This window comes from Rutilus rutilus, assembly GCF_951802725.1.
Source record: "Rutilus rutilus genome assembly, chromosome: 13".
Lineage (NCBI taxonomy): Eukaryota > Metazoa > Chordata > Actinopteri > Cypriniformes > Leuciscidae > Rutilus > Rutilus rutilus.
In genome coordinates, this window is record NC_140218.1 from 40,475,123 (window position 1) to 40,547,211 (window position 72,089).

General features: G+C 39.2%; 5 protein-coding genes and 2 long non-coding RNA genes across 8 annotated transcripts; 4 read left to right on the top strand and 3 right to left on the bottom strand.

Moving 5' to 3' along the window:
- The first annotated feature begins 6,791 nt into the window (after positions 1-6,791).
- LOC311302427 lies at positions 6,792-11,318 on the top strand. The gene is made up of 5 exons (XR_014629568.1): positions 6,792-7,785; positions 7,883-8,237; positions 8,826-8,893; positions 9,034-9,077; positions 10,148-11,318. It is a non-coding gene; the product is annotated as an uncharacterized lncRNA (long non-coding RNA).
- Positions 11,319-14,025: 2,707 nt separating this feature from the next.
- On the bottom strand, positions 14,026-16,560 carry LOC311301881. Of its 2 annotated transcripts, none has more exons than XR_014629521.1 (8): positions 16,209-16,560; positions 15,797-16,011; positions 15,377-15,428; positions 15,032-15,231; positions 14,765-14,882; positions 14,587-14,678; positions 14,368-14,474; positions 14,026-14,159 (listed from the first exon to the last, which is right to left on the bottom strand). It is a non-coding gene; the product is annotated as an uncharacterized lncRNA (long non-coding RNA). The 2 variants fall into 2 exon arrangements; XR_014629522.1 differs by having other exon boundaries at positions 15,335-15,428.
- A 3,770-nt stretch (positions 16,561-20,330) lies between these two features.
- LOC311303054 (sperm axonemal maintenance protein CFAP97D1) lies at positions 20,331-41,063 on the top strand. The gene is made up of 5 exons (XM_084429328.1): positions 20,331-20,603; positions 21,081-21,161; positions 21,433-21,551; positions 36,248-36,431; positions 40,848-41,063. The coding sequence occupies exons 1-5, from the start codon at positions 20,511-20,513 to the stop codon at positions 40,944-40,946; spliced, it is 576 nt and encodes a 191-aa protein (XP_084285454.1). The 5' UTR covers positions 20,331-20,510; the 3' UTR covers positions 40,947-41,063.
- LOC311302365 (uncharacterized protein) lies at positions 22,524-25,613 on the top strand (the record flags this gene model as incomplete). Its single annotated transcript, XM_084428181.1, has 2 exons — positions 22,524-23,847; positions 25,536-25,613. Exons 1-2 carry the CDS (start codon positions 22,552-22,554, stop codon positions 25,611-25,613), a joined length of 1,374 nt encoding a protein of 457 aa, XP_084284307.1. The 5' UTR covers positions 22,524-22,551.
- A 7,418-nt stretch (positions 41,064-48,481) lies between the features above and the next one.
- On the top strand, positions 48,482-50,043 carry LOC311303008 (uncharacterized protein). Its single transcript, XM_084429210.1, has 3 exons — positions 48,482-48,676; positions 48,924-49,163; positions 49,507-50,043. The coding sequence occupies exons 1-3, from the start codon at positions 48,662-48,664 to the stop codon at positions 50,017-50,019; spliced, it is 768 nt and encodes a 255-aa protein (XP_084285336.1). The 5' UTR covers positions 48,482-48,661; the 3' UTR covers positions 50,020-50,043.
- Positions 50,044-50,353: 310 nt separating this feature from the next.
- LOC311303082 (uncharacterized protein) lies at positions 50,354-54,074 on the bottom strand. The gene is made up of 9 exons (XM_084429356.1): positions 53,257-54,074; positions 52,763-53,048; positions 52,182-52,415; positions 51,935-52,023; positions 51,716-51,820; positions 51,400-51,593; positions 51,096-51,260; positions 50,758-51,002; positions 50,354-50,499 (listed from the first exon to the last, which is right to left on the bottom strand). Exons 1-9 carry the CDS (start codon positions 53,536-53,538, stop codon positions 50,477-50,479), a joined length of 1,623 nt encoding a protein of 540 aa, XP_084285482.1. The 5' UTR covers positions 53,539-54,074; the 3' UTR covers positions 50,354-50,476.
- Positions 54,075-59,266: 5,192 nt separating this feature from the next.
- Positions 59,267-61,392, bottom strand: LOC311302213 (uncharacterized protein). Its single transcript, XM_084427906.1, has 5 exons — positions 60,917-61,392; positions 60,511-60,612; positions 59,959-60,042; positions 59,758-59,823; positions 59,267-59,641 (listed from the first exon to the last, which is right to left on the bottom strand). Exons 1-5 carry the CDS (start codon positions 61,153-61,155, stop codon positions 59,428-59,430), a joined length of 705 nt encoding a protein of 234 aa, XP_084284032.1. The 5' UTR covers positions 61,156-61,392; the 3' UTR covers positions 59,267-59,427.
- Positions 61,393-72,089: the final 10,697 nt, after the last annotated feature.

Genomic DNA, 72,089 nt, shown 5'->3' on the forward strand with positions numbered 1-72,089 from the left:
GACGGGTGCGGAAACTGCTGCTGCCAGACGGTTCCTCATGAAATCACCGCACACAACTTCTCTGTTGGTGTCAGCGTTGTCCTCGTTGTTGACATCATCATCATCATCAACAACAACAACAACAACAACAACAACAACAACAACAACAACAACAACAACAACATCATCATCGCCCACATCTGCTTCCATGATGTCACCGGTGGCAAAGCACATGTTGTGTAAAATGACACAGCATGTAACAATGATGGGGGTGAAGTCTGGGCTCACCTCAAGGGCTTTAAAGAAGATGGCCCTCCAGCGGGTCTTCAGCATGCCAAAGGCCCTCTCGATCACGCACCTGGCCCTGGAATGATGCCTGTTGTAGTGGGCCTCAAATGGAGAGGCAACAGGCTCACGGTAGGGGGTCATGATGGTGATGGGTGATGTCAGGCAGGGGTACCCTCCATCTCCCAGGATGCTCCGGCCTTCAGGTGGGTATAACTGCCTGCTGTAAATGGCACTGTTCTTTAGGGTCCTTGCATCATGGACAGATCCAGGAAAGCCGACACAGATGTCTAGGAACTTTCCTCTGTGGTCACATACAGCCTGGAGCTGGACTGAATGGAATAATTTCCTGTTAAAATAACAGGCTGCATTGCCCGCTGGGGGCTTTATACGGACGTGGCAACCGTCAATAGCTCCAACTGCCATCCGAAAAGCAGGAGAGCCTGCAAGCCTGGCAAACCCTGCACCAGCCTCCTCCAACTCTTCACCCTGAGGGAGACGCACCATCATTTTTAGTAGGCCAAGGATAGCCCTGCTGACCTTGTGCACAGTCGATTTAGGGATGTCGAATGCTGAGGACACAACCTTATAGGACGTAGCATGGGCCAGCCAGTACAAGAACATCACCACCTCTATGTCTTTTGACCATCCATGATCAACCTGATAAGGCAGTGCCTCTATGTGGCTGATTATGGATTGTCTGGTCAGGCGCAGATAGGGGCGGAGGTCAGGGGCAGATAGGGGCGGAGGTCAGGGGCAGATAGGGGAGGAGGTCTGGGGCAGATAGGGGCGGAGGTCAGGCGCAGATAGGGGCGGAGGTCAGGCGCAGATAGGGGCGGAGGTCAGGGGCAGATAGGGGCGGAGGTCAGGCGCAGATAGGGGCGGAGGTCAGGGGCAGATAGGGGCGGAGGTCAGGCGCAGATAGGGGCGGAGGTCAGGCGCAGATAGGGGCGGAGGTCAGGCGCAGATAGGGGCGGAGGTCAGGGGCAGATAGGGGCGGAGGTCAGGCGCAGATAGGGGCGGAGGTCAGGGGCAGATAGAGGCGGAGGTCAGGCGCAGATAGGGGCCGAGGTCAGGCGCAGATAGGGGCGGAGGTCAGGCGGAGATAGGGGCGGAGGTCAGGGGCAGATAGAGGCGGAGGTCAGGCGCAGATAGGGGCGGAGGTCAGGCGCAGATAGGGGCGGAGGTCAGGGGCAGATAGGTCAGGGGCAGATAGGGGCAGAGGTCAGGCGCAGATAGGGGCGGAGGTCAGGGGCAGATAGGGGCGGAGGTCAGGCGCAGATAGGGGCGGAGGTCAGGCGCAGATAGGGGCGGAGGTCAGGCGCAGATAGGGGCGGAGGTCAGGGGCAGATAGGGGCGGAGGTCAGGGGCAGATAGGGGCGGAGGTCAGGCGCAGATAGGGGCGGAGGTCAGGGGCAGATAGGGGCGGAGGTCAGGCGCAGATAGGGGCGGAGGTCAGGGGCAGATAGGGGCGGAGGTCAGGCGCAGATAGGGGCGGAGGTCAGGGGCAGATAGAGGCGGAGGTCAGGCGCAGATAGGGGCCGAGGTCAGGCGCAGATAGGGGCGGAGGTCAGGCGGAGATAGGGGCGGAGGTCAGGGGCAGATAGAGGCGGAGGTCAGGCGCAGATAGGGGCGGAGGTCAGGCGCAGATAGGGGCGGAGGTCAGGGGCAGATAGGGGCGGAGGTCAGGCGCAGATAGGGGCGGAGGTCAGGCGCAGATAGGGGCGGAGGTCAGGGGCAGATAGGGGCGGAGGTCAGGCGCAGATAGGGGCGGAGGTCAGGGGCAGATAGGGGCGGAGGTCAGGCGCAGATAGGGGCGGAGGTCAGGGGCAGATAGGGGCGGAGGTCAGGCGCAGATAGGGGCGGAGGTCAGGGGCAGATAGGGGCGGAGGTCAGGGGCAGATAGGGGCGGAGGTCAGGGGCAGATAGGGGCGGAGGTCAGACTCCCTGTCCAGAAACATCCTCAGGATGGGGGCCGTTGCATTCAGCTGACAGTATGGTGTGGGGTTATCAGGATACAAAACAATAAATAAAAAGGCTCTAGTACAGTGTCATGCAAGTGTCTTTTTTTTATGTATTTCTTTTGATGTTTCTGTCTTAGATTTATACCTTACTATAAACTCTTATGAAAATAAACACCTTTTACTACACTAACCATATGTGGCGATATTATAATCAAGAAGTTTAGGATCACACTTAAATTCATACCAGACTACGCCACCCTGGTGGAGGGCCAGGGAAATACTCCAAAACAAGGACACAGGTAAGTAGTACCCACTGAGGGCAAAGATATAACTCAGTGAGACAGGGGTCACAATACAAAATATACTTTATTTTAATAAAACACCACAATCATCCTTAAAACTCACACCACAGCAATATACTTCTCCAGGGCCAGGCTTCACAGGAACAAGGCACACGTAAGAGGTCGTCCAACCCTACTTAAATTCACCCCAAAATCAGACTGCAAAGCACTGCAAGACAATTGTGTCAATACACATCATACACTGTGAAGTACACGCCTCTAGGTCAAGGCAACCGGCCTCCCCGTTCCACATTGAATCCCACTGGCTCCTGGAGACACACAGAAGACTGTTAGTTAGTTACGGATTAAATGAGACAATTATACTACAAACACTCAAAACATACAAAGACAAAAATAGCACATCAAGGACGCTCCTGCCTCCTGACCGGACAGGGTTACACAGAGAGTAGTGCCTGATTGGTCACCTACACAATCCAGCTCAAAACGATCACAATATATTACACAAAGAAAACAAAAATGAATCAAAATAATAAACCCAATAAGCAAAATAACAGCAGCATCTCTTTATAACGTCCTCCCACTAGATAGGGTTCCAGATGGGGAAGTTCCCGTTCCTATTAGCAATAAAAACACTAAACGTTAAACTAGATCTATAAGATCCAAAATGAAAAAGGAATGAGATAATTACAATTTTAGATGAACACCACCCAAGCGCCCAGTGTATGATTACTCACAATGCGCCGCAGCCAGCACTTACACACCCGCAATTTTGACTGTTAGCACGAGCAGTACATCTCTTTTCCTTTTAACAGAACATTAAACTAAATCTAAAATCCCCAGTGAAAAAGGGAACGAGATACTTAAGATTTTTAGATGAACAGACGAACACCGCCCAAACGCCCGGTGTATAGTTATTCAATACGCCGCAGCTCGATCCGCCAGCCAGCCAGCACTCACACACCCACTATGTTAACCCTTTAGGCGCCAAGGTTTTTTTGAAAAAATGCTGGATTTTGACATCAAAATTTTAAAAACTTGTGGCTTGAAAGGGCTTAAAGATAGAGATCTACTGTAAATTAGAAAAATGTTGGGGATGACTGAAAGTTTATGTGGGGTGTAAATATACTCATCTAATTTGCATATTATGGCGTCATCAGGGGGCGGCCCTCTTGAATTTCATAATATTCAGGAAAAAGTAGATATTGAACTGATGTTTGAACTTATTTGCATGTTTTATTTTTATTATCCTCATTCCAAATGATGAGAAAAGAGGAAACCAACAATAACTAAATTATAGTACTAAATTAGTACTAAATTATTACTATACTATATAGTAGTAAAACGCATATGAACAGTAGCCTACTTTTTTATCAGTTCATCAGTAATATTCAGGAAATAGTAGATATTGAATTGATGTTGGAATTTGCTGCCTTTACCTCTAGCAACAGCTCTCCTATGTACACTAAGACCACATCCACCCCTGCCACCCCCGTCCCCGTTGGGCACATGGTCAAAATGATCTGTTTGTGCTTCGTGAACACTCGTGCCTTGCACGGCGGCACAGATGTACCGGGAGAAGCGCGGGCGACACCATTGCGCGGCACAGATGTACCGGGAGAAGCGCGATCATTAGACGGCGATCGTCATTTCCAAAAGGCAAATATTCCCCTTCAGAGTCAGAATCGGCGAATAACATTTGCAACACATCCTCACGGTACAAGTTTTTATTAGCCATTTGATGATTTTCTCTCACATATCTCACAATTTACTCAGACGCTCTGAACTGAACTGCTTCCGCATCAATGACACGATCGCTCACTTGCTCTGCTGTGTGTTTATGATGTCATTTTGGTCTTGAATCGAAGTATTACATGTCTGCTATCTAGTGGTAGGGAATACAAATGAGATATTACACCATATTAGGATCTACAGCCTGTTTTTTTAAGTATGACGTCTTGTCGCAATTTTGCGACTTTGGCGCTTAGAGGGTTAACCGAGATTGCATACAGCCACCAGTAATGCTATAAATCAAAACTATAAATAGTACAGATTAAAAGAGAGCAGTCCACCTCATTACAAAATACTGCTAGCCTTAAAATACCTGAGGATAACAGGAACGGGAAAGAAAATGCCAGGGGGGGCAGAAGCCCAGAATCAGCAAGCCACGTAAACAGATGCCAAAATAAAGGTCTTTAAATACTACAGGTGCTCCCACCTCATTGGTGTCCTACCCACCCTCTAATAAACCAATAAACGAGCTCCTTTACCCTGCCACACATAGTTTAACCACACTGACTTATTTGTAGTAATACTGTGGCTGTACAAATGTTAACTTTATCAGTCCAACCAAAGAAACATGGTTACTACACTTTTACTATAGTAAAAGCATGGTTCATTTTCATCTGGGTATTTTTGAGTATTACACATAAGTATAAAATTAAGTATAAAATACGTTAAACAATAGTTAAACTTTAACTTTATAAACTTTAAATATTTTAACTTTAAAATAAGTAGCTTTCGTTACACACATTGCCAACCCGTTCTCATCTCAGGGCGTCAAATAAGGCCGTTTTGTCACGTCCTTCGGCGTTTTCTGCCCACGCATATAGCACCCTTTTGCGTATAGATGACACGCACATGGCTTTCAACCAACTTCAATGTAAAACCATCCGCGATGTAATTACACGCTCAGGGCTTCACCAGTCGTCAATTCACCTCAACATTGATCGACTGCACAGACTAAAGACGTTTTCAGCAACGACTTATGTTTGCTCTATGATTAGGATTGCCTACACCTAATATAGGAGGTCATTGTTTTCCATTATTTATCTTTCGAGAGGAGATATTCGCCATTTTCAACACCCTTATCGTCTGTGAGAGACGCTCGCGGCTTAACCACCTCCAATGCAACCCACCCGCGTTTTACAGGACGCAGTTGGACTTTGCTAGCCAATCCAAGTGCGTGATATCAGACGCTTTCAGCAACAGTAGCATGCGTAGGCTACAATTTCGTTTAGTTTTAAATAAGCCTGTGGTAGCCTACTCAATTTTTAAACGTGAATGTGTGCTAGGTATCCTAACTAAAACACGACAATATAGGTTCCATCATCCCTTAATTGCCCGCAGGAGTATATTGGCCGAATTCAACACACCCTTTATCGTGTGTGAGAGACGCTCATGGCTTTCAACCATCAATGCAACCCACGGGCGTTTTACAGGACGCAGTTGGACTCGTTAAATATGGACGCTTGGCCAGGACCCCTTGGCGTCACTTTTTAACGCACTGGGTATACCTTTGGCGTCATTTTTCAACGTGCAGGGTAGTCTGTTTGACTTCTATAGAACTCTGAACCGGAGCCTGCGGCGTTGAAATTTGACGTCTTGGTAACACCGTCCGCAACCCGTCTGCTGTGTATGGGTTGAGGCTACAATAAAAAAAAAAAAAAAAAGGAATAGACTACAATAAATGATCTATGCCAGGGCTAGTAAAATGGCGGCCCCCAGATGATATTTATCTGGCCCTCCAACTGGTTTTTGATGTTTAAAAACCCTCGCAATCTGATATCTAAGTGCCCTCTCTGCGCAAAGGTTTAGCGCGTTCGGCAACCGCATTCAGCGGTGAGTTTAACAACGCACATGGTGTGCAACCGCATTCAGCGGTGAGTTTAACAACGCTCAACTGCAGGTAAAACGGCATTCAGAGGTTAGTTTAACCAAAACAACGCTCAACTGCAGGTAAAACTGCATTCAAAGGTGAGTTTAACAACACTCCACGGCGTGCAAGTAATTAGTTTAACCGTTTTCTTGTCATAGGTACTGGTACATAGGTACATTGCTTTAACTAGAGCATGCTGGGTAACGTATTTTTATCGGAGGTTTGTTGATGTTAATAAATATATATAATATGCTACGATTGTGTTCAATTAATATTACATTTTTTATTTTATTTTTTATTGATTAAATCCTCTAAATTAATAACGCTGACGTCACTGTATGGGGCGATCCCAAGGTCCATTGCGATTTCCCACTTGGTAAGTAGAAGAGTTAATTAATTGAGATGGGTACTATTCTTAAATTTACACATCTAAAAACTGTTGAATCAGGACAAAAAGTTGTGTTTAGAACCTTTAGATGTGTAAGGTGGCAATTTCGTATGACGGTAAATAATAGAAGGCATTATAAAAATATAGCTTGCTGCACCAAATGTGCAGGCTAGCAAAGTTAGCTAATTGAATTCAAGTTCATTTTTTGTCGCATATAATCATGTATCATAGGGGAATGTAATATTTTCAGTATTACATTAGCCCACAACTATTATCCAATATTAGAAATGTTCAGATGAAGAACAGTTGCCAGATTGGTTTGTTTTACAGCCTAATTGTTTAAAATCCATGCAAAATTATATAATTAACACCCAAATAAATCTATAATTAACAATACAAATTAATTCATAACTACAACATTATTGTGGCTCATCACAATATGAAATGATAAATAATTTGTGTGTTCTTTCAGAGGCTATTTAAGGCTACTACAGTGAACAGTGCAACTGTAAAATTATTTTCCATTTCTGTCCTTTGCCTTAAAATAAAAAAATTCCACTTGCCCAAGCCTTTTTTTATCACACATAGAACAACCCAAAACCAACCAAATGGCTGGGAAACTATCCAATCTGGCAACATGAAGAATACTGGTGTAAAATATAAGGTGTTCGATTCTGAATTGCTTTTTTCTCCCTCATCAGGTCCTTCAGTTTTGCCTGCTCTTTATTCTAATCCCCCACCACACATACACACACAGAAACACACACAATAAAGGCACTTTTAAGAGCCATGTCTGTCTTGTGTTTTTCTGTCAAGTATTACTGTAAGTAAGTCATGATGGCAATGGCAGAAACTGCAGAGTACCTCTGGCCTTATCTGAAACTGGCCATTGATTGCATACAGTTCAAGAGGAATGTTTCTTGCATTGTACTCCAACTCCATTAAATGTCCTTAAAATAAAATTGATTTATATATTACTGATGTTTCTAATAATTCAGTGGATTTAACTAATGTCTGATAACTGCTTTTGTTCATTTCAGGTGAGTAAACTTGAAGCTGTAGGATACAAGCCAATTTTATTTATTGGCAAGCCAGATAAAAGGGCTTCGAATAAATGGGTTGCAGATATAATAACCCATCTGCACCCCACTCCTGTCACTAAAATTCTTTTGGAGAAGATGCGGAGGGCCTATGAATTTATCTTGACAAAATGTAAGTAATGTTTTGATTTAGAAATTATGAATGTTTAAAATGTATATTTCTTTGTTAATATGTAAAGATTTTAAATGAAAGTAAACTTGTATTATAGCAACCTCCACAGCAACCGGAGAGTCAAATGGTGCAGCAGGCGGAGAGTCAAGCGGCGGCGGAGAGTCAAACCAAGGAGTCTGAGACTGTATTTGTTCTTAACCTTGTTCCTCTGTCTTCCCCACTCTCTCCAACCTCTCTCTCTTCTACTTCTTCGTCTACTTGTACAACTATTCTTCCTTCACTTTCTTCCAAACTTCCACTGCCATGCTCTAAGTCTTTGCAACAAATGAAAAGGACAAACACCTCTGCCTCTTCACACTATTCTCCCTCTGTCTCTCTTCCATCTCCGTCTGCCTCTTACATTTACACTTCTTTGTGTCAGGAAGGGCCACGTGTGAAGAACAGAAGAAAAGGTAACCTTTTGCATGGTACATCTTACCCCACACTGGTAATAAATTTGCTCCCAGTCAGAGTTGACTTCATGTAAATTTGATTAATTTGGCTAACCGGGTCATTGGTAGCCAGTTCACAGTATTTAGTTATTTAGCTGTGGCCAATGTCCAAGGCCTGTGGTTAATGTCAATCCCTGACTTAAGGTCCTTCCACACTGAGTCTGAAATTTCCGTATGCGTTTTTCCGTATTCGTCATTCGGTGGCTCTGAATTGTCAAAACACCATTCCAAATTCTTACTACTGATCCGAAAAACGCAGAAAATCGAACCCGATCCGATTTTTTTATGACGGCAGTGTGTAAACGTGATTGACAAAACATATTTATTCGTCGTATTTCAGAGTCAGTGTGCAAGGACCATTAAGCTAAGAGGACTTTGGGAAAGCCAATCCTGTACATTTTGCTTTCAAAAACAGGGACAAATTTACTTTGACATGAATGAAAAGGACTGCATATTACCTCACATGTGAAATGATAAATTTGAACTGATTCAGCTACAAAGCATGGCATCATGGCTTAATAAACTTTCCGTGTCTTTTCATCATTTCAGGTTGCCGAAAATGTAGTAGGCAGAAGGTTTTCCTCTTTGATCGAATAACTGGGGAACGGATAAATGAGGTAAAATGTGTTCTGTTAGGCTGCTTTCTTGTCTAAATGACTGATTCTGACCTTTCAAAGATAATAAAACAATATGTTATGCCCTAATCAGTGATTGCTAAAACAGTTAAAATAATTATTATTCGTGTTTTTGTGTGTAGGGGAAAGCCGAATTGAAAGTCCACTGGTTGCCATGCACTGTGTGGTAAGTCATATTTTATTTATTATTTAATTCTCAGTACTCAGAAGCAAACAGCGATGAGGTGGAGGCATTTGGAAGAGCTAGATCCGGCAGGTAGGCCCTTGTAACCTTTAGGACATGCATTCCGATGATGAAAAATTATGGAATAGTCTTCCGAGCATTCCAAAATCAGACACACTCTCTCAGTCCAGACTAAAGACAAATATCTGGACTGTCTTTAGTCTGGACTGAGAGAGTGTGTCTGAATTTGGAATGCTCGGAAGACTATTCCATAATTTTAAAGACAAATGGGCGAATGATCTACCTCCTTGTCTTTATTTAGAATATTCTATTTGTAAGATCCTGGAATTTTGTGATTAACACAATGGATTGTAGGTAATGAGGAGCTGAACCATTCAGTACTTGCTGAGTAATTAATAGAACTCTAAAATTAGCTGACAGACAGCCAATGTATGGACAATAAAATGGTCCTGATGTGATCTGGTTTTACTGTTTCTAGTAAGTTCTCTAGTGGCTAGCTCTAGCTCTGAACTATCTTATTTATTGAGCCTGCAGCAGGACATCCACTTGGTAATGCATTACAAAAGTAGCAGTGTTTCATGCACGCATAAATGAATCTTTCAGCATCTGAAACTCTTATGTGTCATAATTTAGTTGTTTCCTGTTGTACATGTGTTGGAAATGTGATTTTCCTCATCCCACTAATGACAACTTCATCCCTCAGTTTATCAGAAACATTTTGAAATCCGTAAATTGAGATACATGGCTTTCAATGTACAGGAACTGTGTGGAACATTGTGTAACTAGAGCTGCCAGACAATTGTAGTTTAGTAAAAAGTACAATAGTTTCCTGTGAGATGCAATGTTGTATAAAAATGTGTAAAATGAAAAAACACCGTAAATTGAGTGAATGTACTCAGTTGCATTCCACCACTGGGCTTAACCAGGGTTAATGCTACTTTACCAAACATAAATACATTTCAATGAACTCTCTAAATTTAACCCAACAGTGATTTTGATTTTTTTTTTCTCTGTGTTCTAATGAATTTTTTTGCACTTATGATATTTTACAGTGGCAAAACCTGGGATGACACATGGGAGCCTGCCAGTGAATTCCTGCATGTTATGCCTAATTCCCCACATCCCAACCAGCAACCTTGTCACCTGGACTCAAGCACCCTTAATTTCTTTTCTTTTCTTTTTTTTTTTTGTGAGTTTTTTTTTCTTTTCTTTTTCTTTTTCTCTTGCTTTTGTTCATTAAAGTTTTTTGCACAATACCCAGTCTCTTTTTGTGTTTATTTTCTTAATAAAAAAAAACTTTTGCATTTTCATTAACTGCACAACAGCCAGGAAGTGTGCCATGGAGATCATAAGGGAGAACATTAGTGCTGTTTGGCATAATGGCATTCCCAAAGGCATTATTTGTACTATTTTTTTAATTTATTTTTTATATAGTTTAGGTAAGTCTACTTGAACTATTTGTGTGGTATGCCAGCCATGAATACATACCACAGAATACTCCTAAAGATATTAAAATGTTGTAATCCTACAATTTCCGATATTAATTCCTTTAACATTTATAATTATAATTGTAATTACCTATTTATATTTGCCTTTTTACAAAATAATGTAAAATTAATCATGTAAATATATATATTGTTTTTATTTTGGGGGGCAAAGTGTTCTTCAAAGGGAAGAAAATAATGTATTTTCTGGTGGCAGCCTTGCATCTCCTGGGTTTTTTTGTTTTGTTTTGTTTTTTAAGAAAAGAAAAATTAAAGTCTTTAAATAGTTTGGCATATCAATACATTTGGGGAAATTAGTACAAAGTGTGAGTGCAATCATCTTTAAATGTTACAGACGCATTTTATTTGATTAAGAGATTAACTTATATCTGTTTAAAACAAATACTGCATGCTAGAATAACTATCAAGAGTAATTTTCTTTCTGTAAGATCCCTGTTACTAAGGTTGTAAGGTTACATAGCCTATCTTCAGTCAGAACTCGGAACTTTTTATTTTTATTGCAGAACTTATACATAAATGATCATGGAAATTAAGTGTTGTTGTATATCTTTCAATGAAAAATAACAACAACAAAATAAATAAATATCCTGGATTTGCGTACATCAAAAGTCGGAAGAGCCTGTAAATACCATATATGGACAAGTGTGACGTGGTTTTGACGTTTCCATGGCGCCAGCAGGACAAGCTGTGGTTGGACTAACGTTTAGGTCAGAATAAAAAGCGCTCCATATCGCAAACTATGTTTTGCTTGCGTTATGCTGTCAGTAATACTGTCAGTTAACAATAAGGTATTGCTATATTGAAAGAAATTACACGTTTACCGAGATCCTAACCCTAACCCTATAGTGTAACTACACACTTCAATGAACTACAATTTACAGCGCCCGTCCCATGGACACAATGATAGAGGCGTATGGGTAATGTAGTTTAAAAACGTTTAGTAATGGAATTAAATAAATACAATCTTTAATGAACAAAGGAACATCTAAATATGTTCATTATTCAAACCTCTTTGACATATTTGAGTGCCAGACTGAAATTTGGTATTTTACTGTGAGCACTTTTTAAAATGCTTTTTTAACACCTTTCCATGTATGCCAGACATCTCTTTCCAACATTATGTATTAAACATAGCATAAATAATTGTCCTACCAATTTTCACTTTTATACACTTATCAGACTTTGCATTTGCAGACTTTGCAGAATGTGCATTTTTTTTGCTCTTCCAGGGGTGCTACGGGACCCCTGGGGGAGGAAGGGCAGTAAAACCTACACATAATACTCTCTTCATCATGGACAACAAACTGTATTGAGTCACATTTATATCTGAACATTCTTTTGCTTTCCCGCCTTTTCTATATTTACATCATGCTTGTGTTAGGTTTTGATTATATTGCAAGACTCTGAACTCGGAATACAAAAATACAGCAATATTTTACAAATGTTGTAAAATAGACCTTTTCTGAATTGCTAAAACACTAAACCTCCCAAATTCTCAATAGCCTAATCGAATTTGTCGAGTAAATCACTCTTTCTGTAAAACATTAAACAAGTTCAGGTAGTTAAAACACTGTTTGCAAATCTCATGCACTCTTTTGGCAAAACTCTAAACACATTCTCACTCACTAAAACACATTTCACACTGACACATTTATGTTTCAAAACACTAAACACGGGCAGGCAAAAGTTAAACAACTACAACACAGTTGTCATCGTTAACACACAACTACTCAAAATTGTTCATTTATTTCTAATGATGAGACCAAACCAACTGTACATCATACAAGTCAGTTCAGAGTGCCAAAACTGACTCAAAATGTTGCACTGAATGTTACCAACAATGGATGGAAACAATATAAGAGGGAGAGGAGGAAGAAGAGTATGTGAAATAGGTGGTGAACAAAGAGGAAGAGGAGGAGGATGAGAAAGAGCAAGGTGTGAAGAATGTTGTCAAGGCTGGATCTGCTTTAGGGATTTTCCCTTTTCCTGAGATGACATTGTTATGTGGAAGAAGTCATCAGGCCGGACCAACATGAAGACATGATGCAGAATAAAATCTCTCTCACTGACCTTGATTCCTCTAGTTGCACAACTCTTCTGAGTGACTGTAACGCTTTTCATTTAGAGGTTTTTACTGTAACCTTTTTGTCTTTTGCAGTTGGGTCACAGTATAAAAAGTGCTGAATATACAGACATTCAATACTATACAATATTCAGTACAATACTATACTTGCAGTGCATACAGTATACAATTTATTCACCTTACTACTGTAAGTTGTCATTACTATACTTTTTTTACGTAATTGCAAAATTTGTTTACTTAGTTACGATATACTTTTATTTCGGTAACTGCGTGTTTCGGATTCTGCTCTTCGTTTTTCTCTGTAGTGTCTAACGAACGATCTGTAGTGTTTATAATATTGACTGATGTGTGTATGATCTGAAAGCATTGTTTGATTTGAGCACAGATAAAATGGTTTTGAGGCAATTGTTTGATTTTGCCATAAGAGTCACATGTTCTCTGAATGTGGTTTGAAAATTTGGTTTTGTGTTTAAGGTTTTGAGAATGTGAGTTTCAAGAAATGTGTTTTAGCAATCCAGAAAACTGTAACATTATACTGTTAATCAGGTCACAGCTGATAAATCTACACAATTGATAGGTGAAATGTTCTGAGTACCACAGAATCACATCAGTTGACTATGAAACCTGTACTAGATTACACAGAAAGCACATTGAATATTATGTTGGGGAGAAAATTATTCCTCATCATTATGGTGTTCTTCCTTATAATCTGCTTCTTCCATGTCTCTTAACAGATTTCAATTGTTATACAGCACCCTACAGTTCAACTAATGAAAGTTACTGTACCACACAGTGCATGCATGCATGCACACATTTCTATGTATGTGAAAGAAGAGGTAACACTTTGGTTATATTTATGGTGATAAAAAGCAGATTTTATTACATGCTTTATATTCATAGTTAAGGTCATTGTCCAGAAGTATGAAAGGTGTTACTGTCTTGTAGATTACAGTCCATCATCAGATATTTCATAGTCACTGTTGTACTCATCAGCTGAATCACTGTACAAGAAGTTGATGTCCTCTGCTCCAGACAAAACTTGCAGGTAACAGTCTCTTGCTTGCACCTTCATTTCTCTGATTTGATGCCACTTTCTGAGGATGATGCTCTGCAGACCTTTCAAACCTTCTTCACTTAGGCCACATTGCGAATCTTAAAAGAGGAACACAAGAATTTAAGACCAGCATTAGAAACTTTATAAACAGTCATCATTGTTGTGTATATTTATTAGGGCTGCCCCCTAATAGTAATCTTTGGTCGAGGCAACCCTATGTTTATGTAATTTATTACAAATACATACTTTTCATTGTCTCACTAGAAACAAGCAGGACAGCTCTCTGAGGGTATCGGGACGAGTTGAAAGAGATTTCCAATGGTGGTCCATCTCTGCAACAAGAATCTTCTGCTCCTCCTCAAGTCTCCTTACTGACATCATGATGTCAAACGCCTTTCTCTTTGTCCTTAGATCGACAGAGTCTGGAATGCATTTATGATAAATAAATAAATAATTTGTATTAAACATCAACCTTCAAAGAATCTCTGAAATAGTATGGGGTTACAGAATGACATTTGAAGCATTGTGGGTTATGTGTCATTATGTATCAGATTTGTCAGAAGCAGTCAACAAACAGTAACAATTACAATTATTTGTGACTAAATGTATTACAAGTAATCATTTCCTCACCGTCAGCCCAATCCTTTACATCATTCTTCCAATTGGCTCGCTGTCACTGTCAATTGCGCTTTCATGGACTCTAGGTTTTGTAACTGGCTTTGCAGAGCTTTTGTGGTCTACAATAACAAACAGTGGTAAGAAACAAAAAACAAATGCTCAATGCACAGCTTCGTACACTGCTAACATGCAGTACTGAACATCTAAAATTAATTCTACTGATGTCATTACCTTTTGATATCGGCGGGTCAGTGAGATAGCCAAATTGTTGAACTTTTGCTGATTCCAGCGCATGGCCATGAGAGTCAGCATATCTGTGCATCCTGAAAAACAAAGAAAATATGATGTTACCATATTCCTCCTACGTATTATGTAAGGATGTAACCAGTGCAGTATGTGGTCATCTTACCTGCTTTTGACATATGCTTTCTGGTTACTGCAATCCTAGATAGGAAGGCATTGCACTGTTCCACCTCCTCCCCTAGTGTTAAACCAGCACCGTCCTGATATGCTCCACTCCATTTTACCTGGTTAAGATAAAATAATAATAATAATAATAATAAATAAATATATATATATATATATATATATATATATATATATATATATAAAAACAGATGTTTGCAGATGTTCAGTTTAGATAATACGATTCTATCCCATAGCAACACTTCCTTACCTCGCATTTAAAATCATGGGCTTTGGCATGAAATACCGAAAGGAATGGCTTCATGTTAAGAAGGTGCTGGAGCTCTGGAGCAGGACTCCGTGCCGACACACCACAAGCTCCAATCCCTCCTCGTCTACCTTGCTGGCAGATCTTTGGGAGGTCTCTCTGGCTGCTGACCACTCCCCTCCACAAACACTTCTTCCACTGAACTACAATATGGAAAATTGTTGATGAAAATAAGACTCTCCTAAACAAACTCTTCAGAAAGAGGTTATTATAGTGCTGAAGTCTAATTATCATCTAGAATTTTACATGTTTGGTTGTGTTGTGAATGTGGTCTACAAATCTTTTTACGTCTTCATCCTTGGCTATGAAGATGCCTTCAAAGATGGCCTGTTCCTCAGATCTAAAAAAAACAAAAAAACAACAATTGATGATTGACAACAATTTATAACTTAAAATCTGAGATTTCTTAGTTCACATTAAAGAGCAATGTTTTCTTATTAATACAAACACTGTGATACACAGTTTGGAGTAGCTAGCAGCATTCTTGAAATGGTAATGCTTGCAGTTTCCATCAACTGAAACTGCAAGCATATCTAGGGTGCATGCAGGACAGTTGAAGGGCTCTTCCTTGCATATGTTGTCCACCTCAAATCGCACAGCCTCCCACTCAAAAAAACTTTTCAGAAAACTGTCTGCTGAGATCTTGCTTATCAACCAACAACTCAAAGATATCAACAACACTGCAGGATAGATAAATTCAATACTCACACGACCAAAGCGGCTGATTCAGTATGCTTGGCAGGACAGTCCTGGTGCCGCCATCTTCATTTCTTCAAATGAAAAAAAAGACATCTGTGGCATAAAGTGTGGCAAATTGAAGGGTTGCAGGCCAGTAGTCACTTCTGTTTAGGGCATCGACTCAGCAGTCCAAGTGGATTGGCATGCCTCACAAATTAACTCAGGCATGGTTCGATCATGTCATCCTGGAAATATCAAAAACACATCCACTGTAATGTAAACCAGGGTTTGGGTTCTTTGTACTATTTATATATTACTTTGTATACTTCATATATTTTTAGTTTTATATCTATGTCAAACTTGTAGGGAGTCGCGTATGGATATATATTTATTTTAAAGATGCTTCTCAAACAGGACAAAATAAAGTTCTTCACATTCTTACCATTCATTGTGACCACAGCAACAATCTTTCCTGGACTAACCCTCAATAACTCTGGTGAACAACCACAGATTTTGTCAGGTATCTCCACAGGTACAAGCCGGACTGAAAAAGATCATACAGTACACTTGAATTATGTTAAGGGGGCTAAAAATAATTTTTGAAGCTGCCGAAGAGGGACCTAAAGAAAAATAAGAAAAAAAACAGAATTGAACATTTTACACCAGCATTCTCTTCATCTGTGTTGCCAGAATGGGCTAAATTGTATGTGATATTCCTTTTTAATAAACAAGAAGTGAATATTGTTAATTACATTTTAGATAGAAATTAGACAAAAATTGTCAATAAATGTAAGTTTAGCTCTATTTCAAAAAAAAAAATAAAAAATAAAATTCCAAACAAAGCCACAGCAGAACTTCTAATATATATATATATATTAGAAGTTCTGCTGTGGCTTTGTTTGGAATTTTTTTTTTTTTTTTTTGAAAAAAAAAAAAACGTGTGAAAATTCCTGTTTATAAATATATAAATCAGTCAATAAGTTATGACACCATTGCTTGTTACATTAATTATACACATTAATTGTTTTATTTCATATTGAAAAATTGTGATGAGCCACAATTTAGTAGTTATGAATTAATTTGTATTGTTAATTATAGATTTATTTGGGTGTTAATTATATAATTTTGCATGGATTTTAAACAATTAGGCTGTAAAACAAACCAATCTGGCAACTGTTCTTCATCTGAACATTTCTAATATTGGATAATAGTTGTGGGCTAATGTAATACTGAAAATATTACATTCCCCTATGATACATGATTATATGCGACAAAAATGAACTTGAATTCAATTAGCTAACTTTGCTAGCCTGCACATTTGGTGCAGCAAGCTATATTTTTATAATGCCTTCTATTTTTTACCGTCATACGAAATTGCCACCTTACACATCTAAAGGTTCTAAACACAACTTTTTGTCCTGATTCAACAGTTTTTAGATGTGTAAATTTAAGAATAGTACACATCTCTATTAATTAACTCTTCTACTTACCAAGTGGGAAATCGCAATGGACCTTGGGATCGCCCCATACAGTGACGTCAGCGTTATTAATTTAGAGGATTTAATCAATAAAAAATAAAATAAAAAATGTAATATTAATTGAACAAAATCGTAGCATATTATATATATTTATTAACATCAACAAACCTCCGATAAAAATACGTTACCCAGCATGCTCTAGTTAAAGCAATGTACCTATGTACCAGTACCTATGACAAGAAAACGGTTAAACTAATTACTTGCACGCCGTGGAGTGTTGTTAAACTCACCTTTGAATGCAGTTTTACCTGCAGTTGAGCGTTGTTTTGGTTAAACTAACCTCTGAATGCCGTTTTACCTGCAGTTGAGCGTTGTTAAACTCACCGCTGAATGCGGTTGCACACCATGTGTGTTGTTAAACTCACCGCTGAATGCGGTTGCCGAACGCGCTAAACCTTTGCGCAGAGAGGGCACTTAGATATCAGATTGCGAGGGTTTTTAAACATCAAAAACCAGTTGGAGGGCCAGATAAATATCATCTGGGGGCCGCCATTTTACTAGCCCTGGCATAGATCATTTATTGTAGTCTATTCCTTTTATTTTTATTTTATTGTAGCCTCAACCCATACACAGCAGACGGGTTGCGGACGGTGTTACCAAGACGTCAAATTTCAACGCCGCAGGCTCCGGTTCAGAGTTCTATAGAAGTCAAACAGACTACCCTGCACGTTGAAAAATGACGCCAAAGGTATACCCAGTGCGTTAAAAAGTGACGCCAAGGGGTCCTGGCCAAGCATCCATATTTAACGAGTCCAACTGCGTCCTGTAAAACGCCCGTGGGTTGCATTGATGGTTGAAAGCCATGAGCGTCTCTCACACACGATAAAGGGTGTGTTGAATTCGGCCAATATACTCCTGCGGGCAATTAAGGGATGATGGAACCTATATTGTCGTGTTTTTAGTTAGGATACCTAGCACACATTCACGTTTAAAAATTGAGTAGGCTACCACAGGCTTATTTAAAACTAAACGAAATTGTAGCCTACGCATGCTACTGTTGCTGAAAGCGTCTGATATCACGCACTTGGATTGGCTAGCAAAGTCCAACTGCGTCCTGTAAAACGCGGGTGGGTTGCATTGGAGGTGGTTAAGCCGCGAGCGTCTCTCACAGACGATAAGGGTGTTGAAAATGGCGAATATCTCCTCTCGAAAGATAAATAATGGAAAACAATGACCTCCTATATTAGGTGTAGGCAATCCTAATCATAGAGCAAACATAAGTCGTTCCTGAAAACGTCTTTAGTCTGTGCAGTCGGTCAATGTTGAGGTGAATTGACGACTGGTGAAGCCCTGAGCGTGTAATTACATCGCGGATGGTTTTACATTGAAGTTGGTTGAAAGCCATGTGCGTGTCATCTATACGCAAAAGGGTGCTATATGCGTGGGCAGAAAACGCCGAAGGACGTGACAAAACGGCCTTATTTGACGCCCTGAGATGAGAACGGGTTGACATTGCACATGAACGTCAGAACCAGCCGCCTCACAAACGACCTGCTCTACGACGTCGCCCTGCTTCACTCCTCAGTTTGGTAGAACACATTGTAAAATGTATTGTGGAAAAAACGATGAGAAAAAAAGATGGGAATAGTAAATAAAATTATATTGGACATATAAGAATGAATGAAATGTAAAATGTTTTGTTAACAGTCGTGGTGTGCGTAACTAGGCAACCACATTCTCGTTCACGTTGCATGACGTCATTGAAGTATGTCCCAGAACGTGCATACTCTTTTGCTACACACTCAAAAGTATGTACTTTTTCCTCACAAAAAAAGTACATACTTTTAGGTCGTAGTATAAGTAGGCGAATTGGGACTCAGCCAATGTTTATTTAGTACACCACCACCAATACCACACTACAAAAAGAATCATGTAAAAGTAAACCAGTAAACCCTGAGATTATTACTCGTGACATTAGAACAAAATATATGGATATGAGAACATGTACAATATAACTAAATTAACGATCTCTTAAAATATTTTCTAATTTCCTAATTTATAAACTGGGTGCCGGTGTGATGAGAAGTTCGAGCTCGGCCAGATTCGGCTCGAAGTCGTTCATCTTCGGATGCGGAGCCGCGCGCGCTGTTACAAAGAAAGCCGAGCACACCGGCAAGCGAAATGGGGTCTTGCGCACCCAACACACACGACCGCCCACACCGCTATAACGTTAATTTTGCCGCGCACACCTTCACGCTAGTGCGGACGCGTCGAGTATAAACCTAGCTTAACGCTCCAGTGGGCGGGGCCAGAGATGCGGTGATGTAGACGTAGGCGTTGATATTAGGCTTGTATGAGATGAACCGATCACCGGTGATCAGCGCGAGATGCATGCCGGTTAGAAATGTGTCCGAGTGCGGTCCGCCATGCTGACGTATATCTAAAAACTCTTGCGAGCGCAAGGCGGACGTGTCGGATTCGAGCGCAGTTGCTCTCCACCGACTGCGCTGAGCAAAAGCATGATGGGAAACGACTTGCTGACGACACAGCTTAATGCTCATTGGTTTAAACAACCGTGATGTACTGTTCTCTTTTAAACTGTTTGATTTTAAAACTCTGATCTCATGTTTTTATGTGTATAACTTATGTGTTAGTATTCCCAAACTCTCTGACAGTGTGATCAATGGGTTATTTGATTGTTGTCATATTTATACAAATATATATAAAACATGTCTGTAATTGGTATGTTATTAAATGGGTCTTGTTCATTGTAATTATTTTCATGTAAAAGCAACAGGACTTAAATTACATCCAGTTGATTAGCAACACTGTGCTTGAGCGTGAATCCCTCACAGGTGTCAGATGATCTCAGATCACTGCGAGAGATCTGTCTGTCCTGCCTGCGCTTCATCACTCCTCCCCTCACTGCAGCCGCTACTCTCGACTACATTACAGGCTAGACACATCTCAAACAAGCCTCTTCTTCTGCAAAGGCGGTCTACAGCTGCCCTGTGACGTCAGAAGCCTCCACTTCTTACATCCTGGCGTTGTCTAGCCTTGTTTTCAATAAAAGCAGTTTTTGGAATAACAAGGAAGGTTAGAGTTTTGAAACTTGCAGGGTATTTTTATAGTATAAGGAACTCTTGACTGTCAAAAGATGAAGGAAAATTTGAATTCTCAGTTCATGACCCCTTTCATAAATAGAGAGAAGATCAGGTCTCAGGTTCAGGAGAGATCAGGAGAGGAGCATCTGTGAAGCAGAAGTGATGCACAAGTCCTACCAGCCTCTGAAACCTGCAGCGAACCGGCTCCTGCAGCAGAGATGGGACCAGTCCAGCTACCAGGACCACCGAGACAAGGTCTGGCTTATGCTAATGTGTGCTTTATTAGCATGTTTAACGTGGGTTTGCATATGTGTGCTTTATTAGCATGTTTAATATTGCGTGTAATTTAACTAATTTGTGCCGCTCAGTTGGAGTTATTTCAGTACATCAAGTCACTAACTTGACTAAGTGAAAATTAGAAATGTTGGCAACCATAGCTGAAATGGAATAAGTTTGTTTTATTTTATTTCAGTTGATGCTTATGAATTTATGGGGTTGTTGTCAAATAATAATCCTGCTTGTGTGTGTGTGTGTGTGTGTGTGTGTGTGTGTGTGTGTGTGTGTGTGTGTGTGTGTGTGTGAGTGTCTCTGTGTGTATGTGAGAGAGTGTGTGTGAGAGAGAGAGTGTGTCTGAGTGTGTGTGTATATATATATATATATATATATGTGTGTCTGTGTGTGTGTATATATATATATATGTGTGTGTGTTGATCTTCTCTCTCTCTGTCTCAGGTGAGAGAGGCCAAACCTGTGGTCGACACCAAGGGCATCCAAACACCGGCGCATATTCAACACAAACTGAAGAAAGTCCAGGTCTCTGATTAATTAATATGTAAACAAGTCATCATGTACTCGCCCTCATGTTGTTCCAAACCTGTATGAGTTTCTTTCCTCTGCTGAACACAAAAGAAGATATTCTGAAGAATGTCGGTAACCAAACAGTTGAACATACTCCAATAATTATTAGCCTATAAGTAGACAAACATGATTTTGTGAGCTCTACAACAGAACTATTGCATTACAGTGATGTTTTATGAAGTAACGTGGAGCAGATGAAACGCATGAGAACAGTTGTTGTCTTCAGTTGCAGGAAGAAAGGATGTCCATCATAGAGAGAGACAATCATCTTCTGGCCAGCAGACTTTCTGCTATCACTCGCTCTAAAGGACTGGTGGACCACAGGAACCATTACCCACAGTACAGGTGTGTGTGTGTGTGTGTGTGTGTGTGTGTGTGTGTGTGTTTAGCTGGTTAACATAGTAACTCAGTGAGGTGTTTATTTGAGCTGGGTTTCAGTTGTCGGATCTCCCGCTGCGTCTCATATCATCTCAAACTGACAGTCTGAATCATTAATGCTCGGCTGTTGACAAAGCCTTTATGAATAATTGAGAGACACATAACCTATTCCCCATCATTCCTGAGGGATCCTACAGTATCATGGGAGGATTGCTTTGAATAAAAAAAAGGTTTGATTTTATTTTTCATGCATTTTGTTTTTTTGTTCATTTACACGACAACTGCTTTTTGCCGTGCTGAAAACTAAAACTTTGGAAAACGGGATTCAAAGTTTTTGAAAATGATACTGTCACCGTCTCTGTGTAAAACTACATGAACACAAATCTGTGAAAACGGCGTATGCATATTGCGTATTCATTACGAAGTGGCATCGCCATCTACTGGCCTGACAGCAGAATACAGCGGTTCAACTCGTTTTCGTGTGAACAGGGATCGTTTAACAATGTTGTCGTCTGTATGCGAAAAACACAAAGGAAGAACTTTTCCATTTTTATAGTACATTGCTGTTGTGTAAAAGTACCCTTTGTGCTTTTTTCTGTTTTTGTCATTTTAAAAAATATATATCTATATAGTGTTTATACATTTTTATTTAAATTTAAATTTTAGTTACTTTAGTACATCAATGTAAGCAAAATTAAAAGGAGAAATGTTCAGAAAAAGTTTATGTTTTATTTTATTTTATTTAGCGTTTATATATAAATATAGCGTTCAGCGTCAGTTCAGGCAGGCCGCGTAGTCAAGCTCAGCTATCAGCTGATACCTATCCAGACCTAACAGCTGATCTGATTTCTAAGCACTCAATTGGTCCCTATCAAACAGGGCGCCGTATTTAAAGTCATTTTTCAGTGTGCCTGCTTGGCTGCTTCCACTGCATGCTTGCAAAAGCACAGCTTCTTACTATAAAAAAATGCGATTACTCGTGTATTTTGCTGTAACGCTACTCACCCAACTGCTGACCATGTCTACTGCCGCAAATGAGGAAGACCAATGGCAAGTTGAATCCATCGAAGAAACCCAACAACAAATAAATCAAGCAGAGGAAGCCTTTCAAGACGAAAGCAACGCTTCTGTCCGTCGGAGCTCTCGTCTGGCAAGTAAAACATTTAGTCCTCCCAGCATCATTGACTGGCCACTGGCGAAGTTACTGGAAACCTTGTATAGACACGATATCCCGGCACCGACTGGAGCTACGCATAAGGAACTGTTTGCTTTGCTCTGTGAAAAAATTGACGTCCCAGCAGCCGATTTTCCTCCTCCTCCTCCATTCTCTGGCAGGAAACAGGCGCAGAAGAGGAAGAACCTCGACCCGGCTTCCACTCCATCCGCTGACGTCGCACCCAAGCGGGCAGGTGGTCCAGCCGTCTCAACCCGAGCGATCTACTCTTCCTCAGTTCAAAGCAACGACCCAGTGTTGTCAGCATTGTCCAACATTCAGCTTTCGCTCTCCGACATGAACTCCAGAATTCAGGCTCTGGAGTCCGGTTCAACTTCTAGGTCCTCGACAAATCTTCTCTTTTCCGGCCAGTCTTCCGAGAACTCCTCATCGGCCACGGCACGGCTGCCTGTGTTTACGCAGCAGCAGGATGATGACGTCATCAATTCAGTGACTATTCCACGGAGAACGATGGGAAGTGCAGTTCCCGTGTCGACAGGCTCTCCATTCTTTCCGCCAGCGGCTGCGATTTCTCATCAGTTAAGAAGCCAAATTATCGCAGGTAATGATGTCAATCTTGTGAAAATATTGCTGTGCTCAGAAATGAGTGAGAAGCGTGTTGTTGATTGCGGCGACGTGTCTGTTATGCTTAAAGATAGCGATCCCCGGCTTTCAAAAATGTTAACACTAGCTGAATTTAATGTGGCATTTGGGGTTTTCAGAGATGTCATATGTGAAATCTATCCGTCTCGTAGAGCTGAGCTGGACACTTATTTAGCAATTATTTCTGACTTGGCTTTGACTTATGGAGGAACTCTCTTCTACGACTATCACAAATCATTCTCTGCAAAAGCTGCTATGTTTATTCAACGTTTTAATCAGAGACTGGACTGGTCAGTAGTCGACTTAACCCTCATAAGCAGACATTTCACTGGTCATCAAGCTCTCTCCTGCTCAATTTGTGGCTCTCATTCTCACACTCTCAATCTATGCCCAAAATCTGTGTCTCCTCCAACTTCTAAGCCTGGCTTTCAAACTGTTGACTCTAAGGTAACACCATTTGCTACTCCATTGTGCTATAATTTTAATGAAAATGTTTGCAAGTTTTATAATTGTAAATATGTTCATGCTTGTAGTTACTGTGGGGACAGCCACCCAAAATCGGTGTGCCCAAGACGAACCCGCTTTATGAAAAAGGAGAAAAAGAAATAAAGCCTTCAACCCCAATTAATGTTCCAAAGCTGGGACAGGCACTGAAAAATCATCCTAACAGCTGCTTCGTCAATTATTTATTAACGGGACTTATTCAAGGTTTTTTTGCAGGATTATTATGGTTACCTAATCATTCTTTTTTCTGTAATAATTTGCTTTCTGCTGTTAAGGAACCTGAAATTGTTGATTCTTTGTTGGAAAAGGAAGTTAAGAAAGGATTCATGATTGGGCCTTTTGATAAATCTCCTTTCTCAACTTGTCGGATTAATCCTATAGGGATTGCTACCCGAAAATATTCAGGGAAGAAGCGCTTAATTATTGACTTGTCTGCCCCCCATAATGACGCTGCTCAAAGTATCAATAGTCTTATTCCTCTAGCTCCGTTCTCTCTGTTTTACGCAACCGTTGATGATGCTATTAAATTCATTAAAATAGCAGGTAGGGGTGCATGGCTCGCAAAGGCAGATATTTCAGACGCCTTCAAAGTCATGCCTTTACATCCATCGCAGTGGCATTTATTTGGCGTTAAATGGAGGGAAAAATTATATTTTTCGGTCAGGCTCACTTTCGGTTGTCGCAGTAGTCCAAAAATATTTGATACACTATCAGAGGCACTATGTTGGATTCTTCTTAATAACTGCAAATTACCGCACGTGCTCCATCTTTTAGACGATTTTTTGCTTGTGGATCATAAAAATGCAAAGCCAGAAAGATGCATTTCGGCGTTAAAACACACTTTCACTGAATTAGGTGTTCCCCTTTCGGAGGAAAAAACTTTAGGCCCTCTTAAAGTTATTGAGTTTTTAGGCATTACATTAGATTCTAACCTAATGCAAGCCTCATTGCCCCTTGAGAAATTAAATCGCATTAGAGAAATCATGAGAAATGCTCAGAGGTCAATTTCTTTTTCAAAAAGAGATTTGCTTTCTCTTCTAGGCCATCTTAATTTCGCGATGCGTATAATTCCACAAGGCAGGTCTTTTATTGCCAGACTCCTCGATCTATCCAAATCAGTTAAAGATCTTAAAGACATAGTTACCTTAGATGAAGGCTGCAGATCCGATCTCAGGTTCTGGTTTTTGCTCCTTGAAAATTGGAATGGCATTTCCTTTTTTCATTATGATGATCTTGAGTCTTCTGCAGCCCTTAAATTGTATACAGATGCTGCGCCTTCCGTCGGTTTTGGGGGGGTTTTTAATGGTCATTGGTTTGCTAGTAAATGGCCAAAAGAGCTGCTATCCGTGCCTGATAATAACATGTCCACTGCTCTGTTGGAATTATATCCCATAGTGATAGCTTGTATTCTGTGGGGCAAACAATGGTCTAGAAAACAAATTCTGTTTTTTTGCGACAATGAAGCTACTGTTAATATCATTAACAAAGGTCGCTCATCAGTTCCATTTATTAACAGATTCGTAAGGCGCCTTACTTGGTTATCGGTCATGAATAACTTCATTTTTCGTGCTGCTCATATTCCAGGCTTAAACAATCAAATTGCTGATTCTCTTTCTCGATTTGAATTTCAGAAATTCCACCTCCTGTGCCCAGGGTCAGCGTCAGCCAGCTTGGTGTGCCCTCCTTTCAGCCAAACTGTGATAGATTAGACTTGACCTTTCAATCCTATTTACATTCAGCAGCAAAGTACATGCGCAGTGGTTTAGCAACATCAACATTAAAAATGTACGACACTGCTTGGTCTCATTTTAGTTCTTTCTGTGCCACCTTCTCTGTAGATGTATTTCCTGTCAATGTTTCATATGTTAGTGCTTTTATAGTACACTGTTATGAGTCCCAAAAAATGCAGCCTTCATCCATCAAAAGCAAAATCGCCGGCATTCAGTTCCACCTGCGCTGCTTGGATCCATCCACCATCAGCTTGCTCGAAAATTCATCAATTCGTCTCCTGCTTAATGGACTCAAAAAAGAGAAACCAAAAGGCAATGATCATCGTCTCCCTCTCACACTTCCACTTCTTAAAAAATTAATATCACGTCTGAGAGAGGGATGTTTTGGGATTTATTCTGACATGTTATTAGAATCTGTATTGCTTACGGCTTTCTATGGCTTTCTCAGAGGTGGCGAGTTTTCAACACGCACAGGTTCCTTTAATCCGGCACATGACCTCACTATATCTGATGTTTCAATTTTTTCTCACCACTTCACCCTATTTCTTAAACACTCAAAAACCGATAGAAATAGAGAAGGATCTTTTGTTTATGTTTCTGAAACTAACTCTGCTTTTTGTCCTCTATCATCTATGTTGGCTTATCTGAGGAGTCGTTCACAAGCTCGTCCGGAGGATCCATTATTTACAACGGAGGAGGGAAAGTCTATGTCTAGAGCTTGGTTTGCATCCCGTTTCCGCCTGCTTTGTGAATACTGCGGGCTTCCCCCAGAGCGTTATTCGGCTCATTCATTGCGCATAGGGGCGGCTACAACTGCAGCTTCCTCTACTTCCGTTTCTACCCTTAAAGCTATGGGGAGATGGTCTTCGGCAGCTTATGAACGGTACCTCCGGCCAGATACTCGAGCCATTCTTGAGGCTCAGAAAGCTATGAGTGATGCTTGTGATCTGTAGTTGAAATAAACACTGCTTCAATCACTTATGGGCTTATTTTTAATTTTTCAGCCTTATTAGCTCTAGCTTCTTTCCTCTTGCTAGCTCCACGTAGATCTATTGGGTCATTCTTTTCAACTAAATAAGATTGGCTTTTGAAACGCTCGTTTAATCCTCTACTGGCTCTTCAATTAGCAGAAGAGCCAGGGATGATTGCCTGGTATGATCTGTTTGGGGGGATTTGTTTTGCTGCTTTCCCAGTTAATGGGATATGTCCCCAGAAGCTGCTGCTGTTCCCTGACTTGCTTTCATGGAGCTCATGAAAATGATGGGTAACTCAGAACAGAGCCATACCGCCAAATGTAACTTTAACAATAATGCAATAAAAAATTGAATATTTGACAAATGTCTGTTATTTTTGACTCAAGTGGTCCTGTCTGAAATATAGCGTTCAGCGTCAGTTCAGGCAGGCCGCGTAGTCAAGCTCAGCTATCAGCTGATACCTATCCAGACCTAACAGCTGATCTGATTTCTAAGCACTCAATTGGTCCCTATCAAACAGGGCGCCGTATTTAAAGTCATTTTTCAGTGTGCCTGCTTGGCTGCTTCCACTGCATGCTTGCAACCCACCTCCTCCCCTAGCTCCTCCTTTAACTTCTGTTTAACTTAATCAGTGTCATTCTGTTGTCATTGATGCATGCTCTGTTCTCAAGGGGGATTTGTTTTGCTGCTTTCCCAGTTAATGGGATATGTCCCCAGAAGCTGCTGCTGTTCCCTGACTTGCTTTCATGGAGCTCATGAAAATGATGGGTAACTCAGAACAGAGCCATACCGCCAAATGTAACTTTAACAATAATGCAATAAAAAATTGAATATTTGACAAATGTCTGTTATTTTTGACTCAAGTGGTCCTGTCTGAAATAATGGAAGCTTGTTTTCCGCCACAGAACAAATCAATTTAAAAGAGAATTGCAACTTTTTATCTCACAATTCTGACTTTATATCAGGCAATTCTGACTTTATATCAGGCAATTCTGACTTTATATCACGCAATTCTGACTTTATATCACGCAATTCTGACTTTATATCACGCAATTCTGACTTTATAATTCTGACTTTATATCAGGCAATTCTGACTTTATATCACGCAATTCTGACTTTATATCACGCAATTCTGACTTTATATCAGGCAATTCTGACTTTATATCAGGCAATTCTGACTTTATATCAGGCAATTCTGACTTTATATCAGGCAATTCTGACTTTATATCACGCAATTCTGACTTTATATCACGCAATTCTGACTATATATCACGCAATTCTGACTTTATATCACGCAATTCTGACTTTATATCTCGCAATTCTGACTTTATATCACGCAATTCTGACTTTATATCAGGCAATTCTGACTTTATATCAGGCAATTCTGACTTTATATCAGGCAATTCTGACTTTATATCAGGCAATTCTGACTTTATATCAGGCAATTCTGACTTTATATCAGGCAATTCTGACTTTATATCAGGCAATTCTGACTTTATATCACGCAATTCTGACTTTATATCACGCAATTCTGACTTTATATCAGGCAATTCTGACTTTATATCACACAATTCTGACTTTATATCTCGCAATTCTGACTTTATATCAGGCAATTCTGACTTTATATCAGGCAATTCTGACTTTATATCACACAATTCTGACTTTATATCACGCAATTCTGACTTTATATCACGCAATTCTGACTTTATATCTCGCAATTCTGACTTTATATCAGGCAATTCTGATTTTATATCTCACAATTCTGACTTTATATCACGCAATTCTGACTTTATATCAGGCAATTCTGACTTTATATCACGCAATTCTGACTTTATATCTCACAATTCTGAGTTTATATCACGCAATTCTGAGTTTATATCAGGCAATTCTGACTTTATATCAGGCAATTCTGACTTTATATCTCACAATTCTGAGTTTATATCACGCAATTCTGACTTTATATCACACAATTCTGACTTTATATCACATAATTCTGACTTTATATCTCGCAATTCTGACTTTATATCAGGCAATTCTGAGTTTATATCAGGCAATTCTGACTTTATATCAGGCAATTCTGACTTTATATCAGGCAATTCTGACTTTATATCAGGCAATTCTGACTTTATATCACGCAATTCTGACTTTATATCACGCAATTCTGACTTTATATCAGGCAATTCTGACTTTATATCAGGCAATTCTGACTTTATATCAGGCAATTCTGACTTTATATCAGGCAATTCTGACTTTATATCAGGCAATTCTGACTTTATATCACGCAATTCTGACTTTATATCACGCAATTCTGACTTTATATCAGGCAATTCTGACTTTATATCACACAATTCTGACTTTATATCTCGCAATTCTGACTTTATATCAGGCAATTCTGACTTTATATCAGGCAATTCTGACTTTATATCACACAATTCTGACTTTATATCACGCAATTCTGACTTTATATCACGCAATTCTGACTTTATATCTCACAATTCTGACTTTATATCAGGCAATTCTGATTTTATATCTCACAATTCTGACTTTATATCACGCAATTCTGACTTTATATCAGGCAATTCTGACTTTATATCACGCAATTCTGACTTTATATCTCACAATTCTGAGTTTATATCACGCAATTCTGAGTTTATATCAGGCAATTCTGACTTTATATCACACAATTCTGACTTTATATCACACAATTCTGACTTTATATCTCGCAATTCTGACTTTATATCACGCAATTCTGAGTTTATATCAGGCAATTCTGACTTTATATCACGCAATTCTGACTTTATATCACGCAATTCTGACTTTATATCAGGCAATTCTGACTTTATATCACGCAATTCTGACTTTATATCACGCAATTCTGACTTTATATCACGCAATTCTGACTTTATATCAGGCAATTCTGACTTTATATCTCGCAATTCTGACTTTATATCACGCAATTCTGACTTTATATCACGCAATTCTGACTTTATATCACGCAATTCTGACTTTATATCACGCAATTCTGACTTTATATCTCACAATTCTGAGTTTATATCACGCAATTCTGAGTTTATATCAGGCAATTCTGACTTTATATCAGGCAATTCTGACTTTATATCTCACAATTCTGAGTTTATATCACGCAATTCTGACTTTATATCACACAATTCTGACTTTATATCACATAATTCTGACTTTATATCTCGCAATTCTGACTTTATATCAGGCAATTCTGAGTTTATATCAGGCAATTCTGACTTTATATCAGGCAATTCTGACTTTATATCAGGCAATTCTGACTTTATATCAGGCAATTCTGACTTTATATCACGCAATTCTGACTTTATATCACGCAATTCTGACTTTATATCAGGCAATTCTGACTTTATATCAGGCAATTCTGACTTTATATCAGGCAATTCTGACTTTATATCAGGCAATTCTGACTTTATATCAGGCAATTCTGACTTTATATCAGGCAATTCTGACTTTATATCACGCAATTCTGACTTTATATCACGCAATTCTGACTTTATATCACGCAATTCTGACTTTATATCACACAATTCTGACTTTATATCTCGCAATTCTGACTTTATATCAGGCAATTCTGACTTTATATCAGGCAATTCTGACTTTATATCACACAATTCTGACTTTATATCACGCAATTCTGACTTTATATCACGCAATTCTGACTTTATATCTCACAATTCTGACTTATATCAGGCAATTCTGATTTTATATCTCACAATTCTGACTTTATATCACGCAATTCTGACTTTATATCAGGCAATTCTGACTTTATATCACGCAATTCTGACTTTATATCTCACAATTCTGAGTTTATATCACGCAATTCTGAGTTTATATCAGGCAATTCTGACTTTATATCACACAATTCTGACTTTATATCACACAATTCTGACTTTATATCTCGCAATTCTGACTTTATATCACGCAATTCTGACTTTATATCAGGCAATTCTGACTTTATATCACGCAATTCTGACTTTATATCACGCAATTCTGACTTTATATCAGGCAATTCTGACTTTATATCAGGCAATTCTGACTTTATATCAGGCAATTCTGACTTTATATCAGGCAATTCTGACTTTATATCACGCAATTCTGACTTTATATCTCGCAATTCTGACTTTATATCACGCAATTCTGACTTTATATCACGCAATTCTGACTTTATATAACGCAATTCTGACTTTATATCAGGCAATTCTGACTTTATATCTCGCAATTCTGACTTTATATCACGCAATTCTGACTTTATATCACGCAATTCTGACTTTATATCACGCAATTCTGACTTTATATCACGCAATTCTGACTTTATATCACGCAATTCTGACTTTATATCAGGCAATTCTGACTTTATATCTCGCAATTCTGACTTTATATCACGCAATTCTGACTTTATATCACGCAATTCTGACTTTATATCACGCAATTCTGACTTTATATCACGCAATTCTGACTTTATATCAGGCAATTCTGACTTTATATCAGGCAATTCTGACTTTATATCACGCAATTCTGAGTTTATATCAGGCAATTCTGACTTTATATCAGGCAATTCTGACTTTATATCAGGCAATTCTGACTTTATATCAGGCAATTCTGACTTTATATCAGGCAATTCTGACTTTATATCAGGCAATTTTGACTTTATATCACGCAATTCTGACTTTATATCACGCAATTCTGACTTTATATCACGCAATTCTGACTTTATATCACGCAATTCTGACTTTATATCACGCAATTCTGACTTTATATCACGCAATTCTGACTTTATATCACGCAATTCTGACTTTATATCAGGCAATTCTGACTTTATATCAGGCAATTCTGATTTTATATCTCACAATTCTGACTTTATATCACGCAATTCTGACTTTATATCAGGCAATTCTGACTTTATATCACGCAATTCTGACTTTATATCTCACAATTCTGAGTTTATATCACGCAATTCTGAGTTTATATCAGGCAATTCTGACTTTATATCAGGCAATTCTGACTTTATATCTCACAATTCTGAGTTTATATCACGCAATTCTGACTTTATATCACACAATTCTGACTTTATATCACATAATTCTGACTTTATATCTCGCAATTCTGACTTTATATCAGGCAATTCTGACTTTATATCAGGCAATTCTGACTTTATATCACGCAATTCTGACTTTATATCACGCAATTCTGACTTTATATCAGGCAATTCTGACTTTATATCACACAATTCTGACTTTATATCTCGCAATTCTGACTTTATATCAGGCAATTCTGACTTTATATCAGGCAATTCTGACTTTATATCACACAATTCTGACTTTATATCACGCAATTCTGACTTTATATCACGCAATTCTGACTTTATATCTCACAATTCTGACTTTATATCAGGCAATTCTGATTTTATATCTCACAATTCTGACTTTATATCACGCAATTCTGACTTTATATCAGGCAATTCTGACTTTATATCACGCAATTCTGACTTTATATCTCACAATTCTGACTTTATATCACGCAATTCTGAGTTTATATCACGCAATTCTGACTTTATATCACGCAATTCTGACTTTATATCACACAATTCTGACTTTATATCTCGCAATTCTGACTTTATATCACGCAATTCTGAGTTTATATCAGGCAATTCTGACTTTATATCACGCAATTCTGACTTTATATCACGCAATTCTGACTTTATATCAGGCAATTCTGACTTTATATCAGGCAATTCTGACTTTATATCAGGCAATTCTGACTTTATATCAGGCAATTCTGACTTTATATCACGCAATTCTGACTTTATATCTCGCAATTCTGACTTTATATCACGCAATTCTGACTTTATATCACGCAATTCTGACTTTATATCACGCAATTCTGACTTTATATCAGGCAATTCTGACTTTATATCTCGCAATTCTGACTTTATATCACGCAATTCTGACTTTATATCACGCAATTCTGACTTTATATCACGCAATTCTGACTTTATATCACGCAATTCTGACTTTATATCACGCAATTCTGACTTTATATCAGGCAATTCTGACTTTATATCTCGCAATTCTGACTTTATATCTCGCAATTCTGACTTTATATCACGCAATTCTGACTTTATATCACGCAATTCTGACTTTATATCACGCAATTCTGACTTTATATCACGCAATTCTGACTTTATATCACGCAATTCTGACTTTATATCACGCAATTCTGACTTTATATCAGGCAATTCTGACTTTATATCACGCAATTCTGAGTTTATATCAGGCAATTCTGACTTTATATCACACAATTCTGACTTTATATCACACAATTCTGACTTTATATCACACAATTCTGACTTTATATCTCGCAATTCTGACTTTATATCACGCAATTCTGAGTTTATATCACGCAATTCTGACTTTATATCTCGCAATTCTGACTTTATATCACGCAATTCTGACTTTATATCACGCAATTCTGACTTTATATCAGGCAATTCTGACTTTATATCAGGCAATTCTGACTTTATATCACGCAATTCTGAGTTTATATCAGGCAATTCTGACTTTATATCAGGCAATTCTGACTTTATATCACGCAATTCTGACTTTATATCAGGCAATTCTGACTTTATATCAGGCAATTCTGACTTTATATCAGGCAATTCTGACTTTATATCAGGCAATTCTGACTTTATATCAGGCAATTTTGACTTTATATCAGGCAATTTTGACTTTATTTCACGCAATTCTGACTTTATATCTCGCAATTCTGACTTTATATCACGCAATTCTGACTTTATATCACGCAATTCTGACTTTATATCAGGCAATTCTGACTTTATATCACGCAATTCTGACTTTATATCTCGCAATTCTGACTTTATATCACGCAATTCTGACTTTATATCACGCAATTCTGACTTTATATCACGCAATTCTGACTTTATATCAGGCAATTCTGACTTTATATCACGCAATTCTGACTTTATATCACGCAATTCTGACTTTATATCAGGCAATTCTGACTTTATATCACGCAATTCTGACTTTATATCAGGCAATTTTGACTTTATATCACGCAATTCTGACTTTATATCAGGCAATTCTGACTTTATATCACGCAATTCTGACTTTATATCACGCAATTCTGACTTTATATCAGGCAATTCTGACTTTATATCACGCAATTCTGAGTTTATATCAGGCAATTCTGACTTTATATCACACAATTCTGACTTTATATCACACAATTCTGACTTTATATCACACAATTCTGACTTTATATCTCGCAATTCTGACTTTATATCACGCAATTCTGACTTTATATCACGCAATTCTGACTTTATATCTCGCAATTCTGACTTTATATCACGCAATTCTGACTTTATATCACGCAATTCTGACTTTATATCAGGCAATTCTGACTTTATATCAGGCAATTCTGACTTTATATCACGCAATTCTGAGTTTATATCAGGCAATTCTGACTTTATATCAGGCAATTCTGACTTTATATCAGGCAATTCTGACTTTATATCAGGCAATTCTGACTTTATATCAGGCAATTTTGACTTTATATCAGGCAATTTTGACTTTATATCACGCAATTCTGACTTTATATCTCGCAATTCTGACTTTATATCACGCAATTCTGACTTTATATCACGCAATTCTGACTTTATATCAGGCAATTCTGAATTTATATCACGCAATTCTGACTTTATATCTCGCAATTCTGACTTTATATCACGCAATTCTGACTTTATATCACGCAATTCTGACTTTATATCACGCAATTCTGACTTTATATCAGGCAATTCTGACTTTATATCACGCAATTCTGACTTTATATCACGCAATTCTGACTTTATATCAGGCAATTCTGACTTTATATCAGGCAATTTTGACTTTATATCACGCAATTCTGACTTTATATCAGGCAATTTTGACTTTATATCACGCAATTCTGACTTTATATCAGGCAATTCTGACTTTATATCACGCAATTCTGACTTTATATCACGCAATTCTGACTTTATATCAGGCAATTCTGACTTTATATCAGGCAATTCTGACTTTATATCACGCAATTCTGACTTTATATCACGCAATTCTGACTTTATATCACGCAATTCTGACTTTATATCACGCAATTCTGACTTTATATCAGGCAATTCTGACTTTATATCACGCAATTCTGACTTTATATCACGCAATTCTGACTTTATATCAGGCAATTCTGACTTTATATCTCGCAATTCTGACTTTATATCAGGCAATTCTGACTTTATATCTCGCAATTCTGACTTTATATCACGCAATTCTGACTTTATATCACGCAATTCTGACTTTATATCACGCAATTCTGACTTTATATCTCGCAATTCTGACTTTATATCTCACAATTCTGACTTTATATCAGGCAATTCTGACTTTATATCTCGCAATTCTGACTTTATATCACGCAATTCTGACTTTATATCACGCAATTCTGACTTTATATCACGCAATTCTGACTTTATATCACGCAATTCTGAGTTTATATCAGGCAATTCTGACTTTATATCACACAATTCTGACTTTATATCTCGCAATTCTGACTTTATATCACGCAATTCTGAGTTTATATCAGGCAATTCTGAGTTTATATCACGCAATTCTGACTTTATATCAGGCAATTCTGACTTTATATCAGGCAATTCTGAGTTTATATCAGGCAATTCTGACTTTATATCACGCAATTCTGAGTTTATATCAGGCAATTCTGACTTTATATCAGGCAATTCTGACTTTATATCAGGCAATTCTGACTTTATATCAGGCAATTCTGACTTTATATCAGGCAATTCTGACTTTATATCAGGCAATTCTGAGTTTATATCAGGCAATTCTGACTTTATATCAGGCAATTCTGAGTTTATATCAGGCAATTCTGACTTTATATCAGGCAATTCTGACTTTATATCAGGCAATTTTGAGTTTATATCAGGCAATTCTGAGTTTATATCACGCAATTCTGACTTTATATCAGGCAATTCTGACTTTATATCAGGCAATTCTGACTTTATATCAGGCAATTCTGAGTTTATATCAGGCAATTCTGACTTTATATCACGCAATTCTGACTTTATATCAGGCAATTCTGACTTTATATCAGGCAATTCTGACTTTATATCAGGCAATTCTGACTTTATATCAGGCAATTCTGACTTTATATCAGGCAATTTTGACTTTATATCACGCAATTCTGACTTTATATCTCGCAATTCTGACTTTATATCAGGCAATTTTGACTTTATATCACGCAATTCTGACTTTATATCAGGCAATTTTGACTTTATATCACGCAATTCTGACTTTATATCACGCAATTCCGAGAAAAAAAGTCTGAATTGTGAGATAAAAAGTAGTACCTTTTTTATTCTGTGGCAGAAACAAGCTTCCTATATATATGTATATATGTATACACATACACATTTTTAAATTATTTAGAAATAGCCTAAGTAAAATACTTTTTTAATATTTCATTTTATTTCTTTTGACATTTATTTTGAAGTAATGACATGTTATTTATGTTATGTTATGATAATGTTATCTGGTTTTACAGTCTGAACGCTCAGAAAAGGAAGGAGAAACTTCTACAGGTGACTCATGATAACCAGGAGATCTACCAGCGAATCCTGACACAGAAATCTGACTACAGGAGGGAACTCTGGGAAGACGACTGGGAAAAGGTCAAGCGAAGGAGAGATGACGTTGCACGCTATCCACGAGGAGTGACCAACAAACAGGTCTGATCCTAATTCACATGTTAAAAGGCGGAGCTAATTTCGTCTTCATTTACTCGCCTTCATCATGTTTCCAACCCTTCTGTGAAACACAATAGCACACATTTTGGATGCTCACGCTGCTCTTAATGCCTGTGATAAAAAGCATGACATGTAAATAAGTAAACGGTGGCAAAGTGAACACTTTTAAAGTGGGCATGAAATTAAGATTCACACTATTTTGTACATACATGCTATTGTGATTCATCCATGCATGTTTCTTTTCATAATTTTTTATTAAAACTAGTGCTGGGCAACGATTAATTTTTACGAGTTTGTGTTTACATAAAATATGTGTGTGTACCGTGTATAATTATTTTGTATATATAAATACACCCATATGCATGAATATATTTAAGAAAAATGTGTTATTTATATATAACATATTTATATATAATATAAATGATGTATAAATATATATACAGTATATACATGCAAATAGTTCTTAAATATATACATGCATGTACGTGTATTTATATATACAAAATAATTATACATGGCACACACACATATTTTATGTAAACACAAACTTTTATTTTGGATGCGATTAATCGTTGCCCAGCACTAATTAAACCATCTATAAAAACTCAATCTTCCAGTGAAATGACGTTTGCTGGATCATTTGAACTCCGCCCCTTTCTACTGAAAATCTGCATTTAGTCCCGCCTCCTCATCAGAGCCACGCCCACATCTCAACAGTCAACCAACCAACAATTAGCTGATGATAGAAACATGTCCCCATCCTACTTTTTTCCCAGATAATCTGCTTCACTACAGAAAAAGAAAGAATTAATAAAGCCGATTAATAGAGACTTTAAAGCGCGTAATAATCAAGATGATCAAGATGGCGGCGCGTGAACAACGCGAGGCTCAGCGTCTCTCTAGAATTTGTTTTTTAGCGTTTTTTTATCTACTTTTGACTGGATTATTCATCACGAATTGCTGTTCGTTGCTGATCTACAACAGACAGGAGCTTATGAACATTTGGACTCAAAACTCCAATAGTTTTATCGCCGATCTCCGCCTCATCCCAGAGATCTCCAGAACATCGGAGGCTGCTCACTCTTCCCGGCCGGGCGGAAGTGCACGCAGACGGCGCCGAGAACGTAAACAAAGGCGGGGTAGGCGCGGAGGGCTACGAGCTAAGCTAAAGCTAACACCACACCGGCTCCCTTTACCCAGCATTTTCCTCGCCAATGTCCGTTCTCTGGCAAACAAAATGGACGAAATACGGCTCTCCATCACTAACAACAGACGGATTATGGACTCAAATGTCATGATTTTCACCGAAACATGGCTAAACAACAGCTGCCCGGACAATGCTATTGAGTTAGCAGGACGCCACACACACCGAGCCGACAGGATAGCAGACGACTCCGGCAAGACCAGAGGTGGAGGTTTGTGCATTTATATCAACAATGCTTGGTGCATAAACTCTGCCACTACCGAGAGTCACTGCTCACCCAATGTGGAGTTTTTAATGGTCAAATGCAGACCTTATTATCTCCCCAGAGAGCTCACTTCCATCATACTCACTGCAGTGTATATCCCCCCGGATGCTAATGCTAAGTTGGCTATGAAAGAACTTTACACAGCCATTAGCAAACACCAAACTAAACACCCTGAGGCTGCTTTTATTGTTGCTGGTGACTTCAACCACTCCAATTTAAAGACAGTCCTTCCCAGATTCCACCAACATGTCTCCTGTCACACCAGAGGAGACAAAACTTTGGACCATGTTTATTCCAACATGTCTGGAGCCTACAAAGCAACACCCCTCCCCCACATTGGACAATCAGACCATCTCTCCCTGTTCCTCACACCTCGGTACTCACCACTCATCCAACGTGTGAAACCCACTGTGAGGACAGTAAAAGTGTGGCCAGAGGGGACAGATGCTGTGCTCCAGGACCGGTTCAAAAACACAGACTGGAATATGTTCATCCACACAGACTTGGACCAGTACGCCACATCTGTACTGGACCACATCTCCTTGACTACACATAGTGTCACCACCCAGAAACAGATCACCATGTACCCCAACCAGAAGCCTTGGATGAACCGAGATGTTCGTCTCCTCCTGAAGGCCCGCAATACCGCCTTCAGGTCAGGGGATGCACAGGCTTACAGTGCAGCCAGGGCCAAACTGAAGAGGGGCATCAAAAATGCTAAACACCACTACAAAGGGAAGGTAGAAGAACACTTCTCCAACTCCAACCCCCGACGTATGTGGCAAGGTCTCCAGATCATCACAGACTACAGGACCATCAAACCCTCCCCCACATCCTCTGATGTCCCCTTCCTCAACGAGCTCAACAACTTCTATGCTCGTTTTGAGCGGGGGAACACAACAACTGCAACTAAGGCAGAGGTGACTCCAGACCACCAACCACTGACTCTCTCCCCCACTGATGTAGGAGCGGTGCTGAGCAGGATTAATGTCCACAAGGCTGCAGGTCCTGATGGCATCCCTGGCCATGTTCTCAGAGCGTGTTCAGTGGAGCTGGCAGGAGTGCTGACGGACATATTCAATCTGTCCTTGGCCCATGCTGTGGTACCGGCCTGCTTCAAATCCACCTCCATCGTTCCGATACCCAAAAACTCCAACCCATCAAGCCTCAACGACTACCGCCCGGTAGCCCTCACCCCAATCATCACAAAGTGCTTAGAGCGGCTGGTCCTAGCACACCTCAAATCCTGTCTCCCCCCCACCCTGGACCCCCACCAATTTGCAGTCCGTCAGAACAGGAGCACAGAGGATGCAGTCTCCATAGCGCTGCACACTGTCCTCTCACACCTGGACAATAAAAACACCTACGCCAGAATGCTGTTTATAGACTTCAGTTCAGCGTTCAACACAATCATCCCCTCACAACTCATCAGGAAACTCACAGACCTAGGCATCAGTTCCCTCATGTGCAACTGGTTACTGGACTTCCTGACCTGCCGGCCCCAACATGTCCGGCTGGATAACCACTGTTCATCCATCATCACAATGAACACCGGTGTACCACAAGGCTGTGTGATGAGTCCCTTCCTCTACTCCCTCCTCACCCATGACTGCAGACCTGTCGATGGTTCCAACACCATCATTAAGTTTGCAGATGACACCACGGTGATCGGCCTCATTAAAGACAGCAATGAGGCCGCCTACAGGGAGGAGGTGGATCGTCTGGCTGAGTGGTGCGACACCAACAACCTGCTGCTCAACACCGAGAAGACCAAAGAGCTCATCGTGGACTTCAGGAGGAATGCTGACCCACATCCACCCATCCACATCAAGGGGACGGCTGTGGAGCGTGTGAACAGCTTCAAGTTCCTGGGAGTCCACATCTCAGAGGATCTCACCTGGACGACCAGCTGCTCCAAGCTGGTCAAGAAGGCTCACCAGCGCCTCTTCTTCTTGAGGACTCTGAGGAAGAACAACCTGTCCTCAGACATCCTGGTGAACTTCCACCGCTGCACCATCGAGAGCATCCTGACCAACTGTATAACAGTCTGGTACGGGAGCTGCTCTGCCTCGGACCGGAAGGCGTTGCAGAGGGTGGTGAAAGCCGCCCAGCGCATCGCTGGAGCACCACTTCCTTCCATAGAGGACATCTACAGGAAGCGGTGTCTGAGAAGGGCCGGGAAAATCATCAAAGACCCCAGTCACCCAGCACACAGACTCTTCACCCTCCTGCCCTCTGGGAGGCGCTACAGGAGCCTCCGAACTAAGACCACCAGGTACCGGAACAGCTTCTATCCTACAGCTGTCAGACTCCGGAATTCTGCCTCCTGACATCTCACCCACATTAAAACTCATAGACTGAACATACACGCACTCTCACAACCACTGACAACAACCCATAACTGAACATACACACAATGGACAAAAAAACCCAGTATCCTCATACACACTCATACACAGTGGCTGGACCACCACTTACAGCCACATGCACTTTAATATTACTACTGTATAAATTATTCATATATATCTTACTGTAAATACTGTATAGACAACCATGCTGTACAATACAATACAATAATTATAGTTCTACAGCTGTTATTAATACTTGCATATTGTATATTTATAGTCTGTTATAGTCTTTTATTTATATCCATACGTATAACCTGTTCATAGCCTGTACATAGCTTGTACACTTACTACAGTTATAGCCTGTATATACTTATAGTTATAGCACTCATAACATTCCTTCATACCGTGTACATTGTAACATATCTAAAATATATCTATATTTTGTAATATATCTATATTCTTGCTAAAGCACTTCTGGATGGATGCAAACTGCATTTCGTTGCTTGTACTTGTGACGTGCAATGACAATAAAGTTGAATTCTATTCTATTCTATTCTATAAGCTTTTTTCCTCCGTCACAGAAACCTACAAAGGTGGTGAAGTTCTGTGGCCGGAGTCAGCGGTCGTCCAGCGGTGTTGAAGATGACCGCTGGGAAACCACAGAAGAAGAAGAACCCTAGCCAGCAACATCAACTCCACACCGAACACTGGTTAACATCGCTCTATAAACTCACCTGTAGTTCAGTTAACCCTCTGGGGTCTGAGGTGTTTTCGGGGTCCTTGAGATGTTCTGACATGCCCTGACATTTGTGCTTTTTTTCTGTTGCTAATAAACATATTAATGGCCAAGGCTGAGTCTGTGTATCGAGTAGCGAGCAAGACTACTACCATCTGACCAAGTCTACAGGCCTTACGGTTTGGGCTACCCGATCAGTTTTAGGGAATAATAATAATAAGACAAATCCTAACTGCATTGGAAAGACTGAAGACAGTCGCAGACACCAGCTCAACTGGACCCAAGTCAGATAAGGTTCAATCTATCTATATCATCTTAATAAATAAATATTGAAATCACTTAATATTATCTTAATATCTAAACTTTTAAGGAACACTGACATTGTGCCAAGCAAACATGGGCGTACAACAATGTCTATGAACAAGAACCATGGAGGCAAGGAGCAGAGCCGGCCTGTCCAATAGGCGATACATGTGGTCGCCTACGGCCCCGCCTTGCAAGGGCCCCTAAACCTTGGGACTATTATAATATATCATTCGTTGATTGATGATGTCACCAAAATCTCAGGTGCACGCATCTCGACACTTATCATTTAGATAGCAAGCATTGCATGGGACCTCACTAAACATGATACAGTTCACAAAGACGGTGAGTAGCCAATATATTACCCAGACCCACTACATACATAAAGAGGATAGCTCTGTATAGTTCATACATGACAAATTTCCGAAAAAGATAATAAATACATAACAGTAGAATGAATAAAATACAAAAACATAAGAAATATACACAGTAGCGCGTCACACACTAATTTGCATAATACCGCCTGCGATGTAGTGGGAGACCTCGAGTACCGTGATTATCACAGTATTCACACACACGGATTCCACCACACTTCTCTACAAAACGCTCACGTTTTAGAAGCAAGAGACAAACCATTTTTTTAATTTTGGCGCTCTTACTCTTTAGTAATGCTTAATTGCTTAGACCTATATTAGGCATTTTGCATGACAGAAAATATGCTGTCAAAAATAAAATACCAAATATTATAATCTCTATGGTAATATCGACTTCACATATTTGGATTGCCACTTGTCTGTCATAACGTCACGAAGTCTCGTCAGAGTCGTAGTCATACAGCAATGCTATCTTTAGTTAATTGAAATAAGAATAGATGTTAAGCTGTGGTAGAAATGGCATCCGGACGCCATCTTTCTGGAGCAGAAAAAAGGAAGAGGAGAATGGTTGAGGAAGAAAGACAAGCTCAAAGTAAAGGTATGTTCTTCTGACTTCTATAAATAGTGTGTTATTTATTGCTGTATTATTAGTTTTCATAATAATAAATGTAACAATGCCCATGATCACAGACAGACATGGAAAAATTGGGCCACATTCAGCATGTTAAGACTTATCTACCCATGCATTTTGCATAGATTTTTATCCTCTGATGAAGTTATCGTAGTTGTTTAAGTTAAGGCGGGCCATCCTCAGGCCTAGGTGAAGGGCATGAGAGGTTGTAAAGAGTACACAAAATGGCCATTTGACCCCTTTTGATATGCTAATTATGAAATTACTTTACGTTAACTGTCTCTTTCTCTGCAATTTCTCAACTGAGAATAATGGTCATTAATAATCACGATTATAATTTTGAGCAAAATAATCGTGATTATCAGTTTCATTATTATCATGCAGTCCTAACCCACACCACCCATTCTCCCTCCCCGCTAGAAACTGGTTTCTCCCTCTTTCCAAATTCATATTTAACCCACCATAAAATTTCTAAATAATGCAAAACATTTTTGTTATTGTGATCATCATAAAGGCCTTAAGCTTAAATGTAGTACTGCATTTCTAGTCATAATGCATAATTGTAACAGTATCTTATGCATTTACAAAAACACCTTTAATTTATGCTTTATTTTTTATGTGCTTTCTGTCTTTTATGTTCTAGGGGATATGCTGAAATTTCTTATGTTGAACGCCACAAACTTAAATATTGAAATTGTCATCTCATGTGCTTTCTCTTCCTTCATAAAATTGTTATGACAGTTTTTACTCCAGTGGGGCCAATCTTCATGATCTTGCCTAGGGCCACACAACCCCACGGCCGGCACTGGCAAGGAGAAGACCCCTCCAAAAATATATTAGCAATAAGACCACAAAGACCTCCACAGGTCCCAAAATATCAAAATGACTGGCATTCGCACCACTGGCTTAGCTGTGATGTGACTGATTTTGCATCTTTCTTGCTTGCAAGCGAGTACCCACACATTGTACACACTGGGGGAAACCACTGGGTAACTGCTAGCAACCTGTTTTTCAAGAACAATCAGGTTTGCATTTATGACAGTCTTTCTACATTTCTGGACAACAAAGACAAACAGATTTTGTCATGGTTGCTTAAGCCAATGGAAGACCATTGTTAGAAGACCAGTGGAAGTTATTTATCCTGCTGTCCAACATCAGTCAAAGTCTAGCAACTGTGGTTTGTTTGCAATTGCATTTGCATTCTGCTGCGACCTGAGGCCAGAAAACGTCCATTTCCGTGAAGGCCCGTTAGGGACAGAGCTTTCAACTTCTTTCAGGAAAGGCCAAATACATTTCCAGATAAACACTTGTGAATGTGTACTGCATTTGCACGACTGCACACTGCACTGAAGTCATGGCTGAATGTTCTTTGTTCAAGGGGTGGTATCATCTTAACTGTGTGCAGAGACCCCAAAATGCCATTACCGGGGATGAGGACTGGCTCTGCCCAATTGTCTTGCGCAGCCAATCACGTGGATGGAAAGCCCCATAGATGAAGTTTGAAGTTGCTGTTGAATCGTTGACTGAAACGAGAGTAGATGTCTTGAATGAAGCTGTTTAACCCATGTTCTTCTGATCTTGACCTGATCCTGTGTTCATGTCCTGAGATTTTCACCTGAGGATTCTGTCCAGCCAGACTGTCTTTAGTTCAGAGGAGGATGTCTAAACTACACGTTACCTGCGCTCTCTTCACTTCCAGCTCTAAGCAGAGAGTACAGTTTAGACAGGATTTCTATTATAAGAATATGATATATTTTACACAGATTTCATTCAAGTCATCTTCTGAATTATGAACGGACGATCATACTGGTAGGAAACAAGAAATACTTTCGGTCAACCATTCAATAATTATTACAATTGTATGGATTATGTGTGATCTAGGCACATATGTATGTTGTAGATACATATACATTTGTATTCAATACTGTAAATCAATTAAACCACAACATCATTTGATCTAAATTTATCGCACCAACTGTAAATTAATCCGAATATTATTCCTTATTGTAATGATTTGGCTGTAGACATTATTGAACAACGATAGAAAATCCAAATACAGTTTTATTGGTTGCACAATCCAAAGTCGTAGTCCATTAAACAGGCAGAAGGTCAGAGTACAGTAAATCAGTCCAATCAAACAAGCAAATCCAAAGGACGAGACAGCAATGAGGAAACCAGGAACATAGGAAACGCTCAGTAATGCTGTATAGACAGGACTCTGCAACCATACAAATAACTGAACAGATATAAATAGGCAGATAGACAGAGGTGAAGAGTGATGAGGAACAGCTGCACATGATCACATTGATGACAAACAAAGCTCCTAAACTGGGAGTATTAAGAACTTTCAGTGAGGGGTGTGTGGGGTAACCCATACACAAAAGATATATATTTTCAGAGTATATTTTGGAATATATGCAAATATTTGAAACTGGCCCAATACATATATTTCATACTTATATTTCATATATTTTTGTTATATTTCAGAATATATTTCAATGTATTTTTTTCTGTATGGGTCCCCAAAAGTGTTAAAAATATATGTTGCATATATTCCAAATACATTGAAATATATTCTGAAATATAACAAAAATATATGAAATATAAGTATGAAATATATTTATTGGGCCAATTTCAAATATTTGCATATATTCCAAAATATATCCTGAAAATATATTTCAAATATATTTCTTTTGTGTATGGGAAAGAAGTGGGGCAATGCACATATTATGCACAATTCTATTGTTTTTTTGTTCAGTATTGCCGTTTACATTTTCCTTATCTTCTTAGGAAAGCCATTTGCTCTACAAGAGTTTAAAGGAACCGTATGTAAGAAATGTATTTCAATTAATCATAAAATGGCCCTGATATGTCACTAGACATTAAGAAATCATGTTCATTTCAAATACTTATATCACTGACAACAGTAGTCCGGCCAGGATATTGTCATTTAAAAGTGAAGTTGCAGCCCTCAACTAATGTTGATGTTGTCATGTTGTGTTTTGGCCTGATGCCCCACCCTCCACCTATCTACCAATCACGAAGTCAGTAGTGTTTCGGCATCTGGGTTGCCAGCTCTGCTCTAGTTACCACAGCTGCAGCTACAAACGTTCCTGCTGGATCCTGCAGCCTATCTGGCAACCTGGAGTCAGACGGGAGGGGGAGGGGATACACCGCTCTACAGTCATTTGAAAGTGATTGCAGTACCAGTTTTGGCCACAATCTTACACACGGTTCCTTTAAGTGCACTAAAATTAAGTATAGTACAGTTTGCACTTTATTATGCTGCTTGCTTGTTGCTACTGTGTGCAATAGGGTAATTGTTTTATTTATGCTTAAATATTTATTTTCAGAATTTATTTTTTAGAATTTATTTTCAGAATTTGAGTTATGCTTAAAGGGACTGTGTGTAGGAATTTCTCCCATCTAGTGGTGAAATTGTATTTTGCATTCAAACGAATAATGCTCTCCAGCGCCTCACTTTTTCAAATGCGCGTTGCATCTACGGTAGCCGTTATGTACTAAAAAGCTATGACAGGATGTCTTATAATAGCACTTCGAGTTTTTCTTCGGGTGAACAGGTTTGTTATTGAACACTATAACTACCAGAATTCCATAACTACTAGAACGACCATAGCGGTCATTCTGACCGTTCATACTTTGACGTTCATATGGCCGTACTGAACGTCATTTTCGTCATGTCATACCTATTGTACATGTTAACCTTCTCTTTTCCAATGAAGCTTTTAATTCCTGTCGTCATAGCCCTTAAAACAAGCACAAAAGAAAGATTGCCCCGACAGGTGCTGCCTCTATTTGAGGAACGTTTTGCGTCAAAATAATATGTTTTTCACCGCACTCACCACGTGAATACACATGCACCAAAGTTAGGAAACGTCAAAGCTTCATACCGTTTAGTACAGCCCTGTTTGTAAATAAGTTCAATAATCAATACAAAATCTAAAAATAAATGGATCTACAATGATAGGTAATAATAAACAGGACACAACATTTTAATTCAAATGAATGTGAAAATGTATACAAACAGGCTAAGAAAAAACATGAACATTAGCTAAACAAGAAAACGAACTGCTTTAGAACGATTAGTTTCAATGAACAAAAAATATTAACGAACAAAATCAGGTTAACTGCCCATTTGAACGGCGCAAACACCCCGCGTCATTGACGCTTACGCACATTCCACACAGGTAAACACCGCCTTTCGTGTGCAGCTCACACACACTTCGTGACATTCGGCACATGTCTCCTAGCCTGGCTCCGCCCTCCTGCGTACTTCCGCTCAATTGTATTTCCCTTCAGTACTACGCCTGGGATTGGGGTGTATTCTTTGGTTTTCTCCGGCCAAATTTTTGGCGGCCCAATCAGCGAACAGAGGGAGTGGCTGAGAACGATGACGTTGATGTCGTGCGCTAGTTTGAGTTGTAGGGTTACGTCACGACCAAAGGTTAGCGATTGGTTATGGCAGACCCAGAGTGACTCTGGGCAGATCCAATAGTTTTAAACTTCAACAGAGTTCCCGCCTACAAGGAAGTTAACGCTTGTCAATGGAGAGTGGCCAGACTCTCTGTACAAATGAAATGTACGAGAGCCTGGTAGAACCAGGCTACATGTCTCCTTAGTTTTATTTTGTTTGCAGTTCCTCCAGTTGTATGGCTTTTGATTCCATGTGGTCGGAGTGAAGTTTGCTCGCCAGTCGTGTGATGAAGTCTCTCCACGAAACTTGCAATGTAGTGGACTTATGATATCTATAACCCTGACCGTTATGGTCATTCTAGGTAGAAATAGTCAGAACTGTTGTGTGTTTTGTGATTTTAATAAAATAACAGTGTCAGAATAAAATATACACATATTTAGGAAAAGTCAGAGTCCTACAGCCACATTTATTTTATTTGAACAAAGTTATTACATTGTAAAATTTAAAAACGGTCAAAATGACCACCTTGGGAGTTCTAGTGTTAAAACAGACTGAAACTTGAAACAACGAAAAAAAGAATGTTACAGTATGAATTACTGACTGTGGAAAACATTAACTATGGTAATTAGTAGTAATGCCTTCTTTATTCGTTATATTTTTTGAAGTACGTGCATTGTTAGATATCATCATCATCATCATCAGAGCCTTCTCTAACGTTACTTTACTCAATAGCTGCTATTCATCAAAGAGCCTGTTTAACTTTTAACTATAAATGTTCTACTGTCTGTATAATAAAGCAATGAATAAAAGCTTGTAATTAAGACCGTAACATTGACTTACCTGTGGAGAAGAAAGCAGGAAACTTCAGCGTCTCTTTTGAAAGCTTTCTCCTGCATTAGCTATCCCGACATTAACCCTTGTTTTTGTAATCTCCGGTCACGTTTCCTTTTACGGTCTATTTTGGACTTTTTCGACGACGAGGACTCATCCTGTGACTCAGCATATGTATGAATGAACGGTGGATAAATAACCGTGCAGTGCAGCCTTTGAAACTTGCCGGGGCCGTGACAAGCGCCTCTCACTTCGTTTACGAGGATTAGTCTGATCATTGGCATAGGTATTTGTACACCATTGAGGGCATATTTATTAATAAAAATATTAATTTGAGATAATAAAATACCTAAAAAGCTACACACAGTCTCTTTAAATATTTATTTTCAGAATTAATTTATTAGAATTTATTTTCAGAATTTGAATTATGCTTAAATATTTATTTTCAGTATTTTTAGCACTGAACTTTTTTTTTTTACTTGTTCTACCTCACGTTTTTAATATTTGTCAAATATTGTTTGTTTTTTTTAAGTTCAATAAATGTTCCTTTTTTAAATTGAGACTTGTAACATTTGTTATCATCATTGTGTCATTTTTATGATGTAAACTGAGTGAGCAAAAGCAGTATCGGCTCCAGATATCGGCCCAAGAAAACCGGCAGCCCGTATGGGTCATCGGCAAAGGCTGATGAAAGAAAAATCGGTTTCGGCATCGGCACTAAAAAATCCATATCGGTCGATCCCTAAACACGACACATTCAGAATTAATAAACTTTTAGTAAACTACAGAACAGCGTGAGCGGGACGGGCAGGACTTATATGCTCCGAGAACAGACACTGCACTAGTGATATAAAACACACACACACACACACAGGTCTGTTAACTTAAAGGTAGGGTAGGTGATGTTGAAAAGCTAGCCAGATTTGAAAGTGGCACCTCTTCTAAGCTCCGCCCCCTCCTGTCAGTGCTCCGTCCAAAGCTACGCCCCCCCACAAACATGAACGCGCATCCACATTTGGAGTCAGCTGCAGGTCACAGGAAAGCCGAGTACTTCAGCACATTCTGGGCAACAACAAAACTACGTCATGTCTCATTCACCTGTAAGTAAACTATATTATTATTATAATGAATGCAATAAAAAAATATGGCTATTGTTAGTAATGTTACTCGCAGCTTTCTGGCTAACGTTACACGTTTGGTGTTGTATGAACTCGGAAATGTAGCTACGTCTCTTTGGATAAAAGTGTCTGCTAAATTAAATGTAAAAATTTAAAGTTTTGTATTGTTACTATCACTGGCAAACGTGAATTTTATGTTTTTATAAATCTTCGTTATTTTGGTTGTTAGAGCTTCCACGACGAGAGCATTGGATCTGACCCAACGTACAGTCCGCAGCCGAGCACGTCTTCAGGTCAAAGGGGACAGGTCCGAGGTCGTGCTCGAGGAAGAGGAGGTGCACGGGGTAGAAGCCGAGGAACTCGAGGTAGAGGACGGGGAGCAGGACGGGGAGCAACCGGAGAACAACTGAGACATGAGGATATTCTGCGAGTGGAGAATCTGCAAGCTCTAAGAATTTCAGATGAGCAGGTAGCCTATCTATAATAGCCAAAAAAAATTTAAGTTCATATTTTTTGACCTCAACATCACCAATAACTTTAGGATAAGATCAAATAAGATAAACCTTTATTGTTCCACAATGGTGAAATTCTTGGTATTGCTGCAGCACAGTAGATTGTTTAAAAAGAATAAAGAATTATAATAACAATATAACATCAACAATATATGTACAATACATATTAAATTGAGTCCTTGCCACTGTCAGTCAATAAATAATTACCTGGCATTTACTGTGGACACAAAATTCCTCATAGAGGACAGTAAAACTGTTTTCAAAAAAGTATAATGTTTTTGATGAACTATTCTTTTACAGGCCAGAATTCATACACTGAGCTTGGAAGAATCCCATCAGTTGCTGCAGATCTGCCTGACAAGGGACCCAAGCCTCATCTTTGATCTCCTCCATATGTCAACATCAGGAGATGCTCCTCCACCAGGCCCTCCAGGTCCGAGTCAACCCACTTGGTGTGTGTGCCGAAACTGCAGAGAGATGCCCACAGATGTAGAAAGAAAGTGCTGTGGACAACAACACGACTCCTGCATTTCCATGCTGCCCCACATGGAAGTGTACATTTTGCAGGAGGGGGTGTTGCGACTTGCCAGAAGGATCTGGAATGATGTCAGGGCTGTGGAGGATCTTCCAGACCCAGGGGAGAGCAATAAACAATTCCGCTACGCTGCATACCGGCAATATGTTGTGTGGCAATATGGGGCACTGGGAGCTGGGCACAGAGTAGTAATTCCTAGTTGCTGTGTTTGGAAAATTAGAGACCGCTACCCAGATTCACATGGACAGTATACAGGTTTCATCCCAAGTAGGGTGTAGGCACAGTACAATAATTAGCATGTATTCTTGTGGCCTGCTGTTTATATTTTGTACTGGTTTACATATTGTTCCTGTAAAATTAGCACTGAGGTGTACAGAATTTTTTTTTAATTTATTTTGTTATGTTGAAATAAATATTTTTAAATAATAAATGCAGTTACTTTACCATTTCAGCATAAACAAGCTATTACTTTTCTTACCTTCTTACATGCTAAATGAATAATGACAATGAATGTGGTATAACACTTTTTATTTTATTTAAAAAAAAAACAAGAAGATATACCTAAGACAAATACTTTTTAACACAAGTATCTGTACTTCCGTGGCTTTTTTTTCTAATGTCAAAAATAATCTGTATTTACATAAAAAAAAAAATTATATATATATACATGAAAAGAAGTGTACAGGGATGGCTGACAGGTCAGGCTTTGCATGATGCGTCGTCTGCTGTGGTCATCTAGTCCTTTGGCAGTGATTTACCTTTAGGAAGAATATTACAATTACACATCTGACAATAATTACTGCATTCCAAAGACACACAATGAATGACAACACAACTTTATTTACATTTCACACAGTAACAAACATTTCTGTCATTCTTTTTAGTGGTTTATCCGTAGCTTTGTTTAGAAAACTCATTTAGATCATAAGTTATGATATGGATTTTTTAAATTACCTTTTGCACCTAAGTATGTTAGCATTTCATGATCAAGCGAAAAATATTGTAATAAAAGTCACCTAGCCCTCTGCTGAGTTGTTTCTGCAAAAGCTCCTGTGTTGATGGGGCAGGGACACCTGACAGAACCCCATGTTGACGGGGATCATCGGGCCTCTTTTTTGCAGTCCGTGGCAAACCCCCAGTAGTAGACAACTTGCGCTGCAGAATCGCACTTTGGAGGTCCACAATGTAACTGTAGTCCTTTTCCACCTTTAGTGTGTAAAGCCTCCACTTCCTGGACTTTTTATTGTACACCTTGCCGTATCTGACATCAGAGAAAAGATTATGAGCTTAGTGATACAATCATTGTACCTTACAATGTACAGTATTTTATTTTTCCGCATAAAATTAAACATACTGAATAGAGCCATCAGCCCTTCTCTTTGCTGGTCGGTCAACGTGGTGGTTGTAGTCCAGGCCAGCCAGCATGACGCGAGCAGCGTAGACAGGCGGGGAAAAGCTGAAGCGTTTGCTGGCATACATTAAAATATGATTGTGGAATGACTCCAAATCTGCAGTTGACCTGAGAGCACAGAGGAAAGATACAATTGCTTTATACTCTGGTAATACAAATGAAGAAATAGCAGGACCAATTCTGTAGTACAGTGAAATATTTGCATAGGCCAAAAAAATAAATTTAACATGGACCTATGCTGACATACCTAAAATGTAGATATTTGTGTATGCTCTTTAGCCAGCGTGCATCAAGAACCACTTCTGTCAGTCTCTGGTGTGCCACAGAACCCTTCTGGATCCACTCCATCTCTCTGTCCTCCACCAAGGGACCATGCTGACAGGCTCCAAGGGCCCACGCATGTTCTCCTGTCACATGGTGAAGTAGTCCAGCCCACCTGTCCTATTGCAAAAAAATTACACGTGTTGTGAACAATGTGGTCAGTAACAATAGAAGTCAATTTTGCCCAATAACTACTCAGCAATAGAGGCTGGCCTAGACAGATGAATTTAGATTATACTTACAAAGAAATCTTCATATGTATCTGCAGTCTTGCAGCAATACCAGAAGTGATTGCAGATATCCTTACTCCACATCTGAAGAATGGTGCACCCCCTTTGCTGTCCTGCCTTGGTATTGTAGCACAAATACATTTTGTGAATGTCAGATAGGTTTATGATAAGAAAATTGATGTAGATGATTTTTTCCAGCTATATCTATCTACAGAGAGATCATGAACTTACTGCATGAATTCTTTTCCCCAAACTTTTGGACCCATGCCACATGTCCAGGGTGTGTCGGACGCCGCAGTCTTTATATTTACCTTTGTTGTCTATAGGATGAAAAAGTAATTGAGGATATATGCTAAGTAATAATCCAAATCATTGTTCAGTCATAATAATAATAATTGATGGTTGTGGCATGGGGCTATATGCACAGAGTTTGATTGCTGAAGCAATCTCCTAAAGCAAATTACAATAATGAACTTACTGAAGAGGGCTGATATCTGTGAATGAGCATCCGTGCAGAATTCCTCAATGTTGAGTTCTTCACATAGTGTCTCAAATGACCGCATGAAGCCCTCCTTCTCCATGATAACAGAATCCCGCATGGTCTCACGCTTGTCGATTTTAACCATGCAGATTATCTGTTTGGATCCATTGTCCATGACAGTGTATGTGCAATACTGTGCACAGAATCCTGGACTGTCCATGCGTGCATCTCCTTTGAAAATTAATTAGAACAAAAATAGAGAAATTGTGATAAGAACATTCTCCGTAATTTGTCATTTTGTCCTGATCCAACAGCATTACAAAGCACCGTGCAATGTCTGTCCAGCACTTCCTATTTTACAAGTAAAATCCTAAGATAAAATATTATATACTTTATCCTAATGTTTTATGTCTACACTCAGCCGTTTTTGTTTTACTTTTTGTTTTTTTCGTCTTAGTATCACTATTCATCTGCCTTTTCAATACCATCGATTGCGAATAATTACATTTAGATTGAATGGTGCATATTATGAAGTAAGCATGTCTGCTTGTATGTGTGTATGTGTTTGTCAAACTCACCCAAGGCTACAACTGGCCCTTTTGACTTGAGCTGGGTGATGACTGAAGCTCTCTTCTCATCCCAGAACTCCTTTATAGTGTCCACACAGTAGGAGTCCTGGATCCTAAAGAATGTCGACCTCTCCACCATCCCCATGTTCATAAACTTCAACAGTAGTGAGATCTTGGCGTAGTTGTTGCCCGACAGCAGAATATTACTGGAAAGCATGAAGTCTCCAGCTAGCATCCCATATTTCAAAATGGGCTGTGAAGCCCACTTCCAAACAGTGTGACCACGAGGACACATCTGAAAAAAAAAACAGACAGAGTAAGACAGCACATTACAGTAACTACAATGACTAATACACATAGTTTTAACATACTTCACCATACAGTACTTATATTATAAGTTTTTCATTTGTGTATGTTTGAATTTATCTAGAAAAAAGGATTTGTTACAGGGTAAAAACAGTCCCAAAGTATGTAATAATCTTGGATGCTAAATAAATACTCACCCATTCAACGATAGCAGCTGTTCCCCTGGACCTGACATTGATTTCGAATGGTGCAGGTGCCCGACATTCAGTCTTCCTGTTTGGGTCCTTGGCAGAACACATGCTGACAGGGAGAAGGAGATACTCGGCAAGCTGCTTCAGGCTGTCGTGATAAGCAATGGATGCAGGATGGCCAATAATATCATCCGCAACCATGACTTTTCCTGCTTCTGAGAGTGTTGGCATGTCTGCCATGGTTTTATCTGGGGCATTGTCTGGAGCATCATGCACAGTGTCCTCCATGGTGATTTCTTTTTTTTGTTATCAAATTTTTATTGTTTAACATCGTTTAAACATGACATATCGAAGACAAACAATCAGCAATTACCCCAGTATGAAAAATAAATAAATAATAATAACAACAATCATAAATAAAAATGAATAAATCAATAAGATAAAAATAAATAATAAATAAATAAAATAAATAAAATAAATAAAATAAATAAAATAAATAATAATAATAATAATAATAATAATTTTTTAAAAATATGAATATATATATAGGGCACTATATCAGTGGGATAACAAAGCTACAGAAAAATTATATATAATGAATAAATAAACAAACATACAGAATATACTTCAAAATATACACAAATAATTACTACAGATTATTAGAAAATATCAATAAAAAAAAAAAAAAAAAAAAAAAAAAAACCACAACACAGTAGAATAGAGCTGAAAGAAATCTACGACAATTGGAATATATGAATAATAATAAAGAAAAAATAAATTAACCACATGAACAAGAACAATAAAAATAAAATAAAATGACCATGAAACCAGAGAGAGAGGAGGGGGGGGGGGGGGGGGGGGGGGGGGGAGGGGGGGGGTTTAATTCAACTCAGTAAACCCTTGAGTTTTTCCAATGTTTGGGCCCAGAGTCTAATGGTGTCCTCTCTTGCGCCATGAATGCGTGCAGTGGACAATTCGAGATACACCACATCAATAAATGCGAGAACCCAATACTGCTTATTAAGAGAATGTGGAGGTTTCCATCTCGTTGCTACTATTTTCTTAGCGGCTGTCAAACCAGCTAAGAACACTCGTTTCTGAGTTTTGTTCAATTGGATATCAGAAAGCTCGTCTAAAATAAAAACAGAAGGGGACAAAGGGACCGAAACGTTCAATAAAGTGGACAAACCTTCTTTAACCATATTCCAAAAGTAAGCAACCCCAGGGCATTCCCAAATCATGTGAAAAAAAGTACCAATTTCACCTGTATGGCACAGCGTACAATTAGGATCAGGTTTAAGCTTCATAATATAGAGTTTACGTGGAGTCATATAAGTCCTATGAATAAAATTAAAATGGATTTGTTGATGATCTGGATTCCTTGAGGCATGCATAACCATCACCCAAACATTGTCCCAATTAAAACTGGGGGAAAGATCCGGAATATCTGCCCGCCATGAAGAGTCAATTGTCAGAGGGGGATGCATTTTTTCCAGAAAAAAAGTATATAATTTAGAAACCAAACCTCTTGTTCCCCGAGTCTCACGTAACACTTTAAGTAAAGGGTGATCTTTAAGAGGAGCCAACCAAGGAACCCCATAAGCCTTCATAGCTGCCCTCAACTGTAAGTAAAAAAAAAAGGTAGAGCTCTGAAGGTTAAACTGAATGGAAAGTTCTTCAAAGGAGTGAAGGCCTTTATCACCCATTAAATCACCCAAGGAGTGAATTCCTTTGTTGAACCAATGTCGACACTGGCCAATCTTTATTGGGCGCTTACCAATTAGTAAACCATCATTATTGAAGATAGGAGAGTAGGGATTCCAATTAGAACGGATATTACACGCTTTTTCTGCTGCTCTCCAGACCGACAGAGCATGTGACAGTAAAGGACCGAAACGGAGAGTACACTTTTTTGGGGGAATATTGGCAAATAAAACTTCATCTAACTTCAGAGGAAGAACTAGATTTCCCTCCAAGGAACGCCACGAAACATCCATTTTGTCATTATACCAGCTAAGCAGGGGACGTAGTGTAAAAGCCCAGTGATATAGCTTAAAATTCGGCAGTGCAAGTCCACCTGCAAATCTATCTCGTTGCATTGTGGAAAGTTTCAGGCGTGGACGTTTGCCATTCCATACAAATTTAGTAATTATGCTCTGTAGCCTATCCCAAAAACGAGAAGGGGGAGGCAAGGGCAGCATAGAACTCACAAAGTTAATTCGAGGTAGTACATTCATTTTTATAATCGAGATGCGCGATCTAAGGGAATTTGGAAGTGATGACCAATTGTCCAAGTTACAAGAAATTTTAGACAGGATGCCCTCATAGTTAGTCTTAATTATATATTGCAATGAAGCACCAATCATAATGCCCAAATACTTAAATTGTTTGACCACTGGTATACCCGAGGGTAGTGCTAAGTTTCTCATTGCGTCATTTAGTGGAAGAAGTGCCGACTTTGACCAATTTATTCTATATCCGGAAATCTCGCCAAAACTGCCAAAGATAGTTAAAATGTTAGGAATGGACTGCAGTGGATTGCCTAAAAAAAGAAGGATGTCATCTGCATACAAAGAAATATGATGGTTGGTCCCACACATTGTGATTGGGATGATACCTTTATCTATGCGTATTGTCTGGGCCAGTGGCTCTAGCGAGAGTGCAAAAAGAAGCGGGCTTAGAGGGCATCCCTGTCGAGAACCTCTGGCTATGTTGAACAGTGAAGAACAAGTCTTACCTGTCAAAACCATGGCTGTGGGGTTCGCATACAGCACCTTGATCATATGAATGTAGGAGGACCCCAGAGCCATGAGCTTCAACACAGACCACAAATATGGCCATTCCAGACGATCAAAGGCTTTCATAGCATCTAGGGAAAGGACCGCGGTAGGAGGAGTCAACGAAGATGACCCATGTATTATATGGAGTAACCTCCTAACACTATCAGATGCTAATCTAGTCCTAATAAAGCCTGTCTGGTCACAGTTAACAAGCTTATTCATGGCCGGCTGGAGCCTCCGCGCGAGCAATTTAGCATACATTTTCAAGTCAGCATTTAGAAGTGACAGAGGCCTATAATTTGAACAATCATTGGGGTCCTTGTCTTTTTTGAGCAAAAGCGTAATAACTGCAATATTCACATCTCTGGAAAAGGACCCTCTCTCAATAGCGGCTTGAATCATATTAAAGAGTAGGGGGCCCAGACTGTCCCAGAACGTGGTATAAAATTCTGGTGGAATTCCATCCAACCCAGGGGATTTACCGCTACACATATCAAAAGCAGCCTCCTTAAGTTCAACTAAAGTAATGGGGGTATTTAATTCTAGAGAGTCTTCCTCAGACAGCCTAGGAAGCAGTGTTTTGTTTAGAAAATTGTCACAAGTATCCTGATTATGTGATATCTCAGAGCTATATAAATCAGCGTAAAAGCTACGGAAAGTAGCATTAACTTGTGAGGGTTCACTAAGAATATCACCATTTTTGGACTTAATTGTGCCGATATCTGCAAAATGTTCATTGGACCGCAATCTAAGGGCTAATAAACGGCTGGGTCTAGCCCCATTAAAATAGTACAACTGTCGAGTCCTATGAATTAAAAATTCGGCCCGCTGTTTCATAACAGCATTTATCTCTTTTTTAACAAGGTCAAATTGAAGCCTAACCTCCTCATCATAACTTTGTTGTAATAGGCTATCCAATGCTGATAATTTAGACTCTAAATTGTGTAATCTGGATGAACGAGCTTTCCTTATGTTGGAGGCATAACATACTGTAAAATTCCTAATAAAACCTTTAACAGCATCCCAGACTGTCCTTGGGTCCTCCACAGAGCCTTTATTTATATTTACAAAATCTGATAGTTGACTTGAAAACTTGGTTTTAAATGCTTCATCTCGGAGTAGCGAGGTGTTAAAACGCCATCTAGGGGCCCGAACTGGATTTGAACTTAACAACACAGAAGCAATCACTGCATTATGGTCCGAAAAAGCCACTGGTAATAAGTTAACAGTAACAATATTATAAAACAAATCTCTAGAAGAAAAAATAAAGTCAATTCGAGAGGAAGATTTATGTCTTGATGAAAAATGGCTGAAGCCTTTAACACCAGGATTTAATACACGCCAGAGATCCATCACCCCAGTATCATTAATCCAGGAACATAAAGCCTCAGACGCATATTTTTGATCTAAATTTTCGGAGTGTCCCGATCTATCAACTGAATAGTCAACAACAGCATTAAAATCAGCACCTATTACGAGTTTGAAGTCAGAGAGCTCCAGCAACACCTTAGTGAGATGTTCATAAAATTCTTTTTCAAAAGTATTAGGGGCATAAATTGAGACGAAGGCAACATTTCTATTTTCTATATGAACTTTCACAACTGTTATTCTGCCTTTGCGATCTGCCCAAGTATCCAACAACTTAAAGCGCAAATTACGCTGACATATGATTGCCACCCCTTTCGATTTGTTTAAAGCTGACGAGCAAGCAACTACCCGGAAAAAGCGATTAGACATGCGATTTGTATCCCGTTTTAACAGATGAGTCTCTTGTAGGAAGGCTATATTAATTCTTTGTTTCCGCAAAAAGTCCAAAACAGCAACTCGTTTCACTGGGTTATTCAGGCCCCTTACATTGAGGCTGAGAATATTCAACTTGGTACCATCAATCATTTAAAAAGCAATAGCAAGGTAAACTATGCAGTAAACAAGAAAAACTAACTTTCCATAGGGGAAAAAGATGGGGAGGAAATAGGAACTTCTCTGGTTCAGGCTTTGAAAACCTAACATTAGAACAAAACAAAAACAAAAACAGAACAAGGAGAAGATTGGCTGCACCCATGTCTATAACTCCTGTGAAACAAATTGAAAACTAGGATCTATTAATCATTAAAGGTACAGAAAAAAGATATGCACCTGTACAATATCCCAGCTTAAAACAAAAACTTCACGATAATAACGGTTTACACATGTGAAAACTCTCCCATTCCTTTTGGCAAACACCCATCATTGAATAAACATAACCGTTGCATGGATCATATTACCGGTAAGCAAAAAACGCCAAAAGAGTTCACAAATTACTGTCCATAAAGGCTTTGGCGTCTTTCGGGTCTCTGAAGGTTTTCTGCGTGCCGTTTGCTTTGAAGACCAACACGGCTGGAAAGTTCATTTGGAAGCGGATGCCTTTCTTAATAAGCTCAGCGCAGATCGGATTGAAGGCTCTCCTCGCGGCACGAACTGTAGGCGAAATGTCAGGAGCGATACGGAGAGGTTGATCCTCGTATTGAAGCTGGCCTTTGCGTCTAGCAGCGGTCAGAATTGTAGCGACGTCTCTGGAGCGATGAATCTTGATAATAACAGGGCGAGGCCGACCATCCGAAGGAGTACCGAGCCCTCGGTGTGCGCGGTCAATTGCAATATTCGGGACTGACAACTCAAGCAGTTTTGGAATGAAAGTTTCAAAGAAAAGTATGGGGTCACTTCCCTCGACGGACTCCTTGAGGTTAAGGATTCTGATATTGTCCCGTCTGGAACGCCCCTCTAGATCCGTAACCTTCTCCGTAAGTGCCGAGTTAAGCTTCTCGAGTGCGGCCAATTTCCCTTTAAGTGGAGCAATGTCATCTTCTAGGACGGAGATACGAGTTTCTGTTTCAGCCTGGCGCGTCGCAAGGGAGTCGGTGGCTGCAGCAACCTCATCGATGCGTTTGATGATGCAATCAACTTTCACGTCCAGCCCCGACTCCAGCTTAACAAAAGAGTCATTCAGCATCTTTTGCGTGTGCCGACCTTCTTCGGCAACGACTTCGGCAATGTGTTTCAACAAAGCCCCATGTGATAAATCAGGTAACGAGCTCTCATTGCTAACCGCATGGCCACTGCTAGCACTAGCCTCGCTCGAATCAGTACATTCTTCCGTAAAACCTCGAGAATGGTCCGGCTTGTTCTGTTTTGACGGCTTGGGCATGATAAAGAAGCAATAAAGCAACTAAATAATGACTTGAGAAAGATGGGCGAAGGTAAATAAAGAACAGCAAGAACGTTGAACGGGAGAGTTGAAAACGCGACTGATCAGTCCGCTGCCATTACCGGAAGTCTATGCTCCATGGTGATTTCTTGAAGTGATTCCAAGCAAATTGGAGTCTTCAGAGCACCACCAGTCCTGTTGTAATAAGAACAGCTATGAGAAATAAGAAACAAAACACAATAACTTAACTGTAAGTGGAGCCAGAGTGTATTGAACCCAACTAACACAAATACGAGGCATAAAATCTGCATCGTCACTGTAATCATCATCATCTGAGTCCACTTCCCTGGTTACATCTTCTAATGATGACACAGACTCTGTGTCCCTATCAGGATTCCAGGTGACGTCTTCATCTTCCCAGTCAATGCTATAAAAAAAAGAATAAAATCAGACAAAAAAACATAATAATTCACACAATAAATAAATACAATTTCCCACAAACAGAAAAGTAAAAACATCTCTGCAATCCACACAGCGACTTACATGGAGTTTCGAATGTCATTAAATTCATCTGCATCAACATCAATGTTTAGGTCCAGAGACGACATACTATAAAGACAGAAAAACACACACAAAGGGATGAAGTATTGTCACATGTCGCTGAAATAATGCACAGAACATGATTTTACTCTAAATTGTATTTTGGAAATAATTGGAAAAAATAATTTTACTACCATAACATACCTTGCATCCAATTGCTGGAGAACGGTTTCCTCTGGGCAGCTAATGTTTAACTCCTGAACGCCAGCTACTGAGAAGTCATCATCTCTGTGAATGTTAAAAAATTATGTAATATTATCAGCATCAACATAAAAAAAAGATTTCTATTCATCAAGAGTGCAACACAGGACTGTTGATATTTAGAAATAGTAGTCTTGGGTTTGCAAGTTGATGAGAAGATGTTTTAAAAGACCAAAAAACCATGAAGAGTGAAAAATACTGTTTAAAAGATCCTCACTTATAAATCCTATGAGTAAATTTATACTTATATTTATAAACTTTATATAAATGTATGTATTTATATTTATAAACTTATAAATCCTATAACTTATAAGCCCTATCCTCTCAAAATAGCATCTACCAGAGGAGAGTCCATAGACGATCCTGTAATATGATCAATTACTACACCAACACCCCAACAAAGGTCAAGGTACAACTTGTAACTGTGTTATCTTTTAGTGTTGGGGGAAAACGGTGGCCTAAGCCATGTTCATATCAGCATCAAGTAAAACTCACCGGTCGGACAGAGACTCAGAAACAATAGTTGAGACCGGTGGGGGAGGTGGTCTCATCAATCGATGTTTCACTGGTGTGGAAGTTGATGGATCCTTCTCGTAGCTAACAAAACACATATGCCACATCACCACAGTTGTCCCATTTATAAGCAATATATTAACGTCATTTTATCACAATTATAATGCAGAAACACTTGCGACTATGGCTGTGCAATATGTTCAAAATGTCATGTCCTAAAAGTCAGCTAAGCTGTATGTAGCTACGACCTGTAGCGCAACTGGCTTACACCGACAGAGAAGCTAATGTTAGCTTTGGGCTGATACAAGCTACAACAGTATAACTACGTTGCCTAACGTAACATATATCATGGAATTAACAAATCCCCCGAAGCAAAACAAATAATTACCTGTCCAGCAGAAAGACCGCAACCTCGGCATCACTTCTTAGGCCCTTCAGCTTCCTTAGTTGTCTCCATCGTTCAAATGCTGAACCAATGTTGACCCGAGTTTGTCCTCTGGCTTTATCAAGTGCCAGTTTTGTGGCAGCCTTTTCTGCCTCAGACTTTCTTTTTTTAGCCTTTTTGTCAGGGCGAGTAGTTACAAGCAAAGCTGGTATTGGTATTTTTGGCTGCATTTTATCTGCCATTGTGACGCGAAATCCTGCTTACTCGGTTTAGTGAGCTAAATGTTTCCGGAAACGGTGACATGTGATTAGTGCACGCAGGGCAGCGCGCGCAGTGGTGCTCGGGCACGAGACATGAAGGCATCTGATTGGTTCTTTACATTCGCACCGAATGGCAGTGATTGGTCAGAGTTTTTACTGTCCTACAGCTGCTACAGAGGTCTGATTTTTTTCATTTCTTTTTCTGAACTCATAATGTATTGACTACTATCAGAATGGAAGGACCATTTAACCCAGTATAAAAAAAAATGTTTCTGGACAGGATTACCTACCCTACCTTTAAGCAATACTTTTAATAAGGTAGTCTAATATTTTTCTGAAAAACAAATTACTGACACAGTAAAGGGTAGATTTAAATAAAGAAAAACGAAATTTAAATAAAGAAAAAACGTAATTTAAATAAAGAAAAACGAAATTAAGTTAATTAATTCATTAAAAGTAAAGCGGAGCGGGGCGGGGCGGGGCGGGGCGGGGCGGGGCGGGGCGGCAGCTCAGCAAATCATATAGCCTATTTTGTGAATTGTTCATTCCCGGTTGGCACACATTTCGCTGCCCTTACAAAAGTGCCGCTTCTAGGCGATGGCCTAGTTCGCCTATATGGACGCGCCGGCCCAGGATAGAGTGAGCGGTAGGAGTGCCCTCTGAGCCTCTCTCTATTCTTCTTCTTTGGTTTCTAAGACCTCTACTCTGAAGACTTCCTTGAATGTAAGTAGCACCTGCAGTATTAGTGAATCTAATTCTTCATTACTTAAACTACAAAATGGCTGTCTTGAAAGTAGACCAAATCTTTGTGATTATAAAGGCTCTGTTGTGCTCATTTAAAGTAAAGCAGCAATTGACATCCAGCTGAAACCAGCTCTTGAAGAGCCACGATCTGACCTTCCCGTACATCGACCGAACAAAAAGAAGAAAAAGTCAAAGTAGCAACAAAAATAGAGAGTATTACAAAAAAAATTTACCAAAAAAGGTTTTATAGACAATACAAAAGTGAGTACAAATGGTGAGTTATACCTGAAGTTAAGTAAAGACTGATTAAGGGGCCATTTTATCCCTCTTCTCAGTCTCTTTCTCTCGCTCTCGTGGAGTGCATGCTGGGTAAGTGGAGCATTGTGAGTGTGAGCATGAGTGGTTACTCCTGCTTGAGTTTTCCTATTCAGGGTTCGTACACCTTTTCCAAGGGCAAATTCAAGCACTTTCAAGGTCCATTTAACTCCACCGTAAATTACATACCAATACATAGTCAAAATTATTATTTAGTGTTTTTGTCACATTAAAAGAGATAATGCTATAAACAACCAAAATTGTGTTTTGTAATAGCAGAAGGATCAGATATTTAAGCAAATCACAAGATTTATTTTTCAAACTGTATCACTGTCTAAGTAGACTTTGCTTACTATCTAACCTGTGCTATGAAACCCATTTATTTCAATGGCTTACGCGCGCGAGCACGTTTTGTTGCAGCGTCGACCAAAGCGGAGCGCAGCATTGACGAGCTCGCGTGCACGCCGCGGTCGAAGTTCAAAATAGCCACGCGGCCAATAGAAACGGGGTATCCAAACAAACAAATCGGCACTAACATGTACAGTAGGCTACTTCAGTTACTTACTTACTTGAAGGGGCGTAGGAATGACTTTGACATTGGGGGGGACATATTGGCCACTATGAATCAACATCCATCCCACCACCATAATAGTATGGGGACGTGGTACAACATGTATGGAATCACAAACAGCAAATAAATAAACAAAATCATCCAATCTGTTTATTATTAGATAAATATTGGAGTTGGGAAACATAAAAGTGTACAAGCCCCCCTGTAACTGCGGGCAGAAAGGAGAGTGGCATTTTAAAAGGCAAATATTTGATATATAACCCAAAAAAATACAAAAATACAACAGTCGCATACGGCTTTGGAAACAGGCAGGGTATCTAAGGTAGGTATGTGATATAATAAGTAACAAGGAGCTGACAATAATACATAAATAATAACAAAAATAACATTGTCAGATTAGATAAATCATGCAAATGTATTTTGCATTGGAATCCTCCCAAAAAAGTTACTCTTTTGCTCATTATACTTTTGCTCATGTGATAATGTAACGGGAAAACAACATTCTGCATGTTGAAATGTACAGTAAGTGCTCATTTAATGCATGTATTAGGAACCAGAACCCTTTTGTGGGGTGGCATTATTCTGAAATGAGATGACAGAGCATTTTACTTTTGCTAAGGTTAACACAGAGAAATTGATTGCCAGCTAAATCTATAGCTATGTGGCTAGCTATCTAACGTAACAGGGGCGGAGTGGCAATCGGGAGAGTCGGGACTTTTCCCAGTGGGCAGGTAGTGTTTTGAGGCCGTCTAAATGTTGGAAGTCTTAATGTTGGAAGTCTAACATTAACAGACAGTGTGTGAGTGAGTGGGCTGTTTACACCTGGCCACTTAATGCGTTTTCTGTGATCGGATAGCCATCCGATCGTGAAAAGACCAGGTGTAAATGCCCTCCGAAACACATTTGAGACGGATTTGAATCTGAATCCAATCGCAGCAGAGCATCTCTTCATCAAGCCAACATGCAAACTAAGTGAATCAAAGTGAAAGTAAGTCGCAGAAGCTTAACACAATCATCTTCATTAAAAGTAAAGAAACTAAATGATCTTACCAGGGCTGTTGCTGCTCTCTCTTATTGCGGTCTTTGATTTTGAAATGTTAGCTGATGATCAATAAAATGCAGCTCATATCTGTTGCTTTCGGTGACGTGCCCTCCATTAAATCTGCATATAGCGCGGGGAATTGGATCGGATTTAAATCCGTTTTGCAAAAACACATTTATGTGACCAGGTGTAAATGGAATCGTTTTGATAAATCAGATAGCTCTCCGATCTGAGAAAGCGCACGAAGTGGCCAGGTGTAAACAGTCCCAAATGATGGAAAGACAAAAAAGAAAAGGGAAAGGTGGCGCTGAGAAGGTCAGACTCAAAAGGCGAAAAATTTTGGAGGAGGAAGCAGAAAAATGCTCCAAAATAACGGAGATGTTCCGGGCATCAACGAGCAAAGTGTCACAGCTTAGCACAGATGGGAAAGAGCACCAGCTACCAGCCAGCCAAAAGCTTGTGAAATTTGAAAGTGGCTTGGTGGTAAATATGAGACAAAAATTAATGGTTTACTATTGAGCGGCTCTCTTTTTCTGTTATTATTGTATGTTGTTGTTGTTGACTTCAAGATCTTTTAGACTAAGTCTACGACTTACCTTTCATGAGACTCGAGAGAGCAGACTCGCCCATTGTGAAAAGCTGCACGTCTTTTTTGCAGACTTTACAAGAGGCAACTCGTGGGGTTTGTCCCTGTTTAATCCATAATTTGTATTTTGCATCTTCCAGCCAACGTTCATTGAAACGGGAACCTCCCGGCATGGAGTAGTGGTTTCATGGGGCCGGGAATTAAAAGAAAGGACAGTAATCTACCTCATTTCAACATATTACTGAATTTCATTTATACAAAATTAGCTGATTTTTTGGGTGATGATGCTACCCCATTAAATTAAAAAATAGTTCTTACGTTGTGACGATGTCATCATGTAAATACATTGCAATGAAATGTTTATTTGTCCTGCATTTATCAGTCATCATTCATCTGTAAAATAAATCTGAGATCATTATCCACATAAAAAAAAATTCTACATTATATTAATCTACACAGTCATCATAAGATTAAGTGCCGAATTGGCGACGTCTTTAGTCCAGCCCCTTTACCTTTATCTGGATGACGTGCATCTCACAAAAAGATGGCGGCTGTCGGGAGGCATTGAGAGTTCCTCGTTGAGGAACAATTGAGAGTCTCTATAGAGCTGGTAAGTCCCGCCCATCCGTAAAACCCCAACTGGACTTCTAGGTTGAAAAATCGTCAATGCAAGTGAATGTGAGAAAATGATTATTTTCTGGTCCCGTTTGAATTGTGCCATGAATGTGAACATATGTTGTCTGTGAATGTTGTATATAATTTTTCATGTTTTGTACCCAAATGTCACCATTCAAACCAAATGGGCTGTTCTTTCTTCAGATTCCCGTCTGATGTAATCGAAAGCAGCGAAGAGTTGTAGTCCACAAAGTGCTCTCACACAAAGTCTAACCGTATCAAACTTCTACCCGCTAAATTGTAGCATTCTTCACACAAAAATTTATATTAAAAATTCACAGACAACATATGTTCACATTCATGGCAAAATTCAAACGGGACCAGAAAATAATTATTTTCTCACATTCACTTGTATTGATGATTTTTCAACCTAGAGGTCCAGTGGGGTTAGCGGAAGGGGCGGGCCTTACCAGCTCTATACTCACGTCTGAGAAGTCTCGGAAAATGTGGACCAGACTTTTAAAAGAAAATGAGTCGTGAGTACAATTTAGCTAGAAGATGACTGTTTGACGTGACTTGACTATTGACTGTTTTTGATAAGGATTGTTTTTTCTTTTTTTCTCTTATTTTATCCTACTATGTGAACTATTTTTGCTGTGGACAAGTGTTGAGACTACTGTTGGTCTTTTGGACTGAACTGTAGCCTGTTTGGTGGCTGGTCAAATTTTGAACTGATTTTTGTTTTCTTTATTTCTTCTTTAACCAGAAACACAATTTTGAAACGCTTGTGGATCTTGTGAAAATACATTTTTGAATGCAATTATATGCATCCTGTTGCACTGAATGGTTGTTGGTATGTGTATTATCATATCCTGTCTGGAACAAATTTCTTATCTCATTAAGTGACCTGGTTTTGTTAAAGTTAACTCAGACTATACATAAGACCTTTGTACGTTTTTCTTAAAATTAACTTGGGGGGGCGCTAGAGGGACCTCGTCGATGATGGCCGCATAATCTGTTAGCTCCGAGCCAGTTCCCTTTTTTTCTAAGTTATCTTTCAGCTAATTCGACGCAAACTTGAAGTCTATCGCTCTTACATTAAGCATCAATGTCCGAGATTAAAGAATCACGAGATTTTCCGCTCTTCGCGCCCTCTCGGCCTTCCAGAGCTGCAAAGAAAAAACAGGCTGAGGCGGAGGAGGCCTCGTCAGATCAATCTGACGCCATGCTGACAGAAATTCGCTCGTTGGGAGCCAGCCTGGGCAATATCGATGGCAGACTGAGTGCAATCGACAGCCGCTTGGACAATATTTCTACATCAGTTGTCGCAATACAGGAATCCCTCTCTAATTTAACCGGTAGAGTGGCGTCGAACGAGTCACGACTAACCGAGGCAGAAGCAAGAATTTCCGCCGCTGAAGATGGCATGCTAACGCAGGAAAGAAGAATCACGTCTCGGGACAAAGAACTATCATTACTTCGAGCCAAAATAGATGACTTGGAGAACCGAGGCAGGCGGAAAAATCTGAGGATAGTCGGCCTCCCTGAGAAAGCCGAAGGATCTGACCCTATCGCGCAATATCTAACAAGGATGTTGCCGAAATGGCTGGACCTTACTCCTGAAACACGCTTTGAGATTGAAAGAGCTCACAGGTCTCTTGGCCCGGTGCCGGGAGCAAACCATGCTCCACGAAGTGTTTTGGTGCGTTTCTTACGTTATGTGGACAAGGAGTTGATACTGCAAGCAGCGCGGAAAAAACGGAACATCAGCCATGAAGGGATTCATTTGCGATTTTTCCAAGACGTATCCGCCGAGGTGCTAAAGAAACGCCGGGAGTTCGACGATGTCAGGAAAAAACTGTCTGCTTGTGACATGTTCAGAGGCTTTGCCTATCCTGCCAAACTTCGCTGCCTCCACGGAACTCGGATACATCTGTTTTCCTCCCCAGCCGAAGTCATGGAGTTTATGAAAACATTGGAAGATAAGTAATGCCAGAAGGATATAATAGAGACAAGTATATCAAACTGAAAGTTGTTGGTTCTTTTATAGACTTTGTTTATGGTGTTGACTTTTAACAATAATCTGAGGACAATTTATTTGAAAAATGGATACGTGGCCAGGATATAGATAATTTTATTATCTTTTTATTTTTTCTTCTCTCTTTCCTTCTTTTTGTTTTTTTATATTATAATCGTTGTGAAAGAAAAGAGATATATTATTTTATTTTATTTATATATTTTTATTTTTTTTGTGGAACGATCGCTGGTCAAACGTCGAATCCTCAGATATTGGGTTTATGAGAAGGGAACTGGTCTGTAGCACTTGCGCGCCCCCTATGGGTATAACTCTGTATTACTACTTGGTATGGGCTGTTACTATCTTATGCTCGGTACCGGTCGGGTACAGTAACCTAAGTTTTGTCTCTCGGGGTGTGCCTCGTCGTTTGGGGACGAGGCCGGAGGGCAGGGGGAGGGGGTTTTGGGTTCAATATGTTATGTTTCGTGTTCCAAAATACAAAAATCTTTCTCGTCGGTTTTATATATGTCTTAGGTTTGATGCAGTCTTGAACTTACAGCTTTTTTTGTTTTTACTTTTCTCTGTTTCATGACTACGTACAATACGACCAGGGTTATTACATGGAACGTTAAAGGGCTGGGACATGTGATTAAGAGGAAAAAAATATTAACCTATCTGAAAAAACAAAGAACTACTATTGCTATGCTACAAGAGACTCATTTATCTGACTCAGAACACTTAAAATTAAAACGGGATTGGGTTGGACAGGTATTCTTCTCATCGTGTAAAGCAAACACCAGGAAGAGAGGTACAATTATTTTAATCAGTAGGCATTTCCCTTTAATTCTAGAACATCAGATTAACGACCCAGATGGAAGATATGTGTTAATTACAGGCACAGTATATGGGCAACCTATCACTATACTTAATGTTTACGCTCCAAACGAGGATTCCCCTGAATTTATATCTAAAGTTATACTTTTGTTTAATCAGTACCGCAAGGGCTTGGGACTGTGTGCTGGTGACTTTAACTGCGTCATGGATCAAAAAATGGATAAATCCTCTTCAGAAACACTCACCCACCCTAGAGCATCCCTAGTCCTCAAGGAACTTTGTAACGAGTCTGGAATCTCTGATGTTTGGAGAGAATTTAATGGGGGAAGTAAAGAATACACCTTTTACTCTAATCCTCATGGCTCGTATTCTAGATTAGATTACATTTTGATCCCCATTCAATATCTTCATGCAGTATCTGCATGCCAGATCGGCTCAATTGTTTTGTCCGATCATGCTCCAGTCTACACAGACATGACGCTAAACGTACACAGGTCCACAAGGGTCTGGAGATTTAATTCTTCCATGTTGAATGATCTATTGTTTTGTGATTCAATTAGGGAAGGGCTAAAAAATTATTGGACAGATAATGAAAATTCGCCAGTATCATCGGCAACTATTTGGGATGCTGCTAAAGCTACAATTAGAGGCCATATCATATCTTATACCTCTGCATACAAACGAATTTGGTCTAGAAAAAGGCAGGAGTTAGAAAAGGAAGTAAAGAGACTGGAATGTTTACATAGTACAGCCCCTACTCAAGCAAACTGGGCTCAACTATGTCGAGCCAGAGCGGAACTTAATCTGGACCACACAAACCACATTAAAAAACTTATTTTTTTTTCAAAACAAACGTACCATGAATACGCAAATAAACCTAATAGATTATTGGCCCATCTAATTAAAAAAACACAGAATGAGAGAACAATTAAATCAATGAAGACTCCAGATGCGTCAATTACATATGATGCCGCCTCAATTAACAAATTATTTAGAAACTTTTACGAAACATTATATAAATCACAAGTTACTGCGGGGCAATCTGACATTACTGAATTCTTAGATAGAATTCCTCTTTCAACTATTTCTGATAAAGATAGGACATTTTTAGATTCACCTTTGTCACCAGAAGAAGTTCTTAGCGCAATCCATTCTATGCCGTCAAATAAATCTCCAGGCCCGGACGGGTTCCCTTGTGAATTTTATAAAAAATTCTGGCCAGAACTTTCTCCTATTTTAATACCCGCCCTCCAAAATGCATTAGATCGCGGAGTAGCTCCTGAGTCATGGAAAACAGCATCTATTTGTTTAATCCCTAAAAAAGACAAAGATCTTCAAGACTGTGCCTCTTACAGACCAATAAGTCTCCTGAATACCGATTACAAAATACTTGCCAAAATACTTGCTCGCAGACTTGAAACTGTGTTACCACAGGTTATTAAGCCAGATCAGACAGGATTCATAAAATCACGTTTTGGCACAGACAACATTCGTCGACTTTTAAATGTTATAAATTCAATACAAGCACGTAAAACTCCATCCCTTATTATTTCCCTTGACGCAGAAAAAGCCTTCGACCGAGTCGAATGGAAGTTTCTGTTTGCCACCCTTAAGAGATTTAATCTAGGTCCCAAATTCATTGACCTGATAAAACTGCTTTATGCTAGCCCTCTAGCTACTGTGACTACAAATGGCCTAACCTCAAAACCTTTTGACATAGAAAGAGGTACAAGACAGGGGTGTCCTCTCTCACCCCTGCTCTTTGCCCTTGTAATTGAGCCATTAGCTGAATCTATAAGGCAATGCCAACATCTTTGTGGAATAACTGTAGGGGACGAAGAACATCGGATTTCTTTATATGCAGACGATGTGCTGCTGTATATTTCTGAAGCAGATAGGTCAATCCCAGCGATATTAAAATGTATTTCAGATTATAGTATTTTATCCGGATATAAAATTAACCTGTCAAAATCTATGGCACTCTCTTTCCATATCCCTAATCTACTTGATCTTTCATCCCTTTCACCCTTTAAAATTACTTCTGTTGGTTTTAAATATCTTGGCATATTTATTACACCAATACTTAAGGATTTATTTAAAGAAAATTATGCCCCTCTTTTTGAAGTTATTAAAAAAGACCTTAACATTTGGAGGACACTTCCTATTTCTTTTTTGGGTAGGATTAATGTGATTAGAATGAATATTCTCCCTAAATTTTTATATTTATTTCAATCGCTTCCTTGTTACTTACCTAATACTTTTTTTAAAGATATTAATAAGCACTTTTCTAAATTTATATGGAACCATAAAATGCCAAGAATTAACCTTAATAAATTAATGAAACCAAAAGAAATGGGAGGAGTCGCTTTACCAAATTTACGCATTTACTTTTGGTCAGCACAGGTGAAACATATGGTTAGCTGGTACAGCGAAAGGACAGACTCTAAATGGTTCAATATGGAGGCAACAGCCTGTGCTCCTCTCCCAATAAAATTCTTGCCTTTTATTATAAATATTAAGAAACTTGAATGTGTTTCAACAAATTTCATCATCTCAAACACTCTTTTGACTTGGGGAGACATAAAAAAGTATTTTAAAATTCCAGCTAATATCACTTTGTTTTCGCCTATTGCTTTTAATCCTGATTTCCCTGTATCTTTACAAAATATTGGCTTTTCAGATTGGTCTAAATTAGGGATTTTAAAGTTATCGTGCCTCTTTACAGGCAGTACACTAAAATCTTTCCAAGAAATTTCCAACCAGTATAACATACCGCAATCCAATTTTTTTAAATACCTTCAGCTGCGTCATTTCATAAAATCCTTGTTTGATAAGGGTAAATTGAGATTTGAACTTGCTGCCATAGAGGAAATTGTAACGAGCAGTTTTTCCAAGGGGTTAATATCCAAAATATACAAAGCTCTATCTTACTCATGTACATCTTCTTTTGAGAGTTTAAAGAATGTGTGGGAAAAAGATTTAGGTCACGAAATTGAAGATACAGATTGGTCTGAAATATGTAACAATTTGTACTCTAAATGTACTTCATTGGGTATTCATGAACTCAATTATAAATTCATTAACAGAGTCTATCTCACACCTTTACGTCTGAAAAAGATTTACAAAAACTCCTCTGATCTTTGTTTTAACTGTAAAAAATGCAAAGGAACATTCCTTCACTGTTTTTGGTATTGCGACAAAATCATTTCTTTTTGGAAGAAAGTACATAATTTTCTACAAAGGCTTTTTAAGTTAAAATTGTGTTTTTCTCTGGAATTTTATTTATTATATAGAGGAGTAGAGAATGCGTTGGACTTCCACACCAAACACTTGTTTCTAATTTTGGTTTATCTGGCAAAGAAATGCATACTTTTATTGTGGTCATCTCCTCAGGTACCATCTTTTAAAATGTGGTTGTCTCAAGCATGTACATTATTTCCTCTCGAGAAACTCACCTATGATATACATCAAAAGTCAGATGATTTTTGGCTGTTATGGACACCTTTTTGGTGCTACATTAATAATTTCTCTTGACTCTCTATTTTATGGCGCATATTTAGTCCCTAGCCCGATTATGTTAATTTGTTTACTTGTTTGTATATTTCCCATTATTTCTTACTGTATAAGCTGAGACTGTATTTGTATGTGCATGTGTATTAAAATAACCGACGTTTAATAAAAAAAAATAAAAATAAAAAAAAATTAACTTGAATTATGACAGAAATCCTGTCTGGCACACCAGCATATAAAAAAAAAAAAAACTAAGAGAGTGGGAAAACGTTACAATGTAGATGTAAAATAAAGATGTCCAATCTACTGTGGGGAAAAAAAGAGAAACATCTCACACAAATCAAGCTGTTCATGTGTCTGATTAACATGTTGTGTGTGTTACTTGCATTGACAAACCAAAGCAGCCTCAACCCTATGGATAAATGAAAGAAAAACAGCTTATTGATAGTGAATCAAATCTCAAAAAGAAAAAGAAAAAGAAAACAAACCATGCAAGAGAAACACTGCTTATTTGTATGAGTATTAATGAGGTCAATGTGAATCAGTGAATTACCTTGAAATGAAGGCGCTGATGGCAGCTGAGGAGATACGAAACCTAATAGGTAAATGAAACAAGTAATCTTGATCCCAAAAATGTTATTCAAATCTTAAGTGCTTAATAAAAGAGGTTTATTGTGGTAAA

Coding starts and splice junctions, on each gene's coding strand:
- LOC311302213 (XM_084427906.1), bottom strand. CDS start 61,155: ATGGCAGATAAAATGCAGCCAAAAATACCAATACCAGCTTTGCTTGTA. Junction 60,613..60,916: donor GCGGTCTTTCTGCTGGACAG/GTAATTATTTGT, acceptor GTGTTTTGTTAG/CTACGAGAAGGATCCATCAA. Junction 60,043..60,510: donor TCTGAGTCTCTGTCCGACCG/GTGAGTTTTACT, acceptor TAACATTCACAG/AGATGATGACTTCTCAGTAG.
- LOC311303008 (XM_084429210.1), top strand. Junction 49,164..49,506: donor TAAGAATTTCAGATGAGCAG/GTAGCCTATCTA, acceptor ATTCTTTTACAG/GCCAGAATTCATACACTGAG.
- LOC311303054 (XM_084429328.1), top strand. CDS start 20,511: ATGCACAAGTCCTACCAGCCTCTGAAACCTGCAGCGAACCGGCTCCTG. Junction 21,552..36,247: donor AACCATTACCCACAGTACAG/GTGTGTGTGTGT, acceptor CTGGTTTTACAG/TCTGAACGCTCAGAAAAGGA. Junction 36,432..40,847: donor GAGGAGTGACCAACAAACAG/GTCTGATCCTAA, acceptor CCTCCGTCACAG/AAACCTACAAAGGTGGTGAA.
- LOC311303082 (XM_084429356.1), bottom strand. CDS start 53,538: ATGGAGGACACTGTGCATGATGCTCCAGACAATGCCCCAGATAAAACC. Junction 52,416..52,762: donor AGGGCCAGTTGTAGCCTTGG/GTGAGTTTGACA, acceptor TAATTTTCAAAG/GAGATGCACGCATGGACAGT. Junction 50,500..50,757: donor ACAACTCAGCAGAGGGCTAG/GTGACTTTTATT, acceptor TTCTTCCTAAAG/GTAAATCACTGCCAAAGGAC.